This window comes from Brienomyrus brachyistius, unplaced genomic scaffold, assembly GCF_023856365.1.
Source record: "Brienomyrus brachyistius isolate T26 unplaced genomic scaffold, BBRACH_0.4 scaffold96, whole genome shotgun sequence".
Taxonomy (NCBI): domain Eukaryota; kingdom Metazoa; phylum Chordata; class Actinopteri; order Osteoglossiformes; family Mormyridae; genus Brienomyrus; species Brienomyrus brachyistius.
This window is the reverse complement of record NW_026042371.1, coordinates 418,497-478,976: the sequence shown is the minus strand read 5'-3', so window position 1 is coordinate 478,976 and position 60,480 is coordinate 418,497. Positions and strand designations below refer to the sequence as shown.

General features: G+C 43.0%; 5 protein-coding genes and 1 long non-coding RNA gene across 8 annotated transcripts; 5 read left to right on the top strand and 1 right to left on the bottom strand.

Moving 5' to 3' along the window:
• The first annotated feature begins 3,532 nt into the window (after positions 1-3,532).
• Positions 3,533-8,841, top strand: LOC125727417 (protein ANKUB1-like). Of its 3 annotated transcripts, none has more exons than XM_049004097.1 (6): positions 3,533-3,936; positions 4,606-4,731; positions 6,019-6,232; positions 6,560-6,674; positions 6,952-7,860; positions 8,441-8,841. In XM_049004097.1, the coding sequence occupies exons 1-6, from the start codon at positions 3,829-3,831 to the stop codon at positions 8,520-8,522; spliced, it is 1,554 nt and encodes a 517-aa protein (XP_048860054.1). In that variant the 5' UTR covers positions 3,533-3,828; the 3' UTR covers positions 8,523-8,841. The 3 variants fall into 3 exon arrangements, with proteins under 3 accessions (XP_048860054.1, XP_048860053.1, XP_048860056.1); XM_049004096.1 differs by having other exon boundaries at positions 4,588-4,731; XM_049004099.1 differs by lacking the exon at positions 4,606-4,731.
• An 862-nt stretch (positions 8,842-9,703) lies between these two features.
• Positions 9,704-13,064, top strand: LOC125727407 (COMM domain-containing protein 2-like). Its single transcript, XM_049004084.1, has 5 exons — positions 9,704-9,884; positions 10,325-10,402; positions 10,530-10,612; positions 10,731-10,904; positions 11,459-13,064. Exons 1-5 carry the CDS (start codon positions 9,818-9,820, stop codon positions 11,654-11,656), a joined length of 600 nt encoding a protein of 199 aa, XP_048860041.1. The 5' UTR covers positions 9,704-9,817; the 3' UTR covers positions 11,657-13,064.
• A 2,769-nt stretch (positions 13,065-15,833) lies between these two features.
• On the top strand, positions 15,834-44,841 carry LOC125727397 (WW domain-containing transcription regulator protein 1-like). Its single transcript, XM_049004071.1, has 7 exons — positions 15,834-16,526; positions 33,164-33,300; positions 35,257-35,370; positions 38,786-39,000; positions 41,061-41,161; positions 41,903-42,012; positions 42,717-44,841. Exons 1-7 carry the CDS (start codon positions 16,120-16,122, stop codon positions 42,863-42,865), a joined length of 1,233 nt encoding a protein of 410 aa, XP_048860028.1. The 5' UTR covers positions 15,834-16,119; the 3' UTR covers positions 42,866-44,841.
• LOC125727398 (uncharacterized) lies at positions 38,016-39,832 on the bottom strand. Its single transcript, XR_007388738.1, has 3 exons — positions 39,612-39,832; positions 39,022-39,069; positions 38,016-38,116 (listed from the first exon to the last, which is right to left on the bottom strand). It is a non-coding gene; the product is annotated as an uncharacterized LOC125727398 (long non-coding RNA).
• Positions 44,842-46,654: 1,813 nt separating the features above from the next.
• Positions 46,655-54,374, top strand: LOC125727396 (glutathione hydrolase-like YwrD proenzyme). The gene is made up of 12 exons (XM_049004070.1): positions 46,655-47,278; positions 47,373-47,492; positions 48,020-48,173; positions 48,912-49,065; positions 50,502-50,699; positions 51,547-51,699; positions 52,065-52,152; positions 52,463-52,634; positions 52,877-53,033; positions 53,227-53,397; positions 53,512-53,596; positions 53,840-54,374. The coding sequence occupies exons 2-12, from the start codon at positions 47,378-47,380 to the stop codon at positions 54,079-54,081; spliced, it is 1,689 nt and encodes a 562-aa protein (XP_048860027.1). The 5' UTR covers positions 46,655-47,278; positions 47,373-47,377; the 3' UTR covers positions 54,082-54,374.
• Positions 54,375-56,466: 2,092 nt separating this feature from the next.
• LOC125727412 (DNA-directed RNA polymerases I, II, and III subunit RPABC1) lies at positions 56,467-60,197 on the top strand. The gene is made up of 8 exons (XM_049004087.1): positions 56,467-56,646; positions 57,346-57,520; positions 58,038-58,153; positions 58,250-58,330; positions 59,061-59,119; positions 59,475-59,553; positions 59,637-59,712; positions 59,988-60,197. Exons 1-7 carry the CDS (start codon positions 56,590-56,592, stop codon positions 59,700-59,702), a joined length of 633 nt encoding a protein of 210 aa, XP_048860044.1. The 5' UTR covers positions 56,467-56,589; the 3' UTR covers positions 59,703-59,712; positions 59,988-60,197.
• Positions 60,198-60,480: the final 283 nt, after the last annotated feature.

The window sequence follows — 60,480 nt, the reverse complement described above, 5'->3', positions numbered from 1 at the left end:
GGGTACCTATGTTAGGCCGCATAGGGTAGACGGTAGGGGGCATTCTGGACAGGATGCTAGTCCATCGCACAGCTTACACACACACACACACACAAACACATTATGGGCAATTTAGAGATGCCAATTCGCCTACTTAGACGCAGAGGAAACGCATTCAATATGAGGAGAACATGCGCTGAGAGAAAGGTATTAGGCTACTATGAAATTTACTTGCGTTTAATGATATATTATTGTATTTTAATATGTAATCATTTCAATTTTGTTTTTTAGTGTTATTTCTTAAATGAAAATGAATGATGTGAAGTTTAAATACGTCACTTAATAAAACATGTTTTATTATGTCCTGTGATGTTATAACGTGCACCTAGTGTATTGAGAATTGATGAGTTATTGTCTGATATGTATAAATGATACTGGAGGTAGTTACTGTAGGATCTTTTCGCAAAAAAAAAATTGAGAATATGAAAACTCCATAAATACAAATGTCCGCTGTGTTAATAGCAGAGTCACTGGCACATCAGTTTAGAAAACCAGCCATTAGCATCAGGGCTGTTTGTTGCTCTGGGCTGGATCCCGATTCCGAAGTTGGGCTGATTAGGGGGTGAGACAGTTTCTGGTGGAACGTTGGACAAACAGCCTTGCAATTAGAAGCATATTAAATGTTTTTGTTCTATAATAGTTTTGAGTACTGCTTGGAAATTGTCTGGTGTTTATGCTTTGCCTCAAATGCTTAAGCTATGCCCCAACTATGTTTCAGCATTATTTAAGTAGTTAAAATTGAAAACATATTTTATGTCATCTGATACAATGTATGAGTTTTTTTGCAGCCTTGACCCCCCGAAAACACGATCAGTTACTTGAAATGTGAGTCTTTCTAAAGTCTGACAGCCTTCAATGAAGAATTGGCTTCACAGAAAAGTGAGTATCGCTAAGTAAATCCTAATACGTTACTCACAGGCGTCACCTTGTGATAGTTTGTCATAACTGTAGGAAAGGATTCTTCCCTCCAACCATTCATAGCTGCTTATCCAGTCCTGGGTAGCGATGAGCCAGAACCACGTCCATGAAAGTATGGCGCTAAAAGGCATGGGGCGCTCTGGACGGGATGTCAGTCCATCTTAGGACACCAGAACGTTTGTCGTCTTTGAAAATGTGCCATTTAGTCTATATATATATATATATATATATATATATATATATATATATATATATATATATGTGATGTTTTTGTTAAAATGGTAATTAGTGATGAGGTTCTTTAATCTCAGGGATATTTACTAAAACTTCACAAAAGGAAAATGCACACTCTGATTAAATGGAGACCTTAACCTAAACAGGCCTTTTCCTTCCAAACGCACCACCTAGATTCACTGGTGTTCATAAAATCTGCTTGTTTTGTTACGCACCTCTTCTTTTTTGTTTTTTATTTTCTCAGGAATTAACCACACTCACTCTCAAGTGCTTATAAATTCTCAGCACTTACGTCATTGCTCTTTCTTCCCAGCAATTACAGGATCGGCCTCTGTGTTACATTGCCAGGCTACATAGCTGGCTTGCCCTACATCAGTCTGCTGAATCTCCATGTCACTATGGGAACCAAACAAAGGTAGATTTATTGCATTTAGCTCCTCCTGCCACTAACTCACAACAAAGGTGATGATAATTCTCAAATAAGAACCACAAGAATTCATACCAACCAAGGACCCATCCCATCCCTCATTCACAGTTATACACAGAGCTGAACTCCCTAGATCTCTCAACTTCCCACAAATACAGGCACTGTACACGCACGCAGCCACGTCTGCATATTTATATGTTACATTAATTGTTTTTTTACCTAGTGTACAATGGTATTACGGTAAGTGGCTCTGCAGACTGAGTCTCTGTGCCTGTGATCGGAAGATCACCGATTCGAGCCTCGGCAGAACAGTCACATGTCTGTGGGCCCTTGAGCAAGGCCCTTAATCCCCAGCTCCAGGGGTGCTGCATGCTGTCTGGCCTGGTGCTCTGACCCCCAGGCTACGAAGAGCAAGATGGGGTCAGTGAAGGGAAAAATTCCAGTGTACCTGTTGTTGTTTGTATTGCTCTCTCCATTGTCTGCATTTTATTTTGGAATTGCCTCTTTTATTGTCTTATTATTGTCTTAAATCACTGTCTTCTATTGTTATCTTGTTGCAATTTTTTTTTAATTGCTGCAAGTCGAGAGGTCAACAAAATTTAATTTTACTGCAGTATAATGACAATTATCTTATGTACAGTAATATTGAGAGTGTGAACCAATGACAATAAATTGCTGAAAAAGTCTGATTAATCAAGTAATGGCACAATATTAGCACAATGCAAACTAATCTTAACTTTTTGAAACTTCATTAATTCTAGTATCTGCAGTCTTTACTCAGTTTATCCACAAGGAGTAGTTGACTTCAGGAGATCATACACAAAACGCCCCCTGCTGACCATAAATGGCACTACCATGAAAGGGTGAGCAGCACCAAACTCTTGGGTCTCTCCGCAGAAGACCTCAACTGGTCAAAGAACAAAGATGAAGATCAATATCTTTGGAAACCAGCATAACACAGAGAGAGCAGGCAAACTCTGGGGGGGAGGGGGGGGGCTGCACACTGACCCGACCACCATAATTATCATTGTTAGGATATTTTTGTTGCAGTTTAAGTGACTAGAAGTGTAAACAGCAATAAAAACAGGCCTAACAGAATGGAAAAGCAAACAACAGTAGAATATACTATGTGTAAAAACTGTTTATAGCCAATATACTGTTAAAAGCTGTGCTTAATAATTGTAATATTTCATTTGACTGAATCTTGGATATCTTGGATTACATACAAAACAGCATTGCATTTCGGGCCCGAAAATTTCCCTTGGACTACTGTAATATTCCAATAAATAATTTACTTTCTCATAAAATTCTTATTTCTCAGGTTGTAATTTATAAAAGTAATGGCAGAGCATCTATTAATTCGCCTGGCTAAGTTCTGGAAAGCACTTCTGCCCCTAAGTACCCCTAAATACCCCTAGGACAGGTATAATTTAATACTCCCTCCTCACACATGCACCAGACACTTTGAGCCATGCTACGTATTTTTCATTTTTTCTTTTCTTTTTTTTAAATACAACTTTCTTTTCCTTATTTATTGCATATTTATTATATTGAAATTTTTTCTGTTTTATTGATATTCTTTTTTTTCCTTTATATTATTTGTTATTATTTGACTACCCTTCACTGCAGGTTATTGTCTGACTGTATACCTTGCATGTGACAAACTAAAATCCTTGAGTCCTTGAAATTGCTAAATTAACGTAGCAATAAATCATGCATAACAACTAATGTTAATTACTCACAGTTATAAAATGTGTCTCATTTTATAACGGGCTTGAAATATCTATATGTTGATGAGGAAACCATTTTGAAATGACATTCCAAGACAGTCAGTCCCTGGATCAAAAAAAGAAAATGCGTTCTGGTAAATAAAATTAAAAAAAAAATCTTTGTTGTGGTTCTCAAAACCTTCTATTCAGTACATGTTAATGTCTTTCTTACAAACAAGTCTCAACACGCCTGGGGGGGTCAGAATCAGCCCAGGCACCATTGTGAAGACAGGCTAAGCTAACACGCTTTTCGAGAGACATAAGCAAATACTTTCGACTGCATGTGTTTCCAGGAGTCCGTCTTCTGTTCCTCATTCTCTGCGAGGTTCCTCTGTCCCCAGGCTTCCCGAAACCACACCAACCTCCCGTCTTCTCTCTGCTCACCGTGTCGTGTTCTTTTGGAAACCCAATGTAGATCCTCTTACCTGACCAACCGGGGTAATGAAAAGCAGTTCAGCCATGAGAATCTTCATCGCCTTTGAAGGATCCCGTCAGCCTTTTGATATCAACCAAGACCAAACTATTGGGACCATAAAGGCCATAATCAGGGTAAGGAAGCTTCTAAATACTTTGTGAGATGTTACTTTTAAAACTGTTGTCATAATACTGCAGAAACAGCAACTCATTTCCCCTTACTTTCACCTCAATACCTAGATTCAAATCCATTTCAGAAATTTTAATCAACGTTTTTTAGCTTGTAATCTTAGATCATAATTAAACATTCTTCTCACTAAAGCTTTTAACTCATAGCAGTCAATCATAGATCATATTTAATTAAAGCATTCTTCTCACTAAGGCTTTGGTCTTATAGTAGTCATTGCAATATTACTTTACATAAATAATATTAATAGTATAATTATATTTGTCATCACATTTCAGTATTAAATGAATAATTGTTCATGAAATAGTATATAAATACGTGAGTATAATAGACTGTTATTAAATCTTCCAAAACATAAAATAATCAAAGTAATAAAAAAGAATGAAACAGACTTTTGAGGGATTTTCAAAAATAAAGTGACTCTGATTTGTCATTTTTTTCATATATTATAATGCTACGCTGATCATGGTTTTTGAGTGTGGCTTGTTTTCAGTTTGGTTTTAAAACATTTCTGAGTGTCCCACCCCTAACTGGAGTCTAAGCAGCACTCAGTCTGCCAGCACTGAACGGCTCTGAAGTGTTAACCTCGTCCTGTTCAGGACCATTTTCATACGCAGCTGTTAAACGACAGACGGGTGCGGCGATTCCTGGAGCTGAGGTTCGCCGGGGCCACCCTGCAGGACAGCTGGACTCTGCCCGATGTTGGCATCGCTCCCGGAAGCACCATCAGCTGTCTTTTGCAGGTTCTGGTCCATCACAGTCAACCTCAGAACCTTTACATGTCATTGTCACAGAAATAAACAGCCCCAAAAACTCAGACATTTTGAAGTGTAATCAATGTTTATTTTCCCCTTAATTTGGCTAATTGGACCGTATGTTATGTTTATCTAATGAACAATAAACTGTACATTTCATTTGGAATTTTAGGCAGACTACTATTAAAATTGCTGCCTGTTGTAATGGCAATAACAGTTTTGCACTGTAAGCTGCACACCCAGCTATTTGTATGACAGAAAGGTCTTCTAATTACTGCCCCCAAAAAACATTCTCAACATGTGTTTTGTTCCCAGCTAAGAGACTCTATTTTAAGTACGTGTGTTTAAACATTATAATGCCATGTTACTAAAATAAAGACAACTGTATGTTATCATTGGCCAGGGGCTGAGACTGGAATGTGATTTGTAATGTAAACAGTCACCTTACCCTGCAGGAATTTTACTGCATTTCTTGTCACTGGAGATAGACAAAGCAAACTGTCCTTCCGGTGTGTTTTTTTTACACATATCATTCTTACTGTGAACAAAGGAATGTTCACATGCATTCTCTGTCACACAGAGTCTCTCTGTAGTCAAAACTTCACAGTGGATTTATCCAGTATATTGTACTGTAGACTGCGATGACTGTAAGAGATAGACATTTAAAAACAATCATGACATTCTAATAAAAGCTGACATAGTAAATCTATCCATCCATCCATTTTCTGTAACCACTTATCCTATTCAGGGTCCCGAGCTTATCCCGGTGGTTATGAGGGCAAGGCAGGGAACAACCCAGGATGTGGCACCAACCCATCGTAGGGCACACACACACCATTCACACCTATGGGCAATTTGGCAACTCCAATTAACCTCAGCTTGTTTTTGGATTGTGTGGGGAAACCAGAGAGCCTGAGGAAACCCCAGGGTGACACGGGGAGAACATGAAACCTTCACACATATGGAGCCATGGCAGAGATTGTAGAGGAGGAGGGTCCAAGCAACTAGAGGAGGCCAAACCAACCAATCAGATATCTTGGACAAACCTCCTGTACAATCTGATTGGTGCTCCCTCTAAACCAATAATTTTTTGTTGTGCTCTCAGAACATTCTTGCGTAAGTAAAATTCCCACAAGCCCTATGAATCTGAATGGTGCATTTAAAAGGAACAGGCCAGCTCAGGTTAAGGTCCTTCTGAATGAGCTCAGTTTGTAAACAGTGAATAACTCTGTCACTCAGGGCTTCACTAACAGGCGGCATCTCTGTGTGTTTCAGGAGGAGAGCCGTCCGATCCTCTATGTCTTCTGCTCTGTGACGAAGGAGACCTTGCCCCTGATGGGAAACATCATCCACCTGGGCGCCTCTGTCTCCAGCCTGAAATCCCTGGTGTCTCTTCAGAGTGGCCTCCCAGTCAGCACCTTCAGGCTGACCACTCAGACAGGCCTGGAACTCTATCACTGCAACACGCTAAACAGCTACATTAAAATGGGTAACAGCTACATTAAAATGGCTAACAGCTACAAAAGATATGGGTATGATCTATTTCATGTGACTGACTCAAGTCTGAAACGCAAAGCAGTACTTTGATGGAATGTTCTAGAAAGGTTAAACATGCTTCCTCTTATTAATATTAATCTTAACATTACTGGCTGGTAGCAGTCCACATTTTTGGCTAGCTCAGATATTATAATGCCTAACATTACATTGGACAGATAACCCATTTTACCCAATATGACTAGGCATGCATTCTTAATGGATTATAGCAAGAAGAACGACTAAATGGCCCAGTGGTGATGATTATAATCCATTGTTCCAGGAGCCACTCTTCACCTTGATGTCTGGGACGGGTGGGTGGAGCTCCTGAAAGGCTGTCACCTTGGTGACAAGCACACAGTCCAGCACTACCTTTCTGAGGATGCGCCCATTCTAAGGTTTCAGATACGATCAGCTTAAGCATTTCACACACTGCAGGTCAGACCCACACTCTCCTCACCTCATTGGGCTTAAAATCTGTATGAATATATATAATAAGAGTTGAGGCTCACCATCGAATGGCCTGCAAATGAAATATCAGTATGATGATGCTGTCTGAGCACAACCAATCAGAACATGGAGTAGTGGCTATAGGGTTAGGGTGCTGTCTGAACCCAACCAGTAAGAACACAGGGGAGTGGCTATAGGGGTGAAAACAAGTCTACTCTGTCACAGGTTCCAGCAGCGAGTGGCTCTATATATGGCTGCATTTTTTGGACATTTGGATCTGGCGGTCTGGCTGCTGAAAAGAGGGGTGCGGCCGAACGAGCCAGTGGGGGCTCATCCCTACCGTGAGTGGTGCTGGGAGGCAGACCACCCAGAAATCAACAAGTGTCCCGTCCACGGCGCCGCCGAGGCTGGCCAGCTGCTCATCCTCAAAGTCTTCATCAGTGGTAACATACTTAGCCTAGACTGCCTGGATCCTGAAGGCCGTACCCCCCTGCAGATAGCCATCCGGCAGCGGCACAAGGAGTGCGTGTGCTACCTCGCCTCCAAGCTGTGGTCGGTCGCTTGTTTCCAGGGCTTCACCTTCCCCATGTGGATTTATGTCCAGATAAAGCACTGGGCCCAAAAAGCCCAGAAGAAGGCTTCCTCCTCCCAGGGCCTGGCGTTCGGAGCATCGTTTAGAACCATGGTTGGAAGCATTGTCTTTGTCGATGGGTTCAGCAAGCCAATGATGACTTCCAAGGCCAGAAACAAGGTGTTTAAGGAAGGTGCCATTAGAGACGCTGCTCTCCCAGATCTGGCCAGAAGCAAAGATCTAGCTGCACCCTCTGATCACCCTGCTGGCCTGGATTCCCAGGATGCACCAGTGCGGCTGCCTCAGCTGCTTCCTGAGATGGCAAACAGTAATAGACCCAACAAGGGTAGCAGGGGGAACAGCTATTTGGATGGAAGTGGGGATCAGGACAGGAAGACTTGGGCGACTAAAGTTCCAATTTCCTGTGACACTCCCCCCCAACATCAATCAAATTGCACTTTGCCTAGCACCTCCCTCAGCCTGACTTCCTCCACATACTCCTTCTCACAACAAAGACTACGGACACCCAGGGAGAATGCCATTCACTGTTTGTCTGTAGCAAGGTGAGCCCTATTATGGCTCTTTTCCACCCCAGGTACCGTACTTTTGGCACTCCAAAAAAGTATGGCACTTCTTGTGCTAGTTTTCCACTGGCGCAAAAACTGGTACCGACGCTAAATGACATCATCACAACATGAGGCAGGATATTTTGCAGGTTACTAAATTTTAAAGATGGCTGTAGTATTTAAGGCTGGTGATGTGCAATATTAATATCGACAATAAACACATTTGGAGTCCAACTCCAAAGTACTGAAAAAGTACCCCAGGGGAAAGTAACAAATATTTTGTAGTGAAAGTATGGTACCTGCTCTAGTGGAAGCGCCCTTAAAGTTGTTCTGCATATACCAAGTTAATTACCCTCTTGAAATGCACTGACCCTGTTTATTAGAAAATACAAATAAGATAGGGAACTCCTGATATATAAGCTACTGAAATGAAATTGCTCCTGTCCATTGTAGTTACTCTGCCTGTTAATAATACGGCCATTTTGCAGTCGGTCACCCTTTCACGCTTCTCTGTGGTACAGTACATTAGTACTGGGTGGTGAGCTAATCGGCTGTTCTGGTCTTGTCCTTTTTGCAGTTCCTTCACGGAGAGGTCCTGGCTGCAGCAGCTAGCTATCGCTAGGATACTGACCAAAAGAACCGCTGGAAACACATTGTAAAGGCACATGTGTAAAGACTATCTGCCCCAATGCCCTCCACTGTCATGCTCCAATGAAACTGACCCACTGGTGCCGGCAAGCATAACTTACTACTCCATTATTATTGGTAACGCTTTATTAAAGGGAACACAAATAATGTAGCAGAACACGCTTACTTAATGCATTAATTAACCAGTAGCTAAGTGTTAGTTACGTAATGATCCCATGCTTGTTCATCATTAATCAATTATGAGTATCTGGAGGCAGGGGCGTCGGAGGGACATGGATCCATTGAATATGTAAAATTATATAATGCAAGGGGGTGGGGGGCAAGGTGATATTTGTCTGGGGGTCTAGAATGTCTAGCTACTCCCCCCCACCCCAACCCCTGGATGTATCTGGAAACTCTTTCACCACGGAGACACCGAACCACCATATATTATACAATTCTTACTCCCTTTAAGGTGAAAATTAATTGTAAGAGTATGCTAGAGCTTACAATGTAAAGTTTATGACAACATGGATCTGCTGACATTATTAGCATAGAACATTGCAAACCAAATGTAGTACAATGTGACGTTAGTAGATCTGCAGGAAAGGTTCCTAAAAGAGCGTTATTATATAACGTGAAAAATAAACTTCATAATAAAATCTGTAACTCAGTGTCTCTTCTCTTTCGTAACGAAGTACTTTTTGATACCTAATGTCTGTGCCATAGAATACTTTTATACATTGCTGTGAATGACATTAAAAGATACAAAGTGTAAAATTCGTCTGATTTCCAAGCAATTCCTAAGATGAATGTCATGGAGGTCATTTGGATGGTGACATGCTACGTGAAGTCGTCCTTAGCGTCTTTAATGCTTCACAGTTCAGTATACTCGCCTTATTTACATCTTCATGATGCAGGGTTGCCAACTCTCACGCATCTGACGTGACACTCATGCAAGAAATCTTACAATAAATCGTTATTTCATTATAAACCTAAAATTAGATACATCAAAAGCATTGGGGTAGTTTGCAAACCCTACAGACTTTTCAAGGTAATAAAACTGTTACATACATGTAAATGCGTGCGCATGTGTGCAACCCCGATGATGATACTGGAGAAGTATAATCTTTCATAATGTTAAGTCTTTTAAAAACTTATCGTGGCTCGAAACAAGCGGAACCACATTGTCCGGCATTCTGCTCCAGCCGGAACCTTTAGGAAACGGCACGGTCATGTGACAAGAGGCCGAATTGATGAAGCTGGCTAGCTAATCTGATATAGTTTGCTTGCGTTTAGGTGCTCCAGTTGTAAAAAAATTAATAAAATGTTGTTAGTGTTAAGCGACGAGCATAAGGAACATTTAGGGTTCCTGCCAGAAGTGGACTCTGCAGGTGAAGTAACTATCTTGGAAGAATCTAACTTGTGGCTTGATGCCTGGGAAATAGAGTAGCTTTACTTGCCATTATTGCCTTGTCAAACAAGGTAATTTTTGTAGTTGAGAGATTCGCTAACTAGTTTTGTATCTTGACACGTCGCGTATTACAGTTGTAAGTTAACCAGCTCTCATTTTGGGATCATGTTAAAGCAGGGCTGACACGCTTTAAGACTCTCATGAAATCTTACGCCAAACTTACATTATTCTGTTATAAACCTAAAACTTCAAAAGCGTTGGGTAGTTTGCAAACCTACAGCGTATTTGCAGGGTAATAAAACTGTTACATACACGTAAATATGTGTGCAGGCTTGTCTCGAATTGAACATCTCACGCTAGCTAGCTGACTGAAGTTGGCGACCCTGTATAAGGCAAATTTAATTCTCCTTGTGCCTGCAGTTGTTGGCGAGTTTGGACGAATCGCCGTGGAATTTCTGAAGAAAGGATCAAATCCTAAAATTTACGAAGGGGCAGCTAGTAAGTCATCCAGTCTCTCCTTAATATGTATTAAATTATTCCTGTACCATATTCTTGTCATGCAGATTTCCCCCACAATCTTGTAAACCTATAATTATGCCTGAGCAAACATGTCTCACTCTTATAGGAAAGTTAAATGTGACTGCTGAAATCGTGCAGCATGGAGTGGAGGGACTTATGTACCTTCTTTCCGAAAGCTCTAAACTCATGGTAAGAACTCATGGTGATGCGTTGCTATTTACCGAGGCAGAAAGTGTGTTAAAGGAAATGATTATTATTCTGTGAGAGCTGGTACAGCTGTACTGACTACAGTGTTTGTGTGCCTCAGATCTCTGAGGTGGATTTCCAGGACTCTGTTCTGGTACTGGGATTCTCGGAAGAGCTGAACAAACTGCTCCTACAGCTGTACCTAGAAAACAGGAAGGAAATCCGCCTCATCCTGAGCGAGCTGGCCCCATCGATGCCTCACTACCATAACCTGGAGTGGAGGCTGGATGTGCAGGTACACGCATTACATTCCACTTTCGAGGCAGGAATTCGATTTCTAAAAACTCCATACCCTTATAGAGAGTTTTTGCCTATACATCTCCATAGCAGGATTCTGTCATTAAATTCTTTATAGAAGGCTGACCATAGAGACAGGTTTACAGAACCTGTTAGAGCCCTACCAGCAATACCTGATCCCAGTAAATTTCAGTACACTGCTTGTGCTAATCTGCGTTTTAGTGATTGCTAAATGAAGCTTCATGAACCATTTGCTGTGTTTTTTGCCCCCACTAGATGGCACTCTTGGTTTGCTTTGGGGCATGCTTTGAGCCCTTTTTTTGAACAAACACCATCTAGTGGGGACAGAAAACACAGCAAGTGGTTCATTTGACCATCACTAATATGTAGTACCGGGTACATTCGCACATGGAATTAATCCATGAGCATTTCTAGTTCTTTGGAATGTGAACAACACTTGTAACTCCTTTTAGGTGCATTTCCAACCATTGTGGGTCTAGCCGGTCCAGTGAGAGCTGTCTTGACTGATTACCACCATATGTCCCCCCTTAGCTGGCCAGTAGGGCGCTGCGGCAGCAAGTGAAACCTGTGTTGAACCTGAAGCTGCAGCTGGACGACAATGGGACCAGGCGTACCCATCTGATGCAGACCGACCCAGCCACTCTGCTGCACCTCATCCAGGAGCTGGAACGGGCGCTAGCCGAAGTGAAGACAAACCACTGTCGCAGAATCCTGCGCAACATCAAATAGTGCCTGCCGGGGGCCACTGGGGGCCTCGGGGCCCGGACAAAGCTACCACACCCTGTATCAGGGGCAGGAGGGGGAGCTATTACCTCTAACTATTGTGGCCTGTAAAATGTAAGGCTGTAAATATTTCCCATAGTACATTGCACAGGGCAGACTGAGTATCAGTGCTGCTAGTGACATCAGTTTAATTAGTTAAAATCAAGACCAACAGTATGTGTCCACTTTGAAGAACTCGTACATTAAGATGGTTGAAAATAGCCCTGTTTGTGTGATCTTTTGTTTACTATATCAGATCGATTCATTCAAAATTCTAAGGTGGGGGGGGGCTGTAACCTGTTCCAGATGGCAGAGGGCACAAGGCTGAGCTACGTCCAGGATGTATAGATGCCAGTTAGCTTAACTCTGTGTTCCCCAACCTGGTCCTTGAGGAGCCCCCAGACAGTCCATGTTTTCACTCCCTCCCAGTTCCTATCTGGGGGTCCTTAAGGACTGGGTTGGGAGTCAGTGGCCTAACTCGTGTCTTAGGACTTCGGGAGGAATACCTTGTGACACGGGGAGAACGTGCAACTCCACACATACAGAGCAGAGGTGATATTTGAAGCCCTCGTTTCTGAAGGTGTGAGGCAACAGTGCAACCCGCTGAGCCACCCTCTCTTTAAAGTTAGTACATTCTCAACAAAAGCTTTTCATTTGTGAAGAACAACTCAGATTAATACAACATGCTATTGTCTTCAATGTCATTATATTGGAGGCATATTTGATACAGTGCTCACAGAAAGTCTTGGGACACTTGCTTAATTCTGTAAAAATGTAGCAAATTGGTTTCATAAGTCCATTGACAAGCAATGTTTAATATATCTGCACATATCTTTCCAACAGACATATTCTTAAGTGTCTTAATTTCTTGACCGAATCATTCAGTTCTGTTCTTGCCGTTTTGCTATTAACTGCAACTGTAGTCATTGGCTCCCAAATGGCTCACAAAGCAACGCTGAACAGTAATGTTTGGTGGTGTATGTTATTCTGAAGGTATCGCTAATTAAAAAGCACCCAATGATGCTTGTCAATGAACTTTTTAACTCAGAAAGGCTCTTTTAGAACTAAAATTTGAGTTTCAATGTATTACTACTTGAATGTTTCACTTACAACTACTGGTTTCGAATGTGATATATATATTTTTGTAAATAAATGAGTAACGTAATGATTTTTGTTACAAAACCAATAAATTTGCTATATTTTTACTGAACTGAGCAGGTGTCCAAAGACTTACTGTGAGCACTGCATGTTTGTAAGTTGTGCTTTGTATGGTCTGTATGAAGTCAGTGGTATTCGGAGCAGCTTGTAATTCTGATGAGTTTTTTCCTACTTGTTATAATCTGATAAATTTTGAATAAACATAATTGTAATCATCTTACTGGTATAATTTTAGCTTTTATTTTCCCAGCCAGCTGTCCTTATAAGTGCTGTTCATATTTTCCTGTCACAGGGTTGAAATATCAAAACTTTTAGAGAATATATAGAAAAACTGTCTTGCTTTAAATGTAATGCAGGGGTTCTTTTGCCCTATTAGGTTATTTATGAGACATGGTAATTCTGAATACCAGTCTGAGGGTAAGTTTCAAACCTCGGGCCTTTAAATTGCATGCATGTCTGTGGCTTTTGTACAAAATCTTTCCTCATTTTTAAGCACGTTTGAGGGATGCAATGCAAAAATACTGAAGGGAAACTAAGTGTTTGGACGTGCAATTTTTTTCATTACCTTTTGTAGATCTCTTGCATGCATTGCAGAGTAATTCTCAGACCTGGTAAACATCAGCATGCTGTTTTTTATAACTCGTATGCCTGTAATATTGTTAAACTCCTGGGTGATGGTTTTTGCATATCACATTTTCTCCATGAGTCGGACAAATGTGCACATACAGGTGTATATTTAACAAGTTTAGTGAAGAATTTCCTATATAATGTGTTTAGATCTCCAGATCAGTTCACCTTAGGGCGGTATTCTTACTTGATTTCCCACAATGCAATTTTTAGGCTGACTACCACCATTTTTAAAAATGCAATTTCCTGGTGTGATTTCACGTGACCATCCGTATATCCTTATATTTTGGAGGGCATTGTAGGTCAAATCCTGCTTATTGAAAGGTAACAAAACTACATGCACCCATCAACTATCTGTTTTTTTGCGTATCATAACATATATTACAGTTATTGTGGGTGAGAACTAAATTTTTATAAGTGAACACGATCCCTTCTCTAACTGGTAATCTATGTAGAAAGAACAAGAACGCAATTTTAATCCAGTGTACAACCTCTGATACCAATGTGCCGCTGAATACAACTATTAACTCAATTGTACTAACTTGACTGGATCCTTTTTACTAATTTTCTATAACATGACCACAAGGGGGCAGTATGATTATATTACTTTTATCTTTTTTCACAGTTTAAAATTTTATGATTTATTATGATTTATTAATATACTCGCTGTAATGAAAAATATAAATTTACATTGGTTTCATGATGTCCAGAAATGTATGATTTACATAAAAAATATATATGCTTGGAATAACTGGTCTTTCACGGCAAATGTGCTTAATGATACATTTCCTGATTAAGAGAATCACTCTGTCCTAGCCTGCATATACGATGACTGTCCCCATGAGTAAACACCTGACCCATGATTATTCCTGCCGCGATAACTCCTCTTGTTAGAAAACAGCTTTCAGTAGTGAGAGTATACACTGGAGATAAAAACCTAAATTTTTCCACAAGTTATTTATCATTTACTTTGACACAGGAAGGGATTCATACCTTTGGATGAGTTTATGGACAACATGAGACAATTTTTATTATACGCCAGAAGCTACTTAAATTTTTACTACGTTACCCATCTATACTAATTGAAACTGAAGTACTTATCAAAGGCAGACAAATCTCCTAAATTGACCCCGACATTTAACCTTATAACGTTATGGTCAATTAGTCTATGATTCATATCTTCTTGGTGGAAAGGTAGACAGTGCAAGGCCTACACGTTAAATCTGTCCTCAACTATAGGTATTATTTAGAAGAAAGGACATCCGTTTACTTCAGAATGTTTTTCAATTATGTAGCTAATGTATTTAATGGAGAGCAAAGTTTAAATTATTTGGTATCTGCTTTTTTTGTTTGAACTGATCAGTAAAAAAGATAATGTAAAGAAGGTATCTGGTTGTACCTATGACCTTTGTCTTAGTGTTTGTTTCTTACTACCTGGGCTAATGTCAGGTTTACGCTTCAATTCAGACGATTTAATTCAGACGATAAATCCAATAAACATAGGCTGTTCTAGACGCTATTTAAGGGGGCATCGGCACCCTATTTTTGTTTCAGCCCCCCAAAAATAGACTATCTAAAATCATTTAGCGATTTGTCCCAGACTTCCGTGTGCATGTCATACCCCCAGCTCGGCAAACTTTATCGCGGGATCCCCCCCCTCGGTGACGGGGTGGCGTCCCGCATTTCTTCAGGGGGCTGACCCCCCCCCCCTCCTAAGGGTCAAATCTTAGAATGGCTGCTGCCATCAAACAAAAGGGTCGCCTTTAATAATTATTTCCTTTAACACACATTCTGCCTCGCTAAACAGCAAGTACTAAGTAAGGCGAGTAAAGCGAGTGGTTAAATGCTAGGGGCATTCTTATATTTATCGGTATAAAGTAGAGAACCACATGTTTTCAACCAGGCTTCATATAGTTCAACTTTTCATATATCAAACCTTTCCTTGCACGGTTTCACTTGGGGGATTTATGTGAAGGTAACATGCAATCAGCCGTCAAATAAACTTTACTATCAGATTATGCTGTTGTTGTGAAACCGAGTCCCATGCGTGGGTGCGACAGTCAACCTGTAAACCAAAGACTGTAGGAGCGCATTTTAAAATACAAAACATTTCTTGTTTTCTCACCTAATGAATTTTAAATTTTGAATAAGACGAAGGCACATTTCAAAACACTAACATTTTATAACACAATACTGTTATAGCCTACCACTATATTATTCTTAATCGAACCGGTGTTAAACATTTCCGAATACGATATAATTCGTCCCCACCACCTTATATGTATCGTTTTTCTACTTTTCTTGAAAAAACACTGAATATATCTGCGCTCCTGCCGCGCCTCCGCTTTCCTGCCTCATGAATTATTTATAAGAGATGGCGGACGCTGATCACTTGCAAAGTTGAGTTTGCAAACTTTGTGACGGCAGACAGATTAGTACGACGCGCACCGCGGAAAGGAAAAGTTCGTGAGAACTTTTCCCATGCAGGGAAAACGATTAATTTGGTTGTTTGGTCTTCCAAAAACGCATATAAGGCTATTTTAAAACCAGAAAGAAGCTCGACTTGTATTGAGAAGTCATTGGGGTAGACTTTTTCTTTTCAATTGTCATTTTGCAAATTGTCAAGTATTTTTCATTTTAAGAAAATGAGTAACAATCATCTGCAACCTTTTCCTGGACAACAAGTTATACGTGTTGCAAAGGACTTTGACACAGATCTGGAAGCTCTTTTTAACTCCGTTATGAACCCACAGCCGAGCTCCTGGAGGAAAAAAGTCCTTCCCGAGTCTTTCTTCAAGGAGCCAGACTCCGGGTCGCACTCACGCCAGTCCAGCACCGACTCGGGGACCCACCCGGCCCGGCTCACGGCGCAGCACGTCCGCTCGTATTCCTCTCCTGCCTCATTACAGGTCGGAACCGGAACCGGACCCAGTGCCACCAGCAGCCCGGTTTGCCACCCCCGGCACCAGTCTGTCGATGTCACTGGCGAGCTGCCCCTGCCGCCGGGATGGGAGATGGCTTTTACGTCTTCTGGTCAGAGATACTTTCTTAAGTGAGTGTTCACAAACTTCAGTGTTCAAATAACATGAAGCAAACATGATGATTATTATTATTATTATTATTATTATTATTATTATTATAACTATCATCATCATGAACAACATTAACAACAATAATTGTTGTTATTACTATTATCATCATCATCAATAATAATAATAACAATGAGTATTATTAGTAATAATAACTATTACTATTATTATTATTATTATCATTACTATTATTGTTATTATTAATAATAATAATAATAATAATAATAATAATAAATACCACTATGAGTTGACTTGCCCTTCATGCCATTGACACAGAATCACGGGTTAAAATCTCGCTCTTACAAAATGCTCATGTTCATGTTCATCAAATGCAGCGATACCAATCGAAACTGGGTTTTTTGTCTCTTGGTGTGACTGGTTTTTAGGGCTACATGCTTTTTAACGCTGCTGGTAAAGACACTATTCCCTTGTGTTGCTCTCTAGGACAAATGCGCCTTCATTATATTTAATCACGCTAGGAAAATTACTATTCAGTTTGTCAATTGGATGTAATTTGACTAACTTGGTTAGAAAATCACAATGGCGCTGCTTCACCGCATATTACGTACGAGGCAATTGGCAAGCAGTGTGTGAGCGTTTTGATGATCTTTACTGTTATTGTGGCTTTGTTAGCCACTGTCAGCCGCAACCCATTATGCTGTAGCGACGTTTCCCTGATTAACCTAATATCGGTAAATTACCTCGCATAATTTATGACTTATGCACCTTGTTCTGGCGTCGTAATTTCACGTTTAATATTAACTGGTTTCCAGGGGCTGATGATTTGCGTAGTGTTACCTAGTTCCTACTAAAGTGGCCTTTTGATTTGATTTAATTTCTTTTAAAGTGTATAAATGCATTTTCCCCCCAAATCGACATGGGCTCCAAACTGTATTGGCCTGCTGGTATGGCTGCACTTTCATTTCTGCTGCGCAGAGCTGGTCGGTATTTTTACAGCCTCGCTCTTAGTACCCCAGTCACTTAAGCCGGCTCATCTCCAGTGACATTTCCGTAACAATATATTTAATGTTAGTAGATCTCACCCATATTTTGTGATATTTTTGTCTGGATTGTTAAAATTTTGACTGTTCAGCTCTCTGGGGACTCCTGATAGCTTACGTTTTTATTGCCCTGTCAGTCAAGTTAACCAAGGTGGCATTTCATTGATGAGCAATTTCTCGCTATTTCTGGTTCTGCCGGCCAGGACAGTCCGCGCTGTAGATCAGTGCTTCAATATGGCTTCGTAGAGGACGGCAATAGTTAAGACTTTTCTTTTGTCTCCTAGCCAGCAATCATCATATTGGAGTCGATGGGAGATTTCAGCAGAGCTGTGGTCACTTATATGTGATCTGCAGGGACAGTATTGTAGACTGTTATCTGGATACATACCATCATAGCTCCAGAGTAACAGTGACTCCCAGTATCTACTCTGGAAAGAGTCTGTACATAATCGAGACTCAAATTTCTTGTGACCTTAACCTAGTTCTTTAAAGAGCTTAAGAAACTAAAACTTAAGACTTGTCTGCTTGTTATGTACAATGTTGGTTTTCATATATAAAAAATCTAATTCATTTTCAGTCTTATGAGTTCAGGATGATGTCCCTGCTTCCTTGTGATGACAGCGGTGTTTTATTTGGCATGAACAGTCATCGTATTACCAGACCTAGTCTGTTACCCAGAGCCCATGGCCTGTGACTTTCACTGGGCTAAAGGAAGAAAAAGTTTGTTGCAGCTGTGTGTGGCTTCTGTTAAACCTAAATAGGTCAGATCTTACCCTTAGAAAAGGCTTTGGATTCTATTGGGTTGCACTACGTCGTTTCCATTAGTGTCGGCGTTGGTGTCATCAGCCGTTGCTGCCCGGTTCTCGATTTGCAACCCTCTGAGCGTGTCGGCTCCTGTCGTGATCCGAAGGTTGGACATGCCAGCCAAAGCCCCGCCCTGCAATTACCTAATCATCCAAAATAAGTTCAGATGATGGGCCAATTACCTCCTTCATAATACACCAAGCTTTTTGGTTTATCTATCATTGCTAATGTCGGAGGCCTTGAATTAAAGAAGGTGCAGGTTTAGTCAATCTTCCATGACTTCTGCACCCCTTGCACGCAAAGGAGTTTTCCTCAGTTTCTAACACCTAACATAATTAGCGTGAACTGCCTAATTACAATTCATTAATAGCCACAGGTGGTGAAACTGGTTAGGAGACATGACTTAAAACAACATTAGAGGTTTGTGTTACTATGTGCCTATATAAAGTTACAGATGGTGCAGTGGTTAAAATTTTCCCTGGTTGCAGCTGGTGGTGGGCTGGTTAAGGGATTTGGGTTGTGGGTTCTGAGCCAAGGAGGAAAGCGACTGATGTATCCTCCAGTGATGTACTCAACAATCATGTGTCTTTATTTGGGTTTTCGAGAGCCTTCTGGGAACACGTCTCCTTGACATCCTCTGTGGTTTGGGCCTCTTTAATCTGTCAATAACTGGCAGGGAAGCGTCACAAAGTCTTGAATACTGGTTGTTTTTGGATTTACAATGTCACTGCAAGACGCAGTGAAGAACCAGGCTCTGTTTATTATTTCTATCACAACTGGGACCAGCTTGCTGACTGTGGTGGTGATATAGTGTGAAAAAGTGAACGACCGGGAACTTACACAATGCAGAAGTATTTTCAGTTTCACGTTTGCTACAAAACCAAAACGCACTGGATTGGTCCCACTGAGAAATTATTTGTTTGGGCAGCAGTCATTGTGCTTTTACAGTATTTGCTGCAAAACGTTCTAAAGCCAAACATTCATAAATATTGTAGTGCTAGGCAACCTTAGGTCTGTCTGATACATTGTTTAACCACTCAAGGAATGTGGTGTCCGCATGGTATAATTGAAGGGAGTCTCTATCTGGAGGTTTCTCGTATAGTTTTTCACCACTTGTATGACTTAAAATACAGTTATATCCACTTTACTGATGATGGATTACACTTCTCTCATTGGCTGTCGCTTTGTATTGTGATGTAAACATACAGTAGGGTGAAGATTGGTTATATAGGATGAAAGGTAAACTGCCACACTTGTGTTTGATACTCTATATATTAACATCTCTGCGGTCTATTAACTTAAGCACATTTCTTCACCTTTCATGGACGCATTTATGCTTTAATATGTGTAACTAGAATTATATTTTTAAATTGAGAAATCTACAGTTTTCCAGTATCCACCCTGGCTTGTTTTGGCAATTGAAAGGAGGCGTGTTTGTTTGTTTTATTATATTTAATTTATAAAGAGCAGAGTAGAAGGCAATGATTGATGGAAAATTGGAAAAAGGGGGGAGGGGACTCTGCAGTTATCCAGAGACTTTGCATTGGTGGGGGGGATCTGTACAGCTCGTTCTGGCATGCCAGGCTGGGGGAGGTCAAGGGAAAATGGGAACAGATAATAAAATCAGATCTATGTTATGTAGCATTCCCTCCCCCACCCACAACCCCCCCAGCAGCCCTTGCAGTCCACTTCAGTCCTGTGTGCCTGGGTCCAGTGTGCTTCACTGGCTGGACTTTTGACAGAAGCTGCTGCTTCATGTCACCCGGTGAAGCGTGAGAAAAGCCTGGAATTCCTGGGTGTTGAGGCTGGGTCTGAGTTCATGCAGGATCCAATGAGGACCTTTAATGCTGTATCAGAGTCCCTCAGAACCTCCTTACCTGCATGTCTCACACCAGCACATCGCTGTATACTTCATACAGTCCTTGGCAATACGCTACATTTCCTGAGGACCTTGGTTGGCGATGAAATGGAGGCCTCCGTCAAAGTGTGATTCAATGGTAATAATCAGTATCTGAGTTATGTCAGGACTGCAGTAAAAGACCACAAACACGTAGTGATATTTTAATATTCCGCATTACAGATTTGAAGGGGAGACCGGCGCCAACCACCCCCCCCCCCCCACTCCCTAGTGTGCACCACTTAGATGGTGGGAAATTGTGCAGTGAAGTTTAGCAGGGCTGGGTGCTTCCCTATGGCTTCGACCGACACTGGTACTAGTGATGTTCATGAACAGCCAAGATAATGTAGGATCTGCTCATTCTACTGGTAAAGGATCTACAAAGGGAAATATGACTTGATGTTAGGCCATGGAAAGTAAATAAATAAATTAATGAATGAATTAATGAATATATGCACACACACATACACGCAGACACACACCCACACCTTATTCATCTCACTAGCCAATTCCCAGGTTTAGTAAGTGCATTTGAGCTGGGAAATCTGCAAGCTGTATTGCAGACTGGCCCCCCAGGATTGGAATTGGAGAATGCGTCTCTAAGCCCTCCCCCCCAAAGCCCCTGTCCAGGATTGGAAGTTGGCAGCTGGATGAACGAGGAAAAAAAGGAGCTGCTTGAGAGTTATGTCTTTCCTTTGGTTTTCACTAACAAGCTGTAATTCACAAAACGGAGATCAATAGCATGGTGACTAGGTGTGTAAGTTGAGCTGTGTGCCACCCCCCCCCTTGCCATCCCCTGTGCCACCCCCTGTGCCCATACCTATGTGATTATATCTTTAGCAAGATGGTTAAGCTGGCAGACGTAGGTCTCCATGCCTTTTCACTTTGGTTGGTGTTTCTCAGGAGCCATTTAGAATAAACATCATTAAGCTAAGTTGCCTCTCAACGGTGAGATGAAACGTCACGTGCTGGTGTCAATGGTTTTGCTGGGTTGCCGTAGCGTTCTCACAGTAGCCTACATCAAGTACACCCGGTGCTGAGTCTACAGAGTGGAACTAGCTGTGTTCAAGATTCATCTAGGTGTGTCTATGGACCCTTCATGGTTCTGCGTTACCGGAACACACATCTGGGCCATGTTGGGTGGGCGGGCTTTGGTTTCGACATGGCTGGAGTGTGTTCTACCTTCTGAGGTTTAGCGTGCATTGCAGATATGAATTGTATGTAAGCAATTAAACTGACTGGAAATATGATGTGAGCTGAATTTAAAACCAGCAAGTTTGGAGCTTGTGTATTTCTTTTTGCCTGGATGCAATCCCTCAGCGGTTCCTGAGACATCTGGAGCGGTGTGGGCTGCTCTGGACAGTAGATCTTCCGACCTGTCAGCAAAGCAGAAGTTCCTCAATTAAATCACCTTCCTAACTACCATTTCCCAGAAAAACAAATGCTTCCAAACCACAGTAGTGGTATAATTACTCTAGAAATAAAATGGAATCCCCTATTAAAGTTTCACTCCTTATGGTTAGAATTCTCCATTTAGGCACAAAATTGGACGCCTGCGTAATTATGGCCTTGACTAAACAGGCTCTCATTTTCTCTGAGAAGACATGATGGTCAGACCCAAGGAGATGCGTCTACATGGAGAGAAAGATTTTATACCTGTGGTTAAATCTTTATCTGGAAACTGGTTGCCATAGTGCAGACTGCTGTTTGGAAGGGTCCCCGGCATCATACAGTCAAACCAGTCTGTGTTTGCCTTTTACGGAGAGGTGAGATCAGGCATGGATTTTGTGGGGTGATGTGGAAAGTAGTGTGGAGCTGCCTGTAGCCATCACAACAGCTGATGTGGCTCCACCCCCCAAGCTGGAGCCTATCCAGGGCATTGGGGCTGTTGCGTCAGTCCTCCAGGCAGTAGAGGGAGTCTGCCAGGCCCTGCCTGATATCTGACCTCTCAGGACCCTTACAAAGGAACAGCTTGGCTAAGCAGCTCTTCCCTCTTTGTTTTCATTGGCAGTTGATTTTGGGTTTTTACGTCTTGCTCTGGAGCCATTATTTTAATACCCTTTGAAATTATGCACAAATTACTTGTATTATATGGAGGCACTTAAGCGAGTCAGACATTGTTTCCTTTTTCAATTTGCAACATGAAAAGGTCTCAGAAAAACCACCACTGGACATATTCCAATATAAAATCACGTTCTCTTTCAAATTCGGCAGTGTAGTCAGTCCTTTTTCTACATGTTAAGAAGGCTCTTCATGAAGAGACAGCCGTCAGCAGCAGGCTTCTGTGTGTGACTGTGTACGTGGCTCATTTATTTATCGATATATTCCCCACGTAGGCGGCCGACTGTTCCGTATGGCCAATTTCTTGTGTGTTCGCTGCAGTCGCCCCTTGAGGCCCCTTATGGGAAAACAGCTGTAAGACTTAAGTGCGACACACCGGAAACTTCCACACGCTCTTCACCTTCCCCTTCCAGTCATGCCAGCCGACCGCCTCGCTGTGACTCTCATCCCACTGCTTTGCGTTTTATTTTTCTCAGACTTGCTTGTTTTTCTTGCAGTTTGGCTGTTCAGCATTCAGTGGTGATAATATCGTGTATTTTACAGATGTGCGACTAGCTTTCCAAAAAGACGTAAGCTGCATAATGCAGTCTGCGCATCGTAATTTCACATCTTACGTCGTCGTGTTGCCCTGCATGTTTTCATCTCAGTCCAGCACCTTTCCAACACGTAAAAATCTGAGCTTTTCTCTTGGATGGAGCAGAAAACCAACACTATCTGCCTCCTTTTTACGGGCTGATTTTCCCAGCCCCCTGTGCCCTGCTCTCAGTACGCCCTCATTGCATTCCAGCATCTGTGTCCTCTCCGGCCTGTTTCACTCGCAAAACAGGACCCATTTGTTCCTCCCAGTGTATCTATCCGTTTTACAGCCTTAAATAAAACCTATTGCCAGAGTGTGCATATGGAAGTGTGGGGCGATGGTGTTGTTTATGGCAAGGCAATGTTTTCTCCTCTTCTTTCCAGTAAGTCGTTTAAATAGGTGCCTGAGTGTTGAGTTTATAGATACAGTCATTTCCTTAAGTTTGGGGAGATATTCAGCATCAGAGAGAGACTTTTTTTTTTTTAAAGTAAAACACAAAAACATGACTCACAGACATCAAAGGAGGCATGAGCAGTAAAATAGAATTCTTATGAAATATATAAGCTTTTCCCATTATAAGTCCCTTGCATTGACAGAGGTGCAGCACTGAGGTAACATAAACCGGCGTTTTTAGTCCTGTAGATTTTTACAGGAATAGAAATTAAAGTAACGACAGTGTATTAAACGATTGAGGTGTTTCGCAAAATAATCTTAAATATACTTTCTGCTTCTTGTTTGTCCAGTCCAGTGCACCTTGTGAGTGCTACTCACTGGTATTGGGGGGGGGGGGGTGTCGGGGACGTGTTTTAAAAACAGTGAGTCAAGTAGGGTTAGACTATCACATAGCTCTGAAATGCAAATCACGGCTCATAATGCACGCTTCTTGTTCACAATGACATTATACAGCTCGAGACCTCAGAAAAGCCGCTCTCAAATGGCATGAAAGGAAAGTTCCCAGACTTTAAAACACAAAGAATTGTTTGTAATTGAAGGGGCCTTCACATCTGTTTTGTAGACAAAATGAGTGTAATTATCCAGAAAATCATTCTTGGGGCTTTCACATTCCTGAAGAGCTAGAAGAGGCTCGCCAAGAAATGGCTTCTCAGGACACGATACGCTGATGTTTGTTGGCCCCCATCAAAATGTGCATAATCTTAGCTGCTGGAGGAGACTCTCCGTAATATCATCACTTGAGAATGTTTGATATCACTTTAAGCATTCAGACCTTGGTTCTGTTAGGGAAAGTCCATGAGACACGCGGGAACAATAGAGGTGGCACGCGTTCCTTTGCCAAGACTGATTGAGTGAGCTATAGGTGACGTGATGGTCCCCTCGTCGGCATGGCGACAGACATTCTACCATTTGCCGGGTCTCAGTGGACCCACTGGGTGGAGATCTTTATCGGAACCTCTTAGGCCTACGTCCTGCTCCTCCAACAGCCTCAGCGACTAGACCCCACTTTCATATCCCTCAGTCACGATCGCTGCTTGTTCCCCTTGAATGTGAGCAGTGCTGTGTGGGCATCACCCTTATACTCAGCAGAAAGGAGTTTTTTTTCTCTAAGCCCCAGCTGTTGCATTGAACCTTTGGCATTTCGTCCACCATTCCCCTTCATCACATGTGACTGCTTTACAAATAAATCTTGCAAAGAGATCAATCCGTGGCTTTAGGAAGGTGCCGTTCAGATAGAGGCCATCTGTTTTGACCCCATGATTGATCATCTTACCTACCTACGTTGAAGAGTGGTCCTTGTGGCTATGTATTCGTAGGTGAATTTCTAGGTCTACGTTTTCAAGGTAGGAACTTGCCATAACCAAGAATGAATTTTCTTGAATTGGGACTTTTATGCAAATGTAACAAACTTACATTTGAAGGCTTTATTGTTCCACTTGGAATTAGGACACAAGTGAGGATTATCTTCTGTAAGCAGCATGGGGAAAATCTCCTGTTAGCCCCGTTGCGATCCGCCGCGGAGCTGCGGGCCAAAATGACCGAAAGCAAAAATGCAGTTGATAGACTAATGAAATTAAGATGAAATTAAATTTGATCTTTCCCTCTCGTTGGGCACAAGTCAGCTGAGGTTTACTCTACAAATGGTTAGGTGTCCATTTTCTATGACTCTGGAGATGAGGCCTCGATGCGCTTTGAGTGTACAACACCGCGCAGTTATTCCAGAATGTTAGATAATGAGAAACATAACTTCAGGCCCCCTTTATTTCTGGTCATGTACCTTTTTGCGCGTTTGCGAAATGTGAGTCACGCTTGTAGCTCTCTAGCTCGTATCAGTGTGACTTTCAGACGATGATCACTCGCTGTCACGGCTGGTGTTACAGGTGTGACCGCATAGCACACGCTCCATGCGACGTGCACGTGGACTGAGATTTCACACCGAGATTGAGCCAACTTCAGGTGTGGCGCCCAAAGACTCTGTGTTCCTCCTGTAGCTTATCATCGGTATAATCAATACTTGAACGTTGTAAGAACGTTTTTCTACCGTTGCGGAGCCGTCTTGTTAATTTTTGCCCAGAGGTTAAACTGATTGTCCCGGAACTGATATGAATACCTGAAACGAAACAGCTGCGGAGCAAAGACAGGTCAACCCATCGTGTCTCGCTGTTATTGCGTCATTTTCCATATCAGCTGAACAGATTTGTTGTCTGGGTTGAACAGGTAAGGGGAAAAAATGGTCATTTGTTGAAACTGCTAGGTCTGTTACATGCATGCATATTTTTTTTAAGCTGGTGGGAGAATGGAATGGACTCTTGCAGAACTTACTCCCATAGGTCTGGTTAACAAGGAGTGCTTTGCAGAGGAAAATTCAGGCTTATGTCAGTCTTCCGGTTTGTGTGTGTCTGTGAGTCTGTGTTTTCCTCTACAAGAAGGGATTCTGGTGTTTTGTGTGTGGTTAGGTTGTCTGTTTGACATTTTTAAAGTGGGTTTTCGGTAGACGGGAAAACAAAAGGTTCTAGTCTGAGCACTGAGGGCTATAAATAAAAACAAATAAACGAGCGTGAGCCTGCAACGCTTATGCTGTCTGTGAATTTGAACTGGTTGTGTGAAATGGTGACTCTGTCTCACCTCACACCTTCAGGGTCGTGGGTTCAAATCCCGCCTTTTTTGCATGCTTGTGTGGAGTTTACATGTTCTCTCTGAGTTATGCAGGTTCCCCTCCGCAATTAGAGCTGCCTCCCACCCCCATTTAATACAGGAACATCCTGTGATGTGAAATAGAATTGGAATGTGATCGATCCCATATGGGGAGCCGTGCACGATCAACTGCGCTACCCTGCAACAGACTGGCGTCCCACCCAGCGGGTACCCTAGCCTTGTACCCTATGCTGCCTGGGATAGACCCCTCTGCAACTCTAACCACAGTAAGCGGTTAGACCGTGGACGGATGGATTCGACCTGGCGGATGAAATCCAATCAGTCAGTCTATTTAATGAGAAGGATGAGTGTGTGTCGATGTGTTAGGGAGCTGGCACTGAGTGAGGTGCAGTGAGGGTTATCGTTGGAGCTCTAGGACCATGGCACAGCGTCACTCACAGGCCGGGGTCACTTAGTAGCCAGCAGAAACAAGTCTCTCTACAAGCCACAGGGCCTTTTCTCCAGTCCTCTCCGGACACGTGTTTTTGATGGCAGGCGGAGTGTTTCTCGGGGGAGTCCGCAAACACTGACGGGCAGCTCTTTCCAATCTGAGATTTCCCAGCAGGCACCTGCAACATGGCACTGCTACAAAGGCTTTGCCTAATTGATGGCAGTCTCGTGTATTTTGGGGGTTTTATAGTATTTTCTTTGCTTTTTATTTGGCGCTGCTGTCTTGAGAAAGTTAAATATTACTTGGCTGACTGCAATCTATCATGTTAGTAAGAATTTATGGCTCCTCTGGACAATGAAACCAGGGCTAGCCGAGGCAAAGCGTTGGGAAATGTGTGGTTTAGGCCTTTGTTGTGTTGTTATGTTGTTTGTTTTTTTCTCTGTTTATTTGCGAAAGGCATATACAGCATAGCTGAGCTGGTGACTTTTTGGTCCAGGTGGGAATTAAGATCATTTAAGATCAACAGATCAGAGAGTTTTAATTGAAACGACCGTCCTCTTCTCTGCAAGGGTCACTTTCCGTTAATGTCCAAACCGTCAATGGTTAACTGCTAATGCTTTGTCGCCATGGCTACATATAGAATGCAGTCCTGGCCTGACCCTTGTGGGGAGGTTTTTGTACAGGAACATTCCCGGTTCCCAGTCAAGGTCACACAAGCACTGTACGCAGGCCGATCTGTTCGGGACGATCGATGTATCGAACGACTTCAGGCAGAGGCCCTCCTGTGCCAGGTGACTTTTTCTTCCCGAGATACTATTAACCCATTCCTTTCTGCAGGCTCATTGCACATATCAAGCGAAGAAAAGAACTCCAAAATTGCTGATCCTTCCTCTCCATGAAGGCATGCATTTTCACGTAGAGTAATTCAGCCTTTATTAGCCTCGTTGTCGTTGAAAAGACCCTGAATGGACTCATGATATAGGCATTTTTAATGCTGTTTGTCCAGCAAATGCAACCGAACCACCGATCCACTCTTTGCTGAGTATTCATCTTGAGGTTTCTTTCAAGCACAGCAGGGCCGGCGTTTATTCAATGGTCTTTATTGCAAGACGTTTGCGTCCTGCTTCTTTCAGTCTTTCTGTGAACTAGTCTGACTTGAGTCTGAGGTCATGGGGTCTCCTATTTCATTACACACAGTGCTTGTAGGCTGCTCTTGTTAGATTGTAAATGCCTCTTTTAAGAATGGCAATGTGATACCTTTCTTCGGTTCCAACCGAGGCGGACTAACTGAGATAAAGATGGCAATGAAAGCCAGGCGAGATTTAAAAAAAAATTTTTTTTATTCTTGCGAGAGCTGATATATGGTAATATTGGCTTTGAGGTATGCAGTTTGGTAAGTAATACGGGGAAGCTAAAATGAACAGGCAGACCTCCCACATGGTAACTTAATTAGCTGCGAGCAGGATTTCTGACAGAGACTTTTTACTGCTGTAGAGGTGTTTTCTGTCGTGTTTTTTTTTTATTCGCTCCTGTAATTCCAGGCATGCGGCGAGAGAGCAGGAGCGTTCTTAAGGTCAGATAAAAGACTGACAGCGTGTATTAAGCCCCCTGTCGTCCGAGGCGTGCGGTGGGATGCAGTTCTGGAGATTCGGGGGTAGGCCTTCTCTGGTGGCCTGGAGCCATGCTGACTCATACCCTGATCCGGTACTTAAGCCGCCTCCCCCCAGCGTTTTAACGAGGCTGCAGGATCAGCACCGCTGCTATAGTTAGACGGCCCGTCAACAGCTGCCTCCGAGCACCGATGACCCCCTTCCCAGCAGTTGTCCTGTCCGGCAGCGGGAAGGGGAACCCATAAACACGTATATTTTTGGGTTTGTTTACAAATAAACAGAGTCCAACACACCTCAACTCCATGTTAAACCCTTTGAAATCTGTTTTGTTCATTCCTTTTTTGAATAATATTTATGTCAGGATTGCCTAGTTCTAAGCACTAAACTGCAAGGAGGGTTGGTGTGCTCATTTTTCCATCGATGGGGTTTAAAACAAATAACATCACCAAGGCCTGGCGTTGACAATGACTCGGGTTAGTTACTTAACTTGCTCAAATGGGTTTTCTTTTAATCTCTTTATTTTCACCTTGACCCCAGGGCCGTTAAACTAATGGCTCATCACCGGTAGCGTCAACTGGGGGCAGTCATAAAACATTAACATAGTTCACTTCCTGCTCGTCCTTTCTGTGTCTTTTGCATGTGAATAGAATAGCTCCAATTCCCCAGTTTGTAGCTGGTGCCCCTCTATGTGTGTGTGTTAGTTTAGAAAGTCTAAATCTGTAGAAGTATTTGATCATAATAGGGAGGAATCCATCGTCAACCACAGCTTGAAAGACATAGGGATAGAGCTGCTAAATTTCGTCCTTTTTTTTAATAACTAAATATCTGTACTGGTTTATTTTTCCTTTAATGTCTGCTATGTGGTACAATTCCTCAGTCTGGTCAGTTTGACTTTTTAATTGGTCAAACCCTATCTGTATACAGGAAATGCCTTCTTAACCATCATCATGGTTATTGTAGAAATTGGCCTACACGACTTAAAGGGGTACATCCCTTTAAAAGTAAAAACACATCTGTCGTTCTGGTTTTGTGGGTCTTTGTGGACGTTGTCATCTCCGGGATTCTGCTTAGGGCTCTTTCTCCAAACCAGAGTGGGATGCATGGTCAAAAGAGCGCTTAACGTCAGTGTTATTTTATGGAGTTACATAGAGAAAAGACCAAGGATGGATCTCTGGAGCCTAGAAGAGTGTCTGGTTTTCCTAAATGACAGAGAAATCAGTCTGACAGCTCAGAAAGAGATTTACATTATTGGTGATTTTTTTGCCAATATTTAAGAAAGATTGTTTCCCTAATTCTCCATCTGTTATTTAAAAATTCACTATAATATAGGAATTATGTATAATCCTTAAAACTGTTGATTGCCATCAACGATATAAAATTCGCACAGTGGACAACTTTTCTATTGTGGGAGCTTAGCTCAGTTTATAAATTTAGTGACTGTGAAGTTTACGTAGAAGACAGCTTTCGTGTATGAGACTGGATACGTTTTTAAGTTTTACAGGAGGAAAAGATCATTTCATTGAGGACATGCATTGTGTGCTACCCATAGTTGTGTAGTGGTGGTTGGGGTTTGGTGCTATTAAACCCCAAAGCCCTTTAAACGGAGCGAGCGTTGTCCTGCCCTGTGTTCATATCGCTATGACTACAGACAACCTCGCATTCCACGGTTCTTCAGAATTAGACTTGGGGAAGAACTCAGGGATACTTCTTAAATGGCCCTCCCCGTACAATCAGAAATAAGCCAGGGATGTAACAAGCATCCTGACGGGGCTCTCGTGTATTTAAGGCAAACCTGAGCACAGCCTGCCTAGATATCAGCTCAGCTTCCGCAGAGCCAGTCTGTGCTCCTGTGTGGGTGATGCTCCATGTTGGTTTTAGAAGATTGTTTCTCCTTATTTATTTAATTATTTATTTAACCTTTTTATTCTTTAAAAAAATTGGGTGGCATGCTGGTGAAGTGTCACCTCACACCCCTGGGAATAGGGTTCGAGTCTCTACCACGACGTCCTGTGTGTGGAGTTTGCATGTTCCATGTGTTGTCATGAGGTTTCCTCCAGGTACTCCGGTTCCCATAATTGAAGTTACCAAATTGCCCATAGATGTGTGTGTGTCAGTAAATGGTGTATGAGTGAATGGTGTGAGTGTGCATGTGTGCCCTGTGATGGGTTGGTGCCCCATCCTGGGTTGTTCCCTGCCTTGCGTTCAGGCTCCAGACCCCCTCCCCCCCCCCCGTGACCCTGAGTTGGACAAGCAGTTACAGTATACACTACATGGCCAGTTCATCATTGGATGTTGGTGTGGATGGCAAGGTGCCCTCAGTACGATGAAGTCTCTCTCTCAAAGTTGGCTGATCTTGGTTTAAAGTGTGCTGAGAACATATGGAAGAGTTCTGCCCCTAGAGATCAAAGCCAGCGACTGCTTTCAGATTAAGCTCCCCGGCATGCTTATCTCTCCATGGGCTGTCCATCAGCTAACCCTGGAACGCCTGCAACACCTTTTTGCAAGTGCTCTGCTCAGTCTTCTGGAAGGCCTTTCCCCCCTGCCACTATGTTTAAGGGAGGTTTTGACCAGTTTTTTATCGCCTTTGCATATGTGAATTAGTGCTTCCAGTATGAAGAGATTCTACTGCAGGCAGGAGTCAGCAGCGTGCATTATTTTTATATTACATTGTGGGGACCTTGCCTCGTGCCCATTGCTTCCGGGATAGGCTCCGGACCCCCCGCGACCCAGTAGGATAAGCGGTTTGGAAAATGGATGGATGGATGGATGGATTGTGGGGACCGAATGTCCCTCCCAGTGTAATAAAAACCTGCTATTTTGACATTGTGGAGACCATTTTAGACCACGTCAGGTGCTCTAGAGTTAGCCGCCTTGTGTGTGCAGAAAGTGTCCTACTGGATTGGGTCTCAGGTGGGGGCCTTTTCTGCAGCCTTTGGACACCTATCCCAGCGCCAACCTTAAAAGGCCGGTACAAAGACACCCTCAAGCACTTGATGAATGTTTTCTCTGAAGAAAAAAAATCCATTGTAGTACATAATTTTAACTCCAGAAGTGTTACCTATGTCTTCAAAGCAATTAGAGCCTCTCTTGCAGGTCTTTTCTCTGGAACTTCTGATGGTTTATGCCACAATTGCTTTGAGGTTGAGACTATAGTTTGTCTCCCATATTGTTTTTCCAGATTTTATGGGTGTTTTTGTTCATCATACTTACGTTTGGCAGGGCACTGCTGAAAGTCCATTGCTTAAACGCTAAGATGGAAGACAGGCTGTGTGAAATTTTTCTGATTTGTCAGTATTGGTTCATCCATTCAGCGCGTATTTTTTGTGCTCCGTTGACCAAAAAACGAGGTGTGCGTTCGCTGGTATGATCCAGGCAATGCACTGGGGGTGGAGGCTGCCGGGAAGAGGCTAATCTTCTAGGTTAAGTATGAATAGGTCTCAGTGAGTCACATTGTGTGAAATGTCCTTTGTGCCCAGTGACTCAGTGCCTTCCTGCTTACCCTACACTGGATTCTCGCACAAGTGAATTTGTGTACAAACAAGCCCATACAGAGTCCGCTTTCTGGCGTGTGGTTAGTGTACCGTGTAATGTCCCGTTCTGTTGGAAGGAAACAACTCTAGCGGGACGTGGTCTTAAAGACTGAGGTCTTAGCACCATCTTTGTTACTAAAGAATTGATTTTACATTATGATTTTTGTAGTTCCAGTGTATGGTTAACCTGAGCTGAAGGCTGCCAGGCTACAGGCTACAGGCCCATATGACTGGGATTAGCAACTGGCTGATGGATGGATGAATGGATGGATGAATGGATTTTATTTTACTGTACGGTGAGTAAAGGGCATTCTTGCTGGTTTCAGTTTTACATTGTAGCTCTTGGGGGAGAGAAGCCCATTCAGAAGATTTCATTCTAAATTACCAACCGCTTCTCAGTTGAGGTGGGGATTAAGTTTCCCATGTAGTACAGCTTAACAGCTATAGTTCATTGGTTTTCATTTTTGCTTGGCAGGAGTATCTGCTAAGCAACATTTTACAGTGATAAAGTTCTGGTAAAGCCTAAAGCTAGTGTGTAAATTCGAGTTCCCTGTGTGCTGTATCTATACCAGGAATGCGATAGGATCTTACTTTTGGACTTGATGGGTTGTATTCACCAGGCGGAAGTCAGTCCCAAGATTGGGTCTTTGAGGTCACTGGGTTATTTGCAGAAGCAAAGTCATAAAATGTGCGAGTGAATCCGTTGAGCTAGCTGTCAGCTTTCCGGCATGTCGCACCCTGTTTAATTAATGCCACTGAAAGTCAGTAGCACTATTTGCGAAACACGGAAACCGACATCAAACGCCAAACAGGATTTTTGTGTGTAATGTCCAGCCGAAGGTAAAGGGAGCCGCGGGGTGTGGTCCTGGGCGGGGGGGGAGGGGGTTCGCAGTGGGCAGGAGGAGTCACCATCATTCCTGATGGAGGGGGGGGGGGGGGTTGTGGTCAGTCGCGCATTGGTTCCAGCCTAGAGCTGGAATGAGTGGTGGTGGGGGGGGGGGGGGGGGGGGCGCTGGAGGGATTACACAGGCCCTCCATCACCGCAGCAGATAAGAATAACCTAGCTGGCTGCAGCCCCACCCTGGCAGTTGGAGGCTGGCCATACAGCATTTGACTCGATCAGGCCAACTTGGCGTTACTGTGAGGCATGTTGTGTGCAGATCTGAGTTTCCCCTCTGTAGCACAGCTGAGGAGAACCTAGTGCTGGGTAGGAGGTACACCACCCCCCAACCTAAACTCCTACCAATTCCTAACCTTAATCATAAGTAACCTAGCTAAATACAAGACTTTTTAGTTTTGAGTACTCAACTGGTTGGTTGAAACAAAATCTAGGTCTGGATTTGTACTTTCTTAACCTGAACCTCCCACCATTGTGTGACTTTGTAGGACATCATAAAAACGTGGTAGACTGGATGTAGAGTTTTATTAGTGGTGCTATCATGACAGGGCGTACCACTTTGTCAGCATGTCATTAAATGGAACTGATGCCCCTCCCCCTGGTCTCAGATGGTTTCTCCCATGAACCAAATGAAGGATATTTGTGGGCCTCACTGAGAACAGCAAAATCCTTTCCTCTCTGCAGCCATGTTGACAAGATCACCACTTGGCAAGACCCCCGCAAGACCATGACCGGCGCCATAAACCACCTGAGCCTGCATGCCCCACCCACCCCTGGACCCGTGCAGCAGCGTACCATGGCCCAGACACAGCCAAACCTTGGTAATTGCCGCCTACACATTCTGAGACCTGCCCCACGGGCGTAACTGTACAGCCTGGTGTCACAACACTCACCTTGCGGCGTACAAATCTGATAAAGTCAGTAATGATTATACTTATACTAACAAACTTCTTGGCCTCCCCTTGCACCGCCATTTCTCTTACTTTCAATCAAAAGTAAAGTTTACTGATTTCTCAACGCTGCCCCCTAATGCAGCGTGGCTGCTTTAAGGTAACATAAGAAGCAACACGTCTTCAGGAGGTAGTGCTCCCATGTGACCGTCACCTGACCTCGGTACGCCCCGGGGTGCTACTCATACGGCCCCGAATCCCGGGACTTCACATTAGGGACGACGGAGTTTGTGACACCCCGCTTTGGATGGAGGGACTCATACCTACTCAGGTTTCACTCCGTTTAATAATCGTAAGTGTGGAGTATTCATGGATATCGTTAGCAAGCCGGGCAAGGTAAACAACCCCTTACAGGTCTGCTGAATGATACCCTGTATTTTTGCCCCAGATAAGTTAAATCGGTACATATTGTAACTCATTTTAACGATTGCACAAGGAGTTAACGATATATTAACGCTAGTGATGGAGGACGTGGAGATTCAGACTTTTCAGTTTCGAATGCGGGTTTCATACTTTGTTAAGCATGGAATGGATTAACTCAGACACTCTAAGGGCTCCCAGTGGTTTTAATCTGACGTCGATTGAAAATACACCCAGATTTCATTTCATCGTTTATTAGATCTGCGATTTCTTAAGGGAATTTTTATTCCAATCCTGTCTGAGATCAAGGATGTTAAAGCAAAGAAAGGTTGTGTCCAGATTAAATGGAGACCTGGTGGATTGGGAGTCAGTAAATGCAGCACACAGAATATTCTTCGTAATGATAAATGTGTTATCATGAGAAAGTGTTAGTCTTTCCAATCAGGTTTTGGTTCCTGGGTGAAACCAGGCCCAAGAGGGTCTGTAGTGACCTGGCCTTATCTGCAATGGTAGGAAATTCGTCATCAAGGCTGCTGTGTATTGGGGGTGATGGTTCAGGGCCCCCCAGCTTCCCATGATGCTGTCATTATCGGTGCTGATGATTTTTGGGGTATCTCGACCACTTTTGCCGGCCGATTGAGTAACTGGCACTTTCTTTGTTTACAGCGAACCTTTACAATGTCCAGTTGCAAATAAATTTATTTTCTCAGTATGTCTCTCTGTATACCACCAATATACATAAACACACACACTCCCCCTACACAGTAGCCCTCTACCTCGACTCTGATTGGTCCACCTGCTGTGGAGCCTGGGATTGGCCCAAGTGGGAATGTATGTAATTGGCTGTGAGCTGCAGGGAGCAGCAGCCCCATACCGTGACTGTGCAATCACTCTCCATCCACACTGCTTTCCAACAGAGCTGTCTGAGTCCGCCCACTTTGGCTGCCTCTCCCTCCTACACTGGGCCTGGAACAAAGCTGGCAGGAATCCTATTCGTCAAGAGGGGAATTCTATCGCCCTTTGTTGTCCTGATGGAGATTTTCCACCTCTTTGTTCTCTTCTTTCCAGCCTGCCTAGTGACAGGCGCATAACTCAATAGCAGTATATTCCTCAAACAACTCCCTGAGCTTGTGCTTCGATTCACTATTTTTGGTAAACTTTCAGCATTGGCTTCGGTGACAATATTGTGCCACAGTGATGTAGCAAAGTGTAACTGTTCTTAAGATGAATCTTCCACTAATTTATGTAAACCTGTTTCAAATGACCTTTTACAACAGACTGGAAGATGTTGCCATAACGATAGTGTGACCACCAGATGTGAGTTTTAAGGTCAATAGCGTAAGAGTCCCCTCCCCAGGCAAACCTACACATAAAACAATATAGCTTGAATATCGCTGATGATGGGTGAAGGGCTTTGGGCTATTGCTTTTACTGATCAGTGCTGCTGTGATGCTGCTGTTTGAACAGGACCACTGCCTGAGGACTGGGAGCAGGCAGTAACCGCTCAGGGAGATACGTACTTCATTGACCACAAAACTCAGACCACATCCTGGTTTGACCCACGTCTGGATGCCCACCTCAGTAAGTACCATCTGGAACTCTGTTGCACCGGCCCTGTTCACTGGTAAATTTACAGACCGAAGTTGCAAAACAGACCAAGAGACCCAAATGCATGAGAGATTTGGGTGTTAATTTTAGTATTGCTAAAGACTGCTTTAGCAATGTGTTATATAGGTCAGACACGTTCCTGAAGAGTGGATTCAGCTCAACTCAGTCAACCCAAGACTGAGAATCAACATTTACCCCTTTGATAACCTAAAGACACCAAACCGGTCCAGCATTTCCTTCGGTTCATTTCTGGAGCCCCTGCATGTTCCTGTGTGAATGCAGAAGGCCACTGGAGTTACGTACGGAGACATCCAAGATGGAAACTCTAACTTGAATCTGCTTTTCCTTTTCTGCCCTTCAATGAGAGCCGGTGAAATTACCTCAGAAAGGTCTTAATTCACATCGTAACAGTTTGGCAAAGCCTTGAGGAGCAGGAAAATAAACAAATGAACAAGCAAGGAAACGAACAAGCATGCAAACCAAAGATACAGTTGGTAGATATTCAACATCTTAGTGTACTTCTCCTATAATAGCTTATATTTGTTTCAAAATGTCTTTAATAGCAAGTACTTATAACTGGGCTAATTGGAAGAGAGTTTGGGGCATTTGAAACAGGCAGAGAAGTTTTCCAAAATTTTAAAAATAATATTAATAGGTGTTTTTGGGATGTGGAATTAATAATATGTAATTGGTTGAGAAAATCGCAGCAGGTACCATGAGAAGTACCCAGGAAGACGAACCATACACTTGGATAAGCCAATAAGCAATAGATCTTCATCCCAGAGTTCCAGTGTAAAACGAAGGACAGTCTTCCCTTTGCGGCACGCACTGCTCACGTGGAGCTTCTGGGTTCAGTGCTTACTCAGTGAAGTCAAAGGCTCCCTGTCAGCAGCTGATCACCTTTAGCTTTTAATACGTTACAGTTTTTTAGGTCTGGAAAATTTCACTTTGCAACTGAATCGGATAAGTAATACTCGTTTCTGGGAAATAGGTTAAACAATCGCGCCTGTGTTGGCAACTCTCTCGCGCTGATCTACGACTGCTCACGCTGACCATTTTTTTCTCTCTCTTCTTTCATCCTCTCTCACTTTTTCTCCTTTTCCGTCCCTCTTCCCTCCTATCTTCACCCAGGGTTTTCTTTTATTGTTTTTGGTATCACAATCACAGCATGCAGTATGATTAGCTGTCCGGCCCTGGGGCCTTAGTGGCGGCTTTTAGCAACGCTGAGTCCACAGCTGCCAGCACTTTCAGACGTGTGTGATAAAATACCTGCGAGTTTTTCTTTATCTCTTTCCTCCGTTTTACTTTCAGTACAGCTTTGGCTTCGATCGTGAGCGACGTGTCCAGGTCAGATTTGTCAGGAAGCTCATGCAATGTGAGTGATAAAGACAGCAGCTTTGGACTCACTCACCGTGCTTCTTTGTTACTCTTTGTTAGTACTGTTACAAAATCGGTTTTGACCTGGTTGGAGTCAGATTCATTCTTTAATGGTACAGTTTGAATATCAGTCTCAAGCTTTGAAAAATGAACATTAGCATTAGTTTTTCAATGGATTTTATTGGACTTTAAAAACCTCTAGGTAAGAATCTTCATTATGATACATTTCCTCCTTTGATTCCAGTCCTTTATTCGGCAAAGAGTATTTGATCTCGCCATTTAGATGAATTAATGATAAATAACAAAGGACACAGTATGGACACCATCCTGACTTTTCTTGGTCGCTAGTACCAGGAAACATCACATCTTGTACATCACAGTTTGCATTTTCACACCATGGAAGGTCTTCAGGACAGACTGTTCGGTCCACACACGATGAAACACTGAACACTATCAGAATGCTAAGCTTGCAGGTGGGTTTAAGGTGGAAGGAGGTGGTGAGACAGATGGCTTTTGTTTAATTTTAATGTCTACATCTGGTTTTAAAGGAGGCGTTACTTGTGCAAGGTGTGTTTATATTGCGATTTCACGCACGGAGGGTTTTACACTCTCCCCAGACAGCTTCTGTTCTTCGAGAAAAATCGGACATAAAAAACATGTAATTAAATGATGTTGCAAGACAAGAATAAGCGACTTATTGTTCTTAAGATTAGAATTAATACCTCATGCAGGAAGTATATGCTAGATCAGGGCTGGGTGATCTTATCCGCAAAGGGCCAGTGTGTTTCAGGATTTTGGGGAAACCTTTAGGTCAGCTGTTCAAACCCAGGTGTGAGGACTCTTCAGCCAGTTGGTCCTCTAATTAGTCATTTAATTAGGGAGTTGCAGCGAAAACCCACATACACACCGGCCCTTTCTGGATAAGATTGCCCACCCCTGTCCTAGGGGGAGACACTGTCCTTGTGGTTCTTATGATCCTCCTGATCCTCCTTTGACATCACATGTGTTGGTTAGCTGTAACCCACAGTGGTGCCGTTCCCGTTAAACAGCATCGGCCATGTTATACTTCATTTAGCTGGGTTAACTTAAGACAGAAGTCCAACAGGAATGCTTCTTACCTAAACTCTTATTAGACAGTCATGACTTTCCAAGAAGCATTCCTACTGGACTTCTAGCATAAGTTAACCCAGCTAACTGAGAAATCCTGCTTTGTGAGACGCCCCCTGGAAGCTCGATCAGGGCCCTCATAGCCTCGCTCCGAGCTGCTCCACGCACGATTCTGTTCCATCGTTGGATCGCGCCGCTGTCCATGGAGTCCACACTCATTTTGCTCTGTCTGTTCCTGAAAGAATACCAGAGACTAAACCACAATGCTTAGCTATAACAGCCGTGTACAAGATACCGTGAGACTTGAAGATTCAGCCAAATGTGGTGTTTTTTATTTGTTCCTTAGAGAAGTAAATAGGTTACCGACGTGTTCCTGTGTCCATTTACTTTGTACTAACTTTTATACTTGATTCTTTGCAGTGAATGTCTGATAAATAGACTTTTGGTCATTTAATAGCAGATATATATAAATATATATATATATATTTATATTTGATGGCATATCCTTACAAACGACAAACGCAACGTTCAACTGTAACATCTTTCAGCTTCTTGGATATCATAAGTTTATTTTTGGTGAATCTCAAAATCGCAGATAATGCACAGATAAGCAAATCAGCAGCTGACTAAGCATGCAGGACTGGAGGACTTTGCATAGTAGTTAGGCCCAGGCCAGAGCTGTGCAGCTTAATGTTCCTGGAACAGCTATGCTACAGAGAAACATTAACAGCTGTCAGGCAGCCATGCATCAGCAGACAGTGAGCGGATGGTTTCTCTTACTTATAGACATTGAGCACATTTTTGGTTCTGCTCTCCTGCAAGGAACACAGAGCACTGTCCTACATTACTGCCAGTGAATGGCTGAATCTCCTGAATCATTTCCTCTCCTCTTCTGCCCTGACAGTGATGCCCCCCCACCACCAGTCACACCTGCAGCAGCCGCCGGCACCGCCCATGGCCCCCAGCGCCCCCCCCTCCCAGCCGGGCGGACAGGCCGGTGCCATGAACCTGCCCAAGCCCTTGGCCACCCAGCAGCAGCACCAGCAGAAAATGCAGCTTCAGCGAATCCAGCTGGAACGGGAGTGCATTCAAATGCGACAGGAGGAACTGAGGAGACAGGTAGTCCTTGGCGATACGAACCAGCAGGGGGCGATGTGGTGCCCGGTATGCGGTTGATGCAGGGATCAGCTTTTACAAAAAAAGTAGACAGCCATTAGTCATATAAATGCCAAGTTGTATTTTTCTCTTTCTTTTCATAACATCGACTATCCTCATCTTGTCAGATGTGCACTGTTGGAATTACTTTTTAAGCAGAAAAAAAGTCCTTCAGACATGACTTGATGCCTCAGATGGTTGAAATTTACCCTTTGTTTTCATGCACAGATTTTATTTTGAATCCCTACTTAGAGCAAACCTGAGTGCCCTCTAGTGGCAAAACTGTTGCCAGTTTGCATTTTTCTTCATGGGAGAGTGAGCCCACTAACAAAGTGTTTGTAACATGCAGACATACTGTTATATATCTGTGCTCTCCAAGACCACTTGATTATTTTCTAAGTGACCAATGGAGCACTAATCAGTTTTTCCTGGTAAGAAATGCTTCAAATTGTCATTGTGTCTAGAGCATTTCTGGGTATCCAGTCACTGTAGTTGAACTTCATAATGTTCCTGATTTATTAACATTTATTAAGCTATCAGCTATTAAAATATATGCTTCCATTTGAAATATTTACCTGCTGAGTAACGCCTTTGCAGCAGTTTCACCTGTAGCGTCACAGAAAGGAATCCTCTCTCGGATATAGTGCTATAGCCGTGAGATTCGCTGGTCTCCAGTTTCACTCTGTAGCTGTCTTGACCTGTTGCACAACCATGCCGTACCCTGGAAGCTGAGATACCAGTTTGTCCCCACAGACAACTCAGGAACCAGATTTCTATCTACTAAACGACGGAACCTCCGTAAACGTAGAGAAATGTACAGTTTGTTCTTTAAAAAACACCTCATAAAGAATATCTGAGCACTGCACACAATACTGTGATTTTTCTCTTCCAATCTGATGCTGTTCTTCACCCACAAATCTCATGCCGTGTCACTGGTTCCTACAGTTCTTTACAGAGCCAGGGGTGTCAAACTCCAAAATAAGCAGTGTGACACCCCTGCTATAACGCAGTGTTTCCTGATCCGGTCCTCAGGAACTCACAGTCGGTCCATGTTTTTGCTCCCTCCCAGCTCCCTGCCAGTATTGCAAGGAGCTGGGACGGAGCAAAAACATGGACCGACTGTGGGTCCCCAAGGACCAGATTGGAAAACACTGCTATAGAGGCTCGTTATACAACACAAGTGCTTCATGTCTCCTAGGATATGCTTATGTGTGTGTAGAAAGCTCAGATCTGAGGCAGGTTCCTCTTAGTTGCTTTCTGGATAAACGTGCACTTTCCATCTTATTGATCACACCTCATGACACGAGTTGTGATTACAGTGAATCCGGTCTTACTGCATAGCTCAGGGATGGGCACCTTTAGTCTTCAGTCTAAGATAAGCCAATAAGCAATCAGGTAAGATAGAGTCGGTCACATTTGTTCAGTGGGTTGTGGGTTCGTTCCATCTATATTTTCGTTAGCCCAGAATTGGTCCAGCACATGCAGCGAATATAAAATCGCACTGCAACTGTTTTTAATTGTATTTTTTTCTTTTTGCAGTGCAGAATATTTAGAACTGAACAATACAGTTTTCTGTAGTTAAGCCGCAGGACATCTCAAATCAGCATATAACTCCATAGGCACCCACAGGCCTATACGTTAACAAGAAATCAAAGTATTGTTTGAAAATACCGCAAAAGATGAGCTGTCTAAGTAGGCATGGGATGGATCTAATTTTGTTACCGTAATGCTGCCCAAGCCTACGTCTAACCAAGAGATTTTAAAGCACAAGAGAGTTTGCAGCTCCCTCTAGTGGTCAGGCATCACGATGCACTAGTATTTATGTCACAATGCTTTAAATTGGTTCATTTAAAGAACAACAAACAAAAGTGTATATCCTCAATTTTCTGCTGAGTGGTTGTATTTTTAGTAATTAGCTTGATAATCACCCGAATCAGTATCCGGAGTGAAGTTTCAGATGGAAATGAAAAGGCCTGGATGACTGCTAGCTGTAACCTGTCTGTGAATTCGCCTCTTATTCCCAGGAGGTGGCACTGTGCCGACAGCTTCCTATGGAATCCGATACCATGGCGCCTGCTGCCATGACTCAGGGCACCATTCCCACAAACAGCTCCGATGCTATCAGGCAAGTGCCTTTCATCACCTGCTTACCTTATGATTGCTTTGCTTGGTTGCTTGCTATATGTTTGGACTGAGAATTATGAAACACAATTCAACCTTTTCTGGGAATTTTGGGGGGAAATGGTTTGTCATTGTTTCTTAGTTCTTCAGCCTCTGCCTCTCTCCTCTTTTGTTATCTTTACCTTTTTTTAAATAAAAAGTTCTGCCATATTTCACATTTTTAATCACAAATTATGGTCATTGACTTTGTTCATTGAGTGGCTGAGGTATAGTTGTTACGAACCATATTCTTTTTGTTGCTGCATGACAAAGCTGTAGAGGATTTAGCTTCCAGGGCTTCCGTGTAGCAGATCAGTCTTCTGTCTGCAGGTTTGATTTCCCAGCACGGCTGTCTCAGGCCCTGGTGAGCCAGCCGCTGCCTGGTCTCAGTTTACACAGCAATACCATAGTAAAAAAAAAAAAATCAACAAGTAGCGCATTGTGTTAACAACCCAAGGGTTGTAGGTTCGAATCCCAAGGAGCACACACAAATGGTAACGCTTCCTTCTACTGTTTAGTCGCTTGTAAAGTATACTCGGTTTAACGTCAGTGCTCATGTTTGTCTAGTTGTGTGAATTGCCCAGGATTTACGATAGAGTTTATTCTCTGTCCATTAAGGCAATGCTGAGCTTGGCTTGGACTGTGTCTCGCCCCCTGGTGGTAGAGAGTACTGTGCTTAAGAGCCCCTCTGTTTGTGACCCTATAGCGGACACTATCACTCCCGGGATAAGAGTACCGACAGCGGCCTGGGCCTGGGCTGCTGCAGCCACCCCACCACACCCGAGGGCTTCCTGAACATAGATGAAATGGACACAGGTACCTAAGCTCGCCACTTCAGTTTGGACCTCAATTCCAAGCCACGATGAAGTATAAATCATTTCAGGCTTATGGTTGTCCAGACCTAAGTCAAAGAAGTGAATAATGATTCACAATTTTGTGATTTGTTTGAAAATTTTACATTATTAAAGCTAGCTAAATAGTATCCATATTTTTGTTACTATCTATCATTTTGGCATTTCGTCGTAATGTAAATAGTCTGTTCACATCCATCCATCCATTTTTCAAACCGCTTATCCTACTGGGTCGCGGGGGGCCTGGAGCCTATCCCGGAAGCAATGGGCACAAGCCAGGGAACAACCCAGGATGGGGGGGCAGCCCATCGCAGGGCACACTCACACACCATTCACTCTCACACGCACACCTACAGGCAATTTAGCAACTCCAATTAGCCTCAGCATGTTTTTGGACTGTGGGGGGAAACCGGAGTACCCGGAGGAAACCCCACGACGACATGGGGAGAACATGCAAACTCCACACACATGTGATAGTCTGTTTACAAACAGCATTTTATTTCAGTACTGCCTGTTTATTGAGCAGGTTGTACTGAAACACCAACTTCCTACACTGAAATCACTTAATAAAAAATAAGTACCTTAAATGGAGATAAACCTGTTATTTGCAGACTAGCTCAGGTCTCACATACATCTGAATGACCTGCCGACCTTTCTGCCTTCCCGCAGGAGAAAACCTGAACCAGGGTGTTATGGGTATCCCACAGACAAACCGCTTCCTGGATTTCCTTGACTCGTTGCCCGGCACGGATGTGGACCTCGGCACGCTGGAGGAGACGGAGCTTATTCCGATCCTCAATGATGAAGAGTGGTGCTGAAGCAGACCCTCCCCTATCTGCCTCGGTACTGGGCCAAAGCGGGGGCCGGGCTTTCCCCAAATCCAGCCTCGGTTCCATTAACTGCCTGAAAGATCATGCTTGGATCCTTCAAAAATCAAAACAGCAAAAAAAGAGAGAAAAAAAATCACTAACCAAAGGCACATTGTTTGTCTAGTAATATGCAATTGGTAGGTATTACATTTAGCACCACGAAATGCAGTATTTTCAGACCGAAGATCTACATTGTGCTCTTTGCTTTTAATGCCTGTATCCACATGCAAAGTATTTACACTTCATTCCTATTTCTGAGAGCAATATCCAGAGCAGTTTTTTTAAAAAAAAAAAAAAAAGACAAGAAGAAAAAAAGAAGAAAAGACTTATTATGAGTGTCTGTGCTCTGATTGTGGTGGCGCCCCCTGTCTGTGGTGACTATGCACTGCTCTGAAAATGGCTAAATCCTGTCTTCCAGCAAATGGCTGCTATGATTTCAAAATCAGCTGAGAAGCCTTAAGAACACAGTGTTTGCAGCTACCAAACAAGCCTTTCTTAGTGCCTACGACATGCTACATATTACACGCTTTGTAACTTTACCTTTTTAATAGTCGATTTAGGTTTTTGGTATTTTAGCAGATCTGCACAAGCTGTTAATATTTTAGCGGCTGTAACATCACTGCAACATCACTGCAACATCACTGCACCAGACTCATATGCCAAGAAATTCCCAAATAACCTTTTATGTTACTTTCTTTTTTAAAGTTTTTATATATAGAGAATGCTACAGTATTCCTTTCCTATACTGTAAAATTATCCAAATATGTTCTTTAACATAAGGTCTTTTTTAGTCTTGTTAATATAGTTTGCATTTTAGTATTTATCGGAAGTTATGATTCTTTAGAGAGATTTTAGGGTTTTTAATAAATGTAAACTTAAAAGCACTACAAGTGTGGATTAAATAAGATCTGAAGTGAATGTTAAGTCTATTCATAATTTGGGTAATCAGAAGGCTGAGTGAGGTTATATATATTATAGCAAAATATTTTGAAACGTTGTGATCCATATAATGAACAAAGAGTATGATCATATTCACATTGCAGGATAGGTTGATTTAAAGCCAAATGTTTTAAACACCTGCACAGCAGGCAATATGTATTGTGTTTCATGCCACGTGAACAAAAATTAGCTAGAGATATGTAAAGAAAGGGTACGAAATGTATGGGGCCGTTTCCTTTTAAAACCATGTTGCAATTCCATTTGATTGTTCAGATTCATATTTGTGTTGAACTGTATTCCCTTTCATTTCGGTTTGATTTATTATGGGAGGGGAGGAGCTATAAGAGAAGGCGCTTCTGTTCAACCAATCAAGGCAGTATGAATGCTACGCGGTGACTCTTTTTACGAATCTGTCTCCAGTGCAAAGTCGTTGTCCTCTATCAGCCCATCAGGTTAAAATAATGGGATCAGCTATTACTAAAGTGTTACCACTGAATTCATGTAAAACCAATACACTGTGGACCCATCTGTTTATATAAGGAAGATGTCCATATAAAAGGTTGAAATGTGGATTTCAGTGACTCTGTCAGGAGGAGTGATTCGATTTCCAAAACAGAAACTGCATTTATAAATTAAGTTTTAGGAGTTTGTTTTGGAGCACGTAGAAGTAAATGCAGTATGATCGATGACGTAGTGTGGCGTTTATGAAAGTATGACTAACTTGAATGGTATTACATTGGTTCCTAAACGGAAACATTACGTTGCTGTTTCTCAGTGTAGTTTTGTGTTTGCGGTATTGTTACTCTTGGTGGCATGCTGGTGAATCCTGGAATCACACTTACAATAGCTGTGTTTGATTCCTCATGGTAATTTCACAAGGAGTTCACACCGAAAAATGTAATCTCAAAAAATGAGCAAGATCGGCAAAAAAAACTTTTGTAGCTATTGTATTGTTTCAAATCAAATAAATAATTGTAGTATCATTACTTGTGATACTGTTCATTCATTGTTACTGTTTCATTGTGATGTGTCAACATGGGAAGCCGCAATTAACTAGTATTTTGCAACAACCGTGGTACACACCCAAATAAAGTTTTGTACAGTTTTGTCATTTGACATGTTTGTAGTCCTGAGGTATTTTAATGAACATTTATCACTTAGTGACACCTGCATGATTATAGGAGACTAACTAATGCGGAGTGGCCATCTTTGGTCAACTGGCTGGAGTGAGGTTTTCTATAATATGCGTATTCATTTACATGTATGCAACAATTTTATTACTCTGTAAATAGTCTGTTGGATTTGCAAACTACCCCAAAGATTTTGGTGAAGCTGATTTTATAGGATTATAATGGAATAAAATAGATTTGCCGTAAAATTTCTTGAGAGTGCTGGAGAGTCTGAAAGCATGAGTTGTCAACCCTGCCAGTCATCATACAACAAAAACTCAGTGCTAAAGTGGCATCCAGGGGGGTGTCCCACGAAGCAGGATTAAGGGAAAGTCCGGCTTTCTTTAGCTACCTTCATGGAATACCCCCACGTCTTTAAATTTTGGCAGTTTACAAACCCTGTCTTACCTTAAAGTATTCTAACTGACGTGTAATAGAAATGGATGGTCAATCCTATTGGTAGAGTACTAGTCGTTGTTGTTATAGTTCTGCTGAGCAGCTGTACGAGGAGGGTCCGGGGGACCCAGTACTTAATATTGTTCAGACATCACATCGAGGTATACAGTATTTTAAAAAGTAGCACTATTCCAGCATTTTGACATATTGGTGATAAAATTCGCCCAGCGGGAGATCACGGCTAATTTAGTAGTAATGATTTCAAAATACTGCAGTACACCATGTTAACGTAATACCGCCCAAGCCCAGACTAGTAACTTTAAAATTTGATAAAAGTTCACCCGTTTCATTGCACTGTTTGTATTTGAGTTTGTTGCAGTACATCTGCCCGCTGTTGGTCTAGTGGAATATTACTGCTGTATGCATGCTGTCTGCGCACCGACCGCAGCCGCAGCCGCAGCCATGCGCAGTATGAAGGCAGTCTGTCAGGCGCAGGACAGTCCCCACCCGAAAGCGCAGGCGGTATAGTGAAGAATGAATCGGCCTTTATAATGTACTATATTCATACAAATTCCACTGAAATTTTATCAACCCGCCACCCCAGCAAATATTAACTCCCAACTTGGGCTAACACCGGGTATTGGTATATCAGTATCGGTCATACCGACCGTACGTGGGGCCAATGAGCGTGGTTGCTGAATATAGACACGGATATTCACCTGATGACAAGATATCAAAATCACACTATTAGTACCGGATACTCGTTTCAACCACATATTTGGCTCACACATAGTTAATATTACGGTGGAATAGAATTGTTGGATTTCCCAGAGAAAACTGTCTCACACTGCAGAGCTGGCAGCCCGTGCAGTTACCAAATGCAAAATTTCAGATAAACTGTATTTCAAAATCTTACAATTAGTAATTACTTTGTGTGATTGTTACATCTATCAGTTCCATGTTCCATTTTAATTATTACATACAAAATCAATCAAATGTCTTATAAAACCATTTTAGGGTAAAAGTCAAGAGATCCCAGTCTGTACACAGCCTGATTAATCTGGCTAATTGGTCAGAGATACTTAACATCTCAATCTGAATTTTGCCGAAATGGGGAAAAAACGGTGTACAAAAATAATCACGTACTGAAGAGTTGTTCAGGTAGGATTAATGCGTGCATTACGGAAAATTGGTATAATGTTTAATTCTAACTTATTGTGCTGCTTGCGGGCGGCATGGTGGTGCAGTGGTTAGCACTGTTGCCTCACGCCTCTGGGACCCGGGTTCGTGTCTCCGCCTGGGTCACATGTGTGCGGAGTTTGCATGTTCTCCCCATGTCGTCGTGGGGTTTCCTCCGGGTACTCCGGTTTCCCCCCACAGTCCAAAAACATGCTGAGGCTAATTGGAGTCGCTAAATTGCCCATAGGTGTGAATGTGTGAGTGGATGGTGTGTGAGTGTGCCCTGCGATGGGCTGGCCCCCCATCCTGGGTTGTTCCCTGCCTCGTGCCCATTGCTTCCGGGATAGGCTCCGGACCCCCCGCGACCCAATAGGATAAGCGGTTTGGAAGATGGATGGATGTGCTGCTTGCTCACCCGGACGTAGATTTGGCCATGGACGGTCGGGACATTGGGGAGTAGCGTTTGCCTTCGGGGGCGGGGGGATTCGGGGCTATTTTGGTTCCTGTCGGTGTTTATCGCAAAACTACGCCCATGCTTGTTCAGTAGGTTTCTAAGCTTGTCAAATGTCAAATAGATGGATGGAGAAACGACTTTTACTGACCGGAGTTAAAGACAAGATGAAGACGTAAAGATCGGACCATGTGCTTGCGGTTACTTCTACAGTCCGTAAACAATCATGTGAGACTCGCTAGCAAATAATGTTTACAAATGATTTTACTGCAAAAAAATGAAGCTCGTAGTTAAACGGTGCTTTGAAATCGGTGCTTTACAGAGTGCATGGTGGGTTTTGCGAAGGGGACCATGCTGCCCTTCATTTCTCGTCGCTCCCCAGTCGTTTGCCTCAACGGCTGCGTCGCCTCCAGCCAGCCGCTCGCCTCGCAAATTGGGCTTGGTAAGTATTATACGTGGCAGGATGAGAACACAAAATATTAATGTCTGTTAAGGTCAATGCTTGGACAAACCTTTTGAACTCATCACTTTAATGCAAAAACAACTATCAGATTATGGATAATCAATACGTAAAATATATAGGTTTTGCACAGCGAAAACCTGGATACCCATGCAGCATTTTGGGGCTATAATCATGGCTGGAATTTAGGAATTTTTGCCGCTAGCCAAAAAATGAACAGGGTCCAGATTCATTTTTCACTAGCCCACAGTCACCTGGCTATATATTAAAATAATTTAAAAATTCCAATCAGGCACACAGCCAAAGATTTTTTTGAAAAAACTGGAGTTTAAAATCTGTGAAGGGGACCCCAACTCATTCCCCCCCAGTCCCGGAGGTACCTATCGCTAGGGTCGATCGTTCCATTTCCGATATGTTAATGCGTTAAAGCCCTGTCATACATCCAGCTTTTGTCCAGTTAGTACTGATTAGTGCGGATGAGCCTGGAGTTTCTTCCCTGTGCTTGGCAGACACTCTGAAGCGGGGGGGCAATGCGGCCGACGCAGCGGTGGCTGTAGCGGCGGCGCTGAGCGTGACGGAGCCGTGCAGTACGGGCCTGGGTGGAGACTGCTTCTGCCTCTATTATGAAGCCCACACCGGCCAAGTGCGCGGGCTGAACGGCAGGTAAATAGGACCTTCAGCTGGGGTGATGGTCCCCATCACAGGGGGATCTCCGCAGTGTGAGCCTTGTCTCAGCAGGCAGGGAACACACAGCGCAGGATGTCCCTTCTAAGGAAACTACTGCTAACCTCCAATATTTGGCCTATATCTCCACATCTTTATTGTATTGGGGATCTGGATGTTCTCTGTACACATCCACACATCACAGAGCTTTCTTATTTCCTGTACATTCACTGTTATCATAAATAAAAATGACTTTGCTTGGGGATCAGTGATTCACACAGAGTTTGGAATCAACCAGATCTCCCCCATAATTCACTTCTCTAATCTCTCTCCTTTTCAGGGAAGACATCTCCTTCTCACAATGTCATGTTATGAGTGTAAAGTATGGACCTCGATAATCAAAACCAGCCAGTACAACCCCCTGGACCCTTTTAAATCACTGGAGACCACAACCCCCCCCCCCATGCTTAACTCATAGTTATGCACTTCTGTCACGTGGTATTTACTGGTTAGCATATTCAGTAATCTGCATGTGTATAAGAGCACTAGCACAGAAATGAATTAACAGGTCAGGAGTTACTTTGATTGTGATTTTTATGTTTTATACTTGTGTTTTCATAGTATTACTTTGAATATTTGGACGGTCAGAGGGGTGGCTGATGAATGAGAGGTCTGATCATTCCGCGGCTTTGTAATATGGAACATATCACCTGACAGCTCCACCCCTTCCTCTTGCAGTGGGCGGTCCCCCAGGGCGCTGACCTTAGAGGTGCTACAGGGAATGGGCTTTGACAAGGCCAGCCCCCCCCCACTCTTCCACACCCTGAATGTGACTGTCCCTGGGGCCGCTGCCTGTTGGTGTGACACTGTTGAATTCTTTGGAAGCAAAAAGGTGCACTATTTATACAATTAAGACGGAAAATAATTAGGTAACACTTTACTTAAGGCCACATTTTTCGTAATCCATAAACACATTCATAACAGATAATAATGCATTCATAAAGCATTATAAACATGGCTGTAAATATTTATCAAAAAGTACACCAACACATAGCTATGGGTATTACCTTTATAACGCATTATAATGGTTAGTATAAGCATTAAGGATGCTTTATAGCTGCATTATAAAGGTATCTAGTGCATTATAGATGAGAGCTTCATGAGGTAGTCATAATGCACAATAAGCTATAATGAGTTATGCCTTTTGATGAATATTTATAACTATATTTATAATGCTTTATGAATGTATTATAATGCATTATGAACAGGTTTATAAATTACTAAAAAATATGGCCTTAAGTTAAGCGTTACCAATAATTATACGCTTTTGTGGAAAGCTGGGAATCTTTCAAGCAATTTTAGGATACCAGTTCATCTAAAGCACTGGTCTTTTGGACTGTGGGAGGACTCCAAAGCCACCAGAAGATTCCCACAGAAACACAAGGAGAAACCGCACGCAGAGCTGGGCATAGATACTGAGGCCATGCCCTTAGAGGCATGAGACGCAGTGCTATTCACTGTGCAGCTATACCACCCCAATCTGGCATGTGTTTGTCATGAAAATAATAAGAAATTTTCAATATATTTTCATGGAAGACAGCTGTAGTTTTTATAATGTAATCTTACAGTTAAGTCAAGTCATTTTAAAGTTTAATCATTATGTTCTTTTAATATATCCCCGGGCACATAGGTAGATATGCAGGTGTACATGCAGTGTTTCAGGATTGTCTAAAAATCTAGGAATATTAGTGAGAATAATTAATGTCTTGTACTCATTTTTACCTTATTATTACCTGCTTATATTCAGCTAATCTGGAGTCTATGCTTTTATGTGTTCTGACTTTTGCTGCTGTCAGGGTGTCCTCACCATGAACAGCACCAGTAACACCATGGCTATGAGATATTGTGGAATTAGTATTGATGTAACAGGGCCAGTCTTCTAGTGGCCAGGATCCCTCTACTCCTGGCCACCCTCACCGCTGCGTTTCATGTAAATGCGATCATTCATAGGGATGAATTCACCATTTAGTTTTCTTGACCTGCATGGTCAGATAGCCGTCATATGTTCTGTTTGTTCCTGAAGTTTTCTTTTAACACGAAGAATATGATTGGCTAAACTTCTGTATTTATTAAGTAGGAAGCAAAGCAAGTTGGGGCGATCAGGTGGAAATTTGCAGCATAACCTGCTAGGTGAGATGAGTAGGAACCGTTTATAATCAGCGCTTTCACACTGAAGTTCCAGAACCTGGTTCCTGGACTGTCTCCACCGGGGACTTTTGTAGCTCCTGGCGACCTTCGGCTGTCTGATGCTTTGTTTTGGTACTACAGCTCTCCATGGGTGAGATCCTTCAGCCCGCCACTGACCTGGCGCTGTCCGGCTTTCCTGTCGCTGAGGTCACAGCGCACCACTGGGCCAACTGGACAAAGGGTTCTGGCACAGATCTCAGTCCAGACTTCCTGATCAACGGCCGGCCGCCACAGCATGGCCAGGTTTTCCGTAATCCTGCTCTGGCTCAGACACTCAAGGTAAAGATGGTAGTCAGTAAGTTTTCGGTATTACTGTAGTGAAGATGGAGCAGCTTGAAACATTTCATACTCTGTGTCTCAGAGTAGTTTGTGTAATTTGTTGCATTTCTCAATGGACTTATTTAGCTGTCTCTCATAAATTTCTCAATCGCTCAAAGTATAATTCATTGATTCATGGACTGATTGATTAATATTTATTAGATTATATAGTGGCAGATTTCTAGATCAAATTTCTAGGTCTATTCTTAAATTAGTACAAATATGCTTCAGGGAATCTGGGTACCAAGAGGTATGTAAGATCGGCAAAGAGACACACTCTGTAATCAGGACTTCTGCACTGAACCTGTCAGGTAGACTGAATGAAAGACACGCTCCCTCATCTAATATTGGCTTTAAAGGGGCCTTATTATGCAAAGTCTTAAGGCCCAAAGTAGATACCAAAGGAAGTAATTCTTACTGCTATTCTCTAATCTGCCAGAAATGCCTTGTAGGAATTCCAACCCTTACTTCCGTGACATGGTGAGGTCACCTCATAATACAATCCTTATTGGCTGCTTACCTGGAAGCTGTCTGCAGACTGCAAGATAGGAGTGCCATATGTAGGGAAAACTGACCAATCAGAGCAGACTGGGCTCGTTGGGGGTGGGGATTAAAGCTGTAACCGAGCATTTCTGACAGGTGTACAGTATGAGACAAATTATGCATTTGGGACATTTGAAGCATGTAAGTCTATTATAAAACTAAAAAGAGCGTCATATGGCACCTTTAAGTTCTCTTATTATCGTGTTGGTTCTCCGTAGGGTTCCTTAGATGTCCTCTTCTAAAACAAATTGATTCTCTCTTCCAGGAGCTTGCGCTACATGGCAGATTGGGCTTTTATGAAGGCAGGATAGCAGAGGCCATCGTGGATGTAGTCAGTAGAAACGGTGGGGTGATGAGCCTGCTGGACCTGAAGAGCCATGCTAGCACTGAGGTCGTGCCCATTTTCACCGATTACAAAGTATGTGTCGGCTGGCACCATCTGGGCAGTAGCAATAACTGAAGGACACATATAGCTACTTTACTATTTATTTGCAGAGGTGGGTAATTCAGGTTCAGGGAGTAAAAGTCCCAACTAGATGAGTACAGAGACTCAGTCACAGAGTACTCAGCTGGTATTTTTGAACAGAATGTAAATTTTACAAATAGTAATGTAAATTGACCATTATTTTGAATGTTCTATGAAATCCATTCATCTGTTTTCTGTATATGTTGTCATAGTGAGTGATGTAGAAACCTAATGTTTAAAGTAGATTTAAAGTGTGTTTACAAGTCGTACTAGAGGACCGTAAATTAACTTGTAGATGTGCATGTGATTTCTTTTAGGGAGTAAGACTTTGGGAAATTCCACCCAATGGACAGGGAATAACAGCTCTCATTATCCTCAATATATTAGAGAACTTCTCCATCAGAGGTACAGCTCTCATTCATCAGTAATCAACTTGGTAATTAATTATAATAGTGAATGTCTTCTTTCATGGAAGACATGGAAGCGCTAATAGTGGGTTAACATGATTTACTATCACTTAAATCTGGGAGAAACTCAATGAAATATTCAAGGGTCAGTGTCATTTATCAATTTCTGTACGTGGGGTACGTGTGTGTTTCAATAGCCCTAGGAAATAATACTGTTTTGGCCTGCATGTGAAGGAAGAATGTTTAGATGTTCTTTCCTTAATGGTGAAAGTGATGCTTTGACTGTTGGCTGTTGCTGTGGCTTGTAGAGATGGGTCACAACACAGCCGCCTACCTGCACGTCCTGACCGAGGCCATTAAGCTGAGCGTGGCTGACGTGGCCCGATTCTGTGCTGACCCCGACAAGGTCAGCATGCCAGTGGAGGGACTCTTGTCTAAGGACTATGCACGACAGCGAGCCCAGATGATACACATGACAGAGTAAGGGTCGTCTCCGATACAGGAGGGCTGCTGCACTGGCTTGTTTGGGTTTTTGTTCCTGGTTAAAGAACCTCTTACAGTGTTTCACAGGGATTTGGGGAACACATACATAATTGCTTTAAAAATATAGCTATATTTTCAGTAAACAGTGATTGAACAGGTGATGCTCTCAGGATTCTTCTGCTGCTTGAAGTGACACGATTACAGTTTTTCTGAGAAGTTTCTGTATTGTTTTCCCTCAGAGCCAGCTGTGTCAGCACACATGGCGCGCCCCCTGGAGGTGACACCGTGTACTTCAGCGTGGTTGACCAGCACGGGAACGCCTGCTCATTCGTCAACAGCAACTACATGGGGTTTGGGACTGGGCTGGTCCCTCAAGGCTGTGGATTTTCCCTTCAAGTGAGTAGCATCTATCTGGCTTTCATATGATTTCCAAAAGTGCTGATATATGTCTGGAAAGAGAAGGGGTGGGGTTGGGGGCAGACTTACGAGTATCACTGAAGCACTTTGTACAGCTGGAACAGTTTGCATGTTTCATTGTATTTCTTGATGCCCTTGTACATTTTCTGCATTTAAATGTCACGTTTTGTAGAACAGGGGAGCAAACTTTTCCCTGGATCCTAGTCACAGGAACTGCATCGGCCCTGGAAAGAGGCCCTATCACACCATCATCCCCGCCCTGCTGACGGACCCCGTCTCCGGCAGGCTCCTCTGCTCCTTCGGAGTGATGGGCGGTTTCATGCAGCCCCAGGGACACGTGCAGGTGCCAAGTGCCTGCCTGCCCGCCGCACACACACCACACCCCCAGCACATCCCGTCCCTGCCAGACAGATGGAGCAGGAACAGTCCGTTAGATTTCCTGATGTTCTTTCCGCAGGTGCTGCTTAACATGCTGGACTTTGGAATGAATCCACAGGAGGCCCTGGACGCCCCTAGGATATTTGTAAAGTTTGACAAGTCTGGTAAGTGTCTCGCGTTGAAATGTGAGTCCAGTTTGAGATTTCTGGCTTGAAGTACTGGGAACAACCCTTTTAAAACTCAAAGAAACTATTCCTTTCCTGTTGTACAGCTGTAATGATTATTAAATATTCTCATATACACTTAACATTATAAAATAATGATTAAAAAAAATACTAAATTTTTTCAGTTACTTTTTTTTATGGTTGGTGCTTTGCGGTCATGTGACCTGGCCCTGTGTGCCACAGGCCAGGGTTGGCAGCTGTTGGTGGAGGCCGGCATCGACGAGGAAGTGGCAGCAGACCTCCAAGCCTTGGGTCACCGTATCTTCTGGCCGGTCTTGGGGCACAAGCGGGTGCAGTTCGGACGCGGGCAGGCGATTGCGGTGGGGACTTGGTGGGAACCTGACAGTGGCCCATTAAAGACGGCCTCCAGGGTGCTGTGGGCGGGGTCAGACCCCAGAGCGGATGGCTGTGCTGTGGGCTATTAGACTAGTCTACTAATCTCTGTTTGTCCTCAGGAGAGCAATGGAAGTCATCACCTATCTTTGTTGTCTAGACAAGGTTCTCTGTCTTTTTCGCTTCTTAAAAAGCTTTATCCCCTATTTGTCCTCTGCAAAATCCTGAAAAATTCATCCTGTAAAGTCATATGAAAATTGATGAAAATTAAGCCAGAATATCACAAAATTATTCAATATTGAATAGATATATTCTTCTTTATATTTTCTACATTGTGTTGATATGTCACCAAATGTAAAAAATAACATAAAAAAATCTGTTAATGCTTAACAAATAAACATTTTTAAGTACTACATACATCCATCATCCATCTCTCTTAAATTCACTTCCAACGAGGGTTGCTGTAATATTTATACTCGCTCAGTTCCATTGATGGCGACACACTTCATGTAGACACACAAAACAATGCAGCCCCCCGAACAGCTTGATCACCATGGCAGCAATTCACATCAGCATGACGATCTGGGATCCATTATCAGGAATTACATTTCACAACATTAACAGTAAAAAAGTGGTAAAAAAGCAAAACCAGTCCATTGAGTATTTTAGAATGTACAACGGAAGTAGTCTTGATTTTTTTTTTTTTAATGACTTATTAAATATATTCTTAGGTAACTAAATACAAAAAATATGTATGGAGATGTTTGAATGGGGGCAGCACGGTAGTGCAGTGGTTAGCACTGTTGCCTCACACCTCTGAGACCTGGGTTTGAGCGTCTGTTAGAATTTCATGGGTGTGGAGTTTGCATGTTCTCCCCATGTCGTTGTGGGGTTTCCTCTGGGTACTCTAGCCTCCCCCCACAGGCCAAAAACATGCTGAGGCGAATTGGAGGTGCCAAATTGCCCATAGGTGTTCATGTGTGAGTGAATGGTATGTGTGCCCTGTGATGGGTTGCTATCCCATCCTGCATTGTTCCCTGCCTTGTGCTTATAGCCTCCAGGCTAGGGTCAGAACCCCCCTTAACCCATTTTACAGAAAAAGGATGGCTGGGATCTCTCCAGCCCTGGCTGTGTGTTTGTAGAGATGGTATAGACAGGTTCCACAGATTTTACTGAACTTTGCTTTCTCCCCCACCGCAAAAATTTGGGGGGGGATGCCAGACCTGCCAAGTCTCACACATGATTCTCACCCTCCCACAAGCCCTTCATTTTCATACATCCATGTTTAAGTTTCACCCTAAATAAAGTTGTTTTGCCATTTTATTGCATTTCTCTATCACAGCTACGTGGCACAGGTAGGGTCATCTACGGGCTAAACTTTACAACTTGTCTCCCACTTAAACCTTTCTGGTCAATCATGGCTGTTTGCTGTTGAATATAAGACCATGTTTGCTTGATTAATTGATAAGCTTCATATTTTTTATTTTCTTGTTCAAATGTCCTACATGAACTTATACATGAACATGGAGACCAAATTCTGAAAGTTACTCTTTCAATCAAAATCAATTTTGCAAATAACAAAACATACAATTATTATGTGCAACGGGCAGCTTTGCTGACATGTAATTAAAAGAATCCATCCATCCATCCATTTTCCAAACCGCTTATCCTATTGGGTCGCGGGGGGTCCGGAGCCTATTCCGGAAGCAATGGGCACGAGGCAGGGAACAACCCAGGATGGGGGGCCAGCCCATCGCAGGGCACACTCACACACCATTCACTCTCGCATGCATTCCTACGGGCAATTTAGCAAGTCCAATTAGCCTCAGCATGTTTTTGGACTGTGGGGGGAAACCGGAGTACCCAGAGGAAACCCCACGACGACTTGGGGAGAACATGCAAACTCCACACACGTGACCCAGGCGGAGACTCGAACCCGGGTGACCCGAAATTAACCATCTTAAAAGAAAAAGCTTCTAAAATAGGGAATATTTGTAAATTTCAGAAGCTCCGGCATGGCAACCTCCAAAAAAGCCAGTTCTCCAGCAAAATTTTGCCAGTCATCCACCCTTGGTAGGTCTGAAATGCTGAAAAGCGAACTGCTGTTCCAAACTGTTAGAAGTTGGATGGCTGGCTCGATCAATGGACATTTTCAAAAGAAGGCTGATTTATGCAAAGTTCCCATCTATTTTTCACACAAAAATACGGTATTTGGTAGCATCCTAGCAGTTCAAAACAATACTACCCGTAAACCAATCAGGTAATATGAATATAAAAAGAAACATGTTTAATGTAAATTGAGATAACATGTACTGCATAACCTTGTATTTCGCCGAAATCAACTTATCTGGTTAAAAATATTTATTTTTCTATCACATAAGCGGATATATCTTTTACAATTACTTTATAAAACGCACTTTAAATACAGGCAAAAATGTGGACGTCTTTCCATGGTCCTCAACCGCGACCTCACGTGATCTCCTCGCAGAGGATGCCGGTTTACATTTCCAGAAGCGTGCGTATGTTTTTAGGAAATTAGCAATAATTGTACGATTTCCCTTGGTTTTTTGTTTTTTGTTCGTGAAACCTAGGACTTTATTATGGATGACGAAGAGGAGACCTATAGGTTATGGAAAATTAGGAAAACAATAATGCAGGTGGGTAAAGGCGACTCATTTTAATTTCTTTTTTTTTGTCTGTCATAGGCAGGTCAATTCCTGGCCATAACTGGGGAAAGCGTTGTACAGTTATACGAAAATAATTTATGCTACATTTATTATGAATATTAATTTCTTTTTCTGTGGAAATCCAAATACGTACTTTTTTTCTAATTAGATGTATAAACTTTGAAATGCATACCATACCCGTACTGTAAATTCGACATTTAACACTAAAGTAACCCGTTATTGAAATTATATTAAAACTATTGTATTAAATTGTTAAACTATACGTGATCTAATACGGCTAACGCATCAGTGACTGATTTCTCGGTCGTCTCTTAAATACAACAATAGAAAATGTCACTTCTGCGTCGGGCATCTTATTACTGTTTTGCTTTCCTCCTGTTCTTGCTTTAGTAGGAGAATAGAAAGTAGGCCGCCGTGGTTTTTGGTGGTTGAAATATAAAAATAAGATTCACCGGAACGTGTACCAGTGTAATAATTCATTTTGCGTTTTGTAACAAATATAAATCATATGCAAAAGTATTAACACGTATAAACGCTCATGTATAATTTTTCTATTATTAAATTAGTTTAAGTAAAAAGTATTATTTCTAGAAATACGTTGACTCTGCTGTTAGAAGCTGCAGAATATGACTCTCGATCATAATAACAGATTTTGTCTCTGTGGTTCAGCTGTGCCATGACCGTGGATACCTGGTGACCCAGGATGAATTGGACCAGACCCTGGATGAGTTCAAGGGCCAGTTTGGTGACAAACCCAGCGAGGGCCGGCCCCGGCGCACCGACCTCACTGTGCTGGTCGCCCACAACGACGACCCCACAGACCAGATGTTTGTTTTCTTCCCTGGTATGTCAGCCGCTGCATTGCGTCCCGTGACCCGGTCTGTCCTGTCCTGTCCTGTCCTGTCTTGTCTGTCTGTCTGTCGACTTGCCAAAACATTCATTATGTTCATGGTGCTAAAACCACCTTTGCAGACTTCCTGAAATACACAGGCAAATTTTTTCCTGCACTCCTTTGTTCTGTGGTGATTCTCAATAACACAGAAAGAGAATTTACATTTTCTTTTTTTTTAATTAGACAGAGTATTATTTGTATATCTCATACTTTCCAAGCTTTTTCAGTCTTATGCTAGGGGCTACAACATATTGATATTTTAAGCTATGTTAGATATTCGGCCCTTCCACTTTCTAAATTCAGTGACAGTCCCCCTGGAGAGTGCCAGGAGTCGAACCCGCGATCTCTTGGTCCAGAGGCAAGCGTCCTAACCACTAGACCAGCCACACTTTTATGGTGCAGGGCTGTCACCCACAACTGGTAAATGAAAAACCAAAGATCTAAGACAGTTCTATTATATCTCCCGCAGAAGAGCCCAAGGTGGGCATTAAGACCATCAAGATGTATTGCCAGCGAATGCAAGAGGAGAATATCACACGAGCTATTATCGTGGTGCAGATGGGAATGACGCCTTCGGCAAAGCAGGTACACAGGCTCTGCTCTGAAACATACGTCTCATCTACTCTCCACAAGGATGCAAGATGCAGATTAAGGGTTAATTCTACATGTTTCTACCTTTAGTCTCTAGTAGACATGGCTCCCAAATACATCCTGGAACAGTTTCTCCAACAGGAGCTTCTTATCAACATCACAGAGCACGAGGTAAGGGGATGACACACACTGCACCCGCAGTGACGTTTATATAGACACATTCTTTTTGACTTAGTGTCTGCCCTGATTGTTCAGGCTCACGCAGTTGGTTTTTGTGTGGCGAGAATTAGAATGAACAATGGTATGTGGATTGGGTAGCACATGAGTAGACGATAAAGGGGGCAGGTTTTCATTCTAGGGACTGGTCTCCGATTAGTCCAGTCCTGTGCCGACTGACACTTAACTGGTTCCACTCAGTGAGGGCTGAATGAGTTTTAAAAAGAACAGCAGTTGTGTACCAGTGTCCCTCCCCTTGAAAGTTTCATGTTTACCATTCGTTTTGCTTTGCGAACTCCAATCTTTTTCAATGGAAACTTTAAAAAGGTTATCGTTCTTTTTTATTTTTCTTCATCCCAACCATGGTTTGTGGTCTGTACTATGAAGCGGGTCACTGGCTTATCAGGTTGACTTATTGGATTTAAGGTCTGGGCAAAATGTAAGTGAATGAACATGAAGTCCATTTAAACTGTGGTACCTTAAGTCCAACAAGTTACCCCGATAAGCCAGTAACCCCACTTTAGTGAGGCCACTGCTCTTCCCGTTTAGTTTGCCTTACCAGCCGTTGAGTGATAACGGTACTTATGTATCGGTTTCCTTGCTTGCTGTACCGGTTCCTGGACAGCGTTAGGTGTGACTGAGTGCTTCTAACAGGAACCGCCTTGTTGTGTTCTCCCCCTGACAGCTTGTTCCTGAGCACATCGTGATGACCAAAGAAGAGCTGGCCGAGCTCCTGGCGCGATAGTATCCTTCTGCAGGAATGGGGGGGCCGTACCTGGCCGTCCCCTCACTGTTTGCATATTACTGCTGTACTGACACCTGACACCTGTACTGCAGCTTGTGGTCACATTTAGTGGCTGACATTCTGACAGAATGAGCTCTTGAGCTAAAGCCCCCAAATTAGACCAGCCTCATTCCCCTTTTAAACCTGGTCATCTGACTCTCAGTCTGGCCCTAGAGGACATGCAGACGGTGCATGTTTTTGCTTGGTAGGGAACAAAACCGTGGACCGTCTGTGTCCTCAAGGACCGGGTTGGGAAACAGTGCTCCACTCTACCACAAAGGCGTTTGCTACCTCCTGATCTCCACTAACCCTCAGCAAACTTAAGGAGAGCCAGCTACCCAGAATCCAAGCTGGTGACCCGGTTGCTCGATACTTCGGACTGAAACGGGGGCAGGTGAGAGGCGGTTTCCCCTCAAGTTCATTGTGTCATGGCAACACGGATACATAGACGTGCTAATTATTCCATTAATCCTCCAGGTAGTGAAGATCATCAGGCCGAGTGAGACGGCAGGACGGTATATCACCTATAGGCTGGTACAGTAAAGAGACTGCTGTGAGTGTCTGCTTGGATAACTTCTCTCGTGTCACTGTTGCTTCATGCAGTGTTTGCCAGTCTGGTCCTGTGGAACCCCCAGAAGGCCCACGTTTTTGCTCCCTCCCAGCTCCCTTTCAGACAGTCCACATTATTGCTCCCAACTGGGAGCTGGGAAGGAGGAGAGAGACAAACTGGGGTCCTTGAGGACCAGGTTGGGAGACACTTGCTTAGTGATTTAGTCTCGGATAAAGATGCGACACTGAAACCTGAGATGTCCTGCCGTTTCCTTGCAGGTGGTTCGGTGGTCTGCAGGTGAGCGGAGCCGGCATATCTTGGCCCATCCCCTACTGCGAATGGTGATTACTGGGCTGTGACCCAGAGAAAGAGAGTGGGGTCTCCCGGTCCCCAGGAAGAAGACCCCTGAAGTATTTCTGTTATGTTGGTTCACTGGTTTTGTGCCGGATTTTTTTCATATTAAATAAAGTTAACAGTTTTTGGCAGAACTCCGATACTGAAATGCGTTTTCAAGTGATGGGAATGGTGGCTAAGCTCAGGCTTTTGTTAATGGTTAGCTGACGGCCTCAAAATGAAAGGAGAGCAGCCTATAGGATGTAGTCAATGTTTACTTACCTTATTTGCTTCCCTGATGTACAGTATGAGCTCGCCAGACTGGTCTGAACTGGGAACCACTTGGGAATGATTAATCCATTTTTTTAAATGATGGAAATGAGCAGAAGAATATACTGGATGACTTTTGTCCCACCTACACTAGCTGATTTGCAGCAT

Coding starts and splice junctions, on each gene's coding strand:
- LOC125727396 (XM_049004070.1), top strand. CDS start 47,378: ATGGTGGGTTTTGCGAAGGGGACCATGCTGCCCTTCATTTCTCGTCGC. Junction 47,493..48,019: donor CGCCTCGCAAATTGGGCTTG/GTAAGTATTATA, acceptor TGTGCTTGGCAG/ACACTCTGAAGCGGGGGGGC. Junction 48,174..48,911: donor GTGCGCGGGCTGAACGGCAG/GTAAATAGGACC, acceptor TTCCTCTTGCAG/TGGGCGGTCCCCCAGGGCGC.
- LOC125727412 (XM_049004087.1), top strand. CDS start 56,590: ATGGATGACGAAGAGGAGACCTATAGGTTATGGAAAATTAGGAAAACA. Junction 56,647..57,345: donor TTAGGAAAACAATAATGCAG/GTGGGTAAAGGC, acceptor TCTGTGGTTCAG/CTGTGCCATGACCGTGGATA. Junction 57,521..58,037: donor GATGTTTGTTTTCTTCCCTG/GTATGTCAGCCG, acceptor TATCTCCCGCAG/AAGAGCCCAAGGTGGGCATT.
- LOC125727397 (XM_049004071.1), top strand. CDS start 16,120: ATGAGTAACAATCATCTGCAACCTTTTCCTGGACAACAAGTTATACGT. Junction 41,162..41,902: donor AACAGCTCCGATGCTATCAG/GCAAGTGCCTTT, acceptor GTGACCCTATAG/CGGACACTATCACTCCCGGG. Junction 42,013..42,716: donor CATAGATGAAATGGACACAG/GTACCTAAGCTC, acceptor GCCTTCCCGCAG/GAGAAAACCTGAACCAGGGT.
- LOC125727417 (XM_049004096.1), top strand. CDS start 3,829: ATGAAAAGCAGTTCAGCCATGAGAATCTTCATCGCCTTTGAAGGATCC. Junction 3,937..4,587: donor CCATAAAGGCCATAATCAGG/GTAAGGAAGCTT, acceptor CGTCCTGTTCAG/GACCATTTTCATACGCAGCT. Junction 6,675..6,951: donor GAGGATGCGCCCATTCTAAG/GTTTCAGATACG, acceptor ACTCTGTCACAG/GTTCCAGCAGCGAGTGGCTC.
- LOC125727407 (XM_049004084.1), top strand. CDS start 9,818: ATGTTGTTAGTGTTAAGCGACGAGCATAAGGAACATTTAGGGTTCCTG. Junction 9,885..10,324: donor GCCAGAAGTGGACTCTGCAG/GTGAAGTAACTA, acceptor TTGTGCCTGCAG/TTGTTGGCGAGTTTGGACGA. Junction 10,613..10,730: donor CCGAAAGCTCTAAACTCATG/GTAAGAACTCAT, acceptor TGTGTGCCTCAG/ATCTCTGAGGTGGATTTCCA.